The sequence below is a fragment of the Leopardus geoffroyi genome, chromosome C1, assembly GCF_018350155.1.
Source record: "Leopardus geoffroyi isolate Oge1 chromosome C1, O.geoffroyi_Oge1_pat1.0, whole genome shotgun sequence".
NCBI lineage: Eukaryota > Metazoa > Chordata > Mammalia > Carnivora > Felidae > Leopardus > Leopardus geoffroyi.
Window position 1 is genome coordinate 16670745 of NC_059328.1, and position 69612 is coordinate 16740356.

The 69612-nt window shown below is 55.2% G+C and overlaps 2 protein-coding genes across 3 annotated transcripts in view; both read left to right on the forward strand.

Annotated features, from left to right (window-relative positions):
* The first annotated feature begins 1091 nt into the window (after positions 1-1091).
* On the forward strand, positions 1092-37777 carry EPHA8 (EPH receptor A8). The gene is made up of 17 exons (XM_045476063.1): positions 1092-1333; positions 6876-6940; positions 13820-14483; positions 21632-21787; positions 23929-24264; positions 28502-28626; positions 28704-28866; positions 30093-30186; positions 31157-31221; positions 32048-32212; positions 32403-32588; positions 32896-32957; positions 33434-33643; positions 34535-34684; positions 34777-34967; positions 35419-35592; positions 35735-37777. The coding sequence occupies exons 1-17, from the start codon at positions 1240-1242 to the stop codon at positions 35847-35849; spliced, it is 3015 nt and encodes a 1004-aa protein (XP_045332019.1). The 5' UTR covers positions 1092-1239; the 3' UTR covers positions 35850-37777.
* A 31046-nt stretch (positions 37778-68823) lies between these two features.
* Positions 68824-69612, forward strand: part of C1QA (complement C1q A chain) — a 3315-nt gene continuing 2526 nt past the window's right edge. Inside the window, exon 1 of one of the 2 annotated variants that reach the window (XM_045476064.1) lies at positions 68824-68968. The gene's annotated coding sequence lies outside the window, so the exon portion shown is untranslated. Of the gene's footprint in view, positions 68969-69006; positions 69113-69612 lie in introns of those variants that run through there. The other variant, XM_045476065.1, reaches the window with a different exon arrangement.

A 69612-nucleotide genomic window follows, 5' to 3' on the forward strand; every position in this document is an offset into this window, starting at 1 on the left:
AGCTCAGGGGCTGGGAGTGCAGCTGGAGAGAGCTGGGCAATGGTCTGTGCCGGCTAAGTCAGAGGCAGAGTCCAGACTTGTCCCAGCAGGCACCCACACTTGAGGGCCAGCCCCCAGGAGCTACAGGTTTCTTATCTGCTTCCTGGACAGCTCGGCCCTCCAGGTGCCCAGGGGCTTTGAGGAGAGCAGGCAGGGCTGCAGGAGGGAGCCCCCACCGTCCCTGCCCTCTGCACGCAGCCTGTAGCCTTCCCAGGATGAGGTCCCTACTCCTGGGAATGGAACTGGAGATGGGGAACGTCACGGGAGGGAAGAGCAGGCAAGGATAATCCCCGTCGTCCAAGAACACCTGCCATTACTGGGCGCCTGGCTGTGTGCCTGGCAGTATGCTGGGCCTTTACCTGAGTCCTTGAATATGAGTCTCACAACGACCCTAGGACGGAGAGGCTGTTATCCCTGTTTTATAGTTATGGAAGCTGAATCTCAGAGAGGTTCAGAAACTTGCCCAAGGCCACACAGCCAGGATTGAAAGTCTTGTGTGTCTGGTGTCTGAGCCTGCGCCCACGACCGCCGCACTCCGCCGCTCCCTAAAACTCTGGGCGTCTTCTTCCTGCCCGGCCAATAGGGAGGGGAGGGGAGGGGAGGGGAGAGTTTTTGCCCCAAAGTGCTTCGGAGCCTCCGCCCGGACCTAGTGAGTGTGCATCCCAGTGTGTCACCGCGCGAGGCACTTTGGGCGCGCGTGTCTGAGAGTAAAGCGTGTTAGCGTGAGTGTGCGGGAAGACGCCTCGCCTCGGTGTGCGTGTCCGACACGGGGACTCCCCCGGTGGTCTGCACGTCCCGGTGTCGCGGGGGCGCCCTGACCGTGGCTCGGCGCGCGGTGGCTCGGGATCCACGTGCGGACGTGGGGCGCGGGCGGGTGAGTGCGAGCGTGCGCACGTGCGGCGGCGGGGTCCGCGGGCCGGTGTCCGCGGTGCGGCTCCGTGTCCCCCACCCCCACCCCCGCCTCGGTGCTGATTGGCTCGGCGCCGTGACGGGCCGGCCCCCGCCCGGGGCGGCGGCGGCGGCGGCGGCGGCGGCGGCGGCGGCGGGCGCGGGTGCCCGCGTGTGTGCTGTGTGCCGGCGTGTGCGCCGGGGTGTGCGCCCGGCCGCCGGGTGTGCGGGAGAGCGAGGGAGCGCGCCGACGCGCCGGCCGCTGCGGCCGAGCTGGAGGGTGCGCGGCGCCCCCGCCCGCCCGGCCCGGCCATGGCCCCCGCCCGGGGCCGCCTGCCCCCCGCGCTCTGGGTCGTCACGGCCGCGGCGGCGGCGGCCACCTGCGTGTCCGCGGCGCGCGGCGAAGGTGAGCGGCGGCGGCGGCGGCGGCGGCGGCGGCGGGGCGGGGGCGGCCGAGGGGCCGGGGCGCGGTGCCCGCTGCCCGAGGCTCAACTTCCTTCCCCTCGACCCGAGCGCGCGCGCATAAGGGGCTGGGATCCCTGGGTTTGGGGGCGGGAGGGGAGGGGTGACAGGGATGGCACCGCGGGAGAGAACCGAGGTCAAGGGACGGCGCGATGGAGACGGGGGCAGGACTGGGGAACAGGGACCCGTGGGCTGGAGGATGAGGGACAGAGGCCCCCGGGGGTCTGGGGAACCAACAGAGAACTGAGGGTTGGACATTGGGGATGATGGAACAGGAGGGGGGCGGGTGGAGGGGGGTGGGACAGAAGACAAGAGGTATAGAGGAGAGGGAACAGGACCAGGGGACAGGGCGGGGACAGAGGACAGAAGACAGGGATACGGGGATACAAGATGAGGTTCGGAAGGCTGAAGAAGAGGGCAGGGGTGGCCTTGAAAAGGGGGGACCAAGAACTGAGGAAGGAGGAGCAGAGAGCCGGACCAGGTTGCAGGAGGACAAGAGAGGGGCAGGGAGTGAGAGTCTTAGGTGGGAGGGCTGGAGGGCTGGGGAGGTCACAGCTGGAGGGGAGGGGCAGCTCTGAGGGGCAGGACGTGGCCCTGGGCGCAGGGCACAGTGAGGGGCAAGCCGAGGGGCTGCAGAGGGGCTGAGGCAGGCAAGGCCTTGGAGAGCAGGGTCTTGTCCAGGGGCAAGGCCTGGGCAGTCCAGTCACCCAGGGGACGAGGGGCCGGGGGGATGGGGGGTGGAGGGTGGGAGCAGGAGTGTGGGCTGAGCGGTCAGGACAAAAAAGGTCTGGGAGGTGACCTCCTGGCAGTGGGAGGGAACAAGGAAAGCTGGGAAGAGGCACTCACCAGGTTCCCCCAACACCCAAGGCCTCACACCTGCACACCTACGCACCTGCACGCACACACTCCTACACACACACAGTCGGTCCCACTGAACACTCCAGGTCCAGCCCAGGATGCCGCCCTGGATTCTGTTCTGTACCCCACCCCTTGTCCCCCAGGACCTCCTCTGCCCCTACAGCTCTGCACAGAGGATGCGTATCCTGGTGCTCTGTGCAGGGTCCAGGGGCTGATGTCCGGGGTCCAGGGCTGCGTTCTTACCCCGGCAGGATGAACTTCTTCCACCTGCGAGGGAGCTCCAGAGCCAGTGTGCCTCATCCACGCTCAGATATACCAGAGATCCACCCCCTTGCACACGAGCAACTCAGAGATACAGCTGTCCCCGAAAGCACACGGGCACACACGGACACGCATCAGGATTTGCACACATAGACCCAGGCCCGTAGAGACTCACTTGCATGGACAGCCCCCACCTCCAACGTCACCCACATCAGATACACAGAAGTGCAGCCAGTACACGTGTTCACACACATGTGGGGACAGATGCACGCACATGAAAATATGCACATTTATGGGCAGATACCACGTATGTAAGAGGACCCTCAAACCTGCAGTTATGCCCACAGAAATGCATATGCACATATAAATGCACCCACAGATAAACTTACAGTCTCCAGTGAAAAAGGGACCACGTAGGGAGCAGGGACCATAGCAAGGGAGCTAAGAGGCGAGGTGGCAGGCAGAGCAGGGCCAGCTGGGCGGCTAGTGATGAGGTGCAGGTTCCTGGGACACCAGAAGAGAACTGAGTGAGGGTCAGGCCTGTGAGCCAGGAGGAGGGCGGGATTGGGGCAGAAGGGCCTGGGGGCTCTCGGAGCTATGACCTGAGAAGACAGTTTTCCCAGGTTTGGGTTGGAGGGAGGGGAACAGTTTCTTATCAGTAGATGCCGAGGGGTCCACATCTGGGATCCGGGCTCTGGGCTTTGGGCAGTACACCCTCAACTCCTCTCTTCCATTATCTTCTCCAGGAAGGAGGCAGCACCTTCCAGAATTGCAGGCTGGCAAACCCCAGAGTCCCCCTGCAGAGGTGACTTTGAACAGGCTCACCTGCCGAAGGCAGGCCACTGGCCTGAGAGAGAGGACATGTCCAGGGGAGGGGCAGCAGTTGGGGAAGAGACAGGGTCCACAAAGAGAGGCAGGAGGGAAGTCTTTGTCTAGGACAGGGCTAGGCATTGTCCAGGGGCCAGTGCATGCCATCCGGTCAATGCAGCAGAGTACCCACAGTGGGGCGGAGGGCAGCCACGCAGGTTGGACAGCCTGAGGCGTAGGTTCCACGAAGGACAGTCCTTCCTCCGGAAGGACACGAGTCCCTCCGGGATCATCCCTGGGCTGGTACAGTGCCAGGACTGGCAAGGGAGACTGTTGGAGCTCCGGGAGGGGCGTCTATTCCCAGCCGGGCTCTTGCAAAGGTGGCAGTGCCCCAGCCTGGCCAAGTGCCCCTACGCCAGGTTCCTGCCAGGGGAGAGGAGGGCCCTGCACCTGCAGAGATGCCCCCCAAGCCCCACCAGGCTCATAGCCCCTTATCACTCTCTGGTGTGGATTATCCACCACTTTGGGGTGATCACCGAGGCGTTCACAGCCTGGCTGACATCCCCTGGCCACCCGAATTCTCCAGCCTCACCATCATGCACCGCGTCCTCAGGGAATGTAAATCAATTTAAGTATTAGTCTCAGCGAAATGGAATGGGGGAAGGTGACAGTGCTGGAGAAAAAAAGAAATCGCATAATGCCTTCCACAGTGGAACAGGAAAGGCTTAGGAATTATCTGTGCTTCTCAGAGCAGGAGAGGGACCCGTTTGATCTCCCAGAACAGCCCAGGCGGGTAGGCCCAAGAGGGATGCCCATAGACATCTTGCAGATGAGGAAACTGAGCACAGAGGGGTTAAGTGATTCAGTTCCCTGAAGGCCCTGAGAGATGGTGAGTTCAGTCCTCCCATTGGCAAATGCGGAGACCGGGCCCAGAGAGGAGAACTGACTTCACAGATGTCACACAGACCCATAGGCCAGCAGTGCAGGAGGCAGGAGGGAGCCCGGGCCTGGTGACCAGAAGGGTCTGAATTTCCAAGGGGACTCAGGCCTGGGCCAGGTGGGCCTCATGCTGGAATTCTCTCCAGTCGGAAGAAACCTCCGGTGGGCCTGGAGCTTTCCTGGACAGACATCCTGCATCCCCACCCCACCCCCAGACCCCCCTAGGAGGGTGTGTGAGGTAGGGAGGAGGGGCACAAAGGGAGAGGAGAGGAGGGCAGGGTCAGGGAAGCTTCTGGAAGGAGTCACAACAAGCAGCCCTGGAATCCTATAGCTCTTCCTGAATCCGATAGAATCGACTTTTGACTTATCTTTGGATTATCTGAGCCCCCTGGCTGGCTGATCAAGAATCCGCAGCAAATGTGGTGAGGCTTCCTGGGGTGGGAGGGGTCTGGAAAGCAGGGTCTGCAGACACCCACCCGCCCTGAGAGTCAGGACCCTCCAGCGGGGAGGAGTCTGAGTGGTGGACATTTGTTCTGATTGCCCCTGGGTCGGGGCAGGTCTGAGCTGCATTCAGGGGAAGCTGGAGAAAGGGCCCTCCGGCTCCAAGACCCCATCTGGAATGTGGGTTGGAATGGGGGAGCCCCCGGGTCCCCGGCCCCGTCATCTCCCCGGACTAGGCTCTGCTAGTCTGGGGGAAACTGCAGTGCGGCCCCCTCCCCCTCCCACCAGCCAGCAGGAGGAGAGAGCTTGCCTGACCCAGTTTTCTCTCCATTGCCTGAGAGGAAGGGAAGGAGGCGGGAGGGCTTCTCTCTGCCTGCGCCCCTGGCGTGGGGCCGGCTGGGGAGGGGAGATCCCTCTGCGGACGCTGGCTCCGTGGCCTGATCCCACCTGACCCCTGGGGACCCAGGGAGGCGGGCAGAGGCCCGACCCTCGTTCTCCGAGCTCTCTCTCCAGCCGGCCTTCCCTCTGGGGGCTCTGACAATGGGGTGGGAGGGTAAGAGGAGGGAGAAAATCAGCAAATAAGAGAGAGCATCCTCACTCCAGCATTTCCTGAAGACACTTGTCTCCATCTTTGAGGGGCAGTCGCAGAGCTATGCAAATCACAGGCAGAAGGACACCCAGCCTCCCTGCAGAAAAGTTCCAGGAGGGCCCCAGCTTTAACCCTCTGTAACCTGGCCCAGCCAGCCTAGTTGGAAGCCCATGATTGAAGGCTGGGAGAGGGGGTGCGCGGGAAGAGAGAGCGAAATGGAAAGCCGTGGGGAGGTGGAACCCAAAGCCCTCCGAACAGTCATCACCAGATAGATCAAAGGAAGCAGGGGCCCAGAGAGGGGAAGAGACTTACCCAGGACACACAGCATTTGAGATTCAAACCCTGATTTCTGAACAGGTTAGTGCCGCTTCCTCACCTCAAGGTGAATGGGTAGGTCTGAGGTCCAAGGAGAGAGGCAGGAGGGGCAGGACTTCGGGAAAGGGAATTCGCGTTAATAAGGCATTGACTCTGGGCTCCACAGTTTACCCTCCGTCGACCCTAGGTATTATTATCCCCATTTTACAGAGGAGGAAATTGAGGGTCAGAGAAGTGAAGGTCACCTGCTACTGTGTAGCTGCATTGACAGATGAGCCCAGCAGTGTCTGGTTCCAAAGGCAAGCTCTTCCCTGTTGTGTTGTGGAGGCTTCGCAGGGTCCCCTTGGAGGATCTGGCTTAGAATAGACTCGCCTTCCGGGCCAGCACTCCTTTCCCAACCGCGGTGACTGCTCACGGGTCCTGCCAGGGCTGGGGGCGCTGTCTGCGGTTGCCTCGGCAGGTGCTCTGAACACCAGCCCTGCCGGCTCCGCCCGTGGGGCTCCAAGCATGTTCCCGAACTTCCCCGAGGCTCCGTGTTCTCATTGGTAAAGAGAGAAGAATCAGCCCCTCTCCGCAGTTGTGCAGGTCACAGAGGAGGCGTCCAAAGCGCCCCTCGCAGAGCTCAGCACATAGTAGGTGCCGAGAGGCCGCTCTTACTCCTTCCGATCTCTTCGCATCAGACGTGCACGGAGGACTTATTAGGTGCCAGGCATCTCCAGCGAGACGGTGGTGATTGCAAAGCCGGGGCCAGTCCTCCTGTGGGACAAATGACCGCAGAGCGTGAACGTTGGTGGGTGCTTTTGGATGCTGTCGTGTCCCACGAGCGAGACGGGGATCAGGTTGTCCCTCACAACACCCTGTAAGACAGGATCTGCTGTCACACCCATTTTTCACAGGAGGAACCTGGGGCTCAGGGAGGGGCAGGGACTTGTTCAGGGACACACAGCTCCTAAAGTGGCAAGGCTGGGATTCTGGCCCGGGCCTCCTGGACTCCCGAGCCCGTCTCTTAACCATCCCGCTGCATCACCAACCCGGGAAACCCAGCGCTTGGGGCAGCTTGCGTTCTGGGGGTTTGGCCGAGGTGGTGGAAGGAGGCTTCGGGCCAGAGGCACAACTCGAATCGAGCCCTGAAGGAGAAGGGAAATGAGAAAGACCACAGACACAGAGCTGGTGTGGGCTGGCCTGAGTGAAGACCCGTATGGCCAGGTGGGGCTGCTCTGTGGGGCAGGGGAAGGGTGTCCCAGGGGCTGATGCTTTCTTGTCTCCTGTTTTACAGTGAACTTGCTGGACACATCAACCATCCATGGAGACTGGGGCTGGCTCACGTATCCGGCTCATGGGGTAGGTGATAGGCAGTGGGGCCAGCGTCATCCTCTGTGAGCAGAGAAAGGCTCTGACTCACAGTCTTATCATCAGATAGATCAAAAGGAAGCAGATGCCCAGAGAGGGGAAAGGACTTACCCAAGGCCACACAGCAGTTAGAAACAGAGCTGCTGATTCTTTCCTTCCTCCTCCCTCCCTCCCTCCCTTCCTTCCTCCCTCCCTCCCTTCCTCCCTCCCTCCCTTCCTTCCTTCTTTCCTCCCTTCCTTCCTCCCTCCCTTTCTTCCTCCCTCCCTCCCTCCCTCCCTTCCTCCCTCCCTCCTTTCCTCCCTTCCTCCCTCCCTCCCTTCCTCCCTCCCTCCCTCCCTTCCTCCTTTCCTCCCTCCCTTCCTTCCTCTCTTCCTCCCTCCCTTCCTCCCTCCCTTCCTTCCTCCCTCCCTCCCTCCCTTCCTTCCTTCTTTCCTCCCTTCCTTCCTTCTTTCCTCCCTTCCTCCCTTCCTCCCTTCCTCCCTCCCTCCCTTCCTCCCTCCCTCCCTCCCTTCCTCCCTCCCTCCCTCCCTCCCTTCCTTCTTTCCTCCCTTCCTTCCTTCCTTCCTCCCTTCCTCCCTCCCTCCCTTCCTTCCTTCCTCTCTTTCTTCCTCCCTCCCTCCCTCCCTCCCTTCCTTCCTTCTTTCCTCCCTTCCTCCCTTCCTCCCTCCCTCCTTTCCTTCCTCCCTCCCTCCCTCCCTCCCTTCCTCCCTCCCTCTCTCCCTTCCTCCCTCCCTCCCTCCCTCCCTCCCTTCCTTCCTTCCTCCCTTCCATCCATCCACCTATGCATTCATTCCTACCCTCCCACCTTCCCGCCTTCCTTCCTTCCTTTCCTGTGTGCAGACCCTTGGGATTACAGAACCATCTAGTGCTGGGCTGCCAGTCCTTAAGTGTAAGACCCCAAGTGTGGGATCCTCATATCTGGGTTCTGGGCCTACAGAGTCACATACCACAACTGGGCCCAGGGTCGCCGGGGACGTGCCAATGGCCAGGAACGGCCAGGAAAGGGCCCCAGCCAGGCCTTTCACCCCTCATGCCCCGTCCTCGCCAGGAGCTGTCCAGACCCCTGGACCCCCCCACCTGCCTTTCTCTTGTGTCAGAATCATCTGGGTGGCACTGCTAGAACCCACTGTGGCCAAACCCCCAGGCCCATATGGCCTCCACGGTGACCCTGGGCTGAGCCCATCAGGTCTCTGTGGGTTGTGTGCTCTCAGGCAGGGGGCCCCTCCCATCTTCTCGGGGAGCTGGCGCGGTAACCTCGGGGTGTCCAGGGACAGCGCTGCACCGTCCCCGTCCCTCCACGTCTCTTATCCAGATCCCAGGGTGAGCAGGGCAGTCAAGCCAAAGTGAACCCGTGCGCCTGGCGGAGGCCCGATTCTGCCATCGACAAACGGGTGGCCCTGGTGGTCACCACTTCACTCCCTGAGTCCCAGTTCCCCAGCTGTTGGAAGGGATGTGCCTGTGACAGTGTCATGGGGTTTGCTGCAAGGGTGAGGGGAGGTGACACCTGGTCTGGGCACCGTGCCTGGCACATGGTGTGCCCTCACTGTCATCGTTATTAGTGTGTGTCAGTTACATGTCACATACGTGTCCTCCTGCAAGGGTGCTCAGAAACGCACCCTCACATCCCCGCCATAGACACAGGCACATCGCGTACGCATGACTTGTTTCATGAACACTGGCTTCCGCGGCTCTGGAGACGAGGGGAATGATATTAATGATGATGAGGGTGATGTTGATGTCAAGAGTTAGTGTTCATGAAGGGAGTAGGGGTATGTCTTCACTTTGGGGTAGGGTTTTTGTTTATTTAAGTAGGTTTCAAGCGATAGGGTTTTAGTTTGTTTTAAGTAGGTTTCATGTCCAGTGTGGAGCCCAGCTCGGGGCTTGAACTCATGACCCTGAGATTGAGAGTTGGACACTTACCCCGTTGAGCCACACAGGCACCCCAGGGTGGTGTTTTCTTCCGGGTCATTTGTGGCCTGTGGCTGGGGTCAGGACAGAGCCCCCCTCTTCTCTCCCTGGAGGTTTCGTGTCCTGGCAGCAGTAAGCTGAGTCCATTGTCATCAGCCCCCATGCAGCAGGCTTCAGGGAGCTTCACAGGCAGGCCACATGGGCCTAAGAACCAGGAGGGAGCTCCTTTCTGCCAGAGCAGGTTAGCCCTGCCTGAGGGTAAAGGCTGGGTCTTTGGGGTATCTCTGTACCTCCCTGGGCCTCAGTCTCTCTTTGGGGAATGCTCCTCTGTGTGTGCCCCCAGATGGCTGTCTCCCAGGGGTGAGCATGGGTGAGAAAGGGCTTGATAAAGTGGGCCAGCTCTGCCAGTGGCGGGGGGCCGACCTTTGAATGGGTGACTGCATGGATGATGGCTGGGTCAGCATTTCCTCTGAGACTCAGCAGCCAGGAAGGAGTGGGCCTGGCCCCAGGTTGGCTCTGGGTGTCTCTGTCCCTCTGTCCTACTCAGAACTTAGGACTTGGTTTTTAGAGTAACAAGGAATCGTAAAGGTTTTAAGCAGGTGGGGAACATGACCAGACTTGTCGATGGTTTTCTGGAAATCTAAGGCTTGTTTGCTTGCAGAATGCTCTAAAGCATGGCTCAGAGTTACCTTACTTGTTTAGGAGTTAGGATAAATAACGTATATTCACATAGCTCTGAATAATTCACAGACATTATCTCGTAATCCCCACAACCCATCCTGTGAGTAGGTACAGCCACCCCATTTCACGGATGAGGAAACTGAGGCTCAGAGCAGCAAGAAATAATTTGTCCACCATCAGGCAGGGTCCAAATGGTGGACTCAAACTCCAGCCTCTCCGCCCGGAGCCTGTGCTGAGTCCCTTGTGTTCTCTTTGGTGTGTGTCCTCATTGTGAGGGGGTGGGAGGCAATCCAGCGTCGTCTGCTCAGCCAGGGGCCACCTTCCACCTTTATGGGACCTGGAGAATGGGCTTGTCCAGAGAGGAAAGAAGGCTGGGCGAGATCCCTGGGTCCCAAACTCTAGATGTCGAGCCTGTTCCAGGCTAGCAGGTGAGGCATACAGATCCCTGCATCCAGGGGGTCTGGGGAGGTGCCTGGGAATCTTTTGTTTCATAAACTTTCCAGGTGATTCTCCTGCCCAGCTGGCTAGGGAGCCTGTGGATGTGGTCCTTGTGTTCCAGGCACCCCTCTGATTCTGAAGTTTCCTAAACAGCCTGGGAACAAGGGTCATCCAGGGCTGTCTCCAGCATCAGCAAAATGACCGGATTGTCGGGCAAGGCTGCACGGCCTAGGAGCCAAGAGTCTGGGTCTTGGATGAGCCATTACGCTGCTGCCTTTAATCAGTGTGACTCAGGCAAGTCACTTACCTCGCCTCCTCCACCTCCCTGGTTATAACACGGGGATGATCGCAGTTGCCATCGATGAGGATGCATGAAAGGGGCATTTCCTGGTGAGAAATCGGAAGCCCTGAGAAGTTAAGCAACTCTGCTAAGGTTGGGGGGAATCTGGCCCCAGGACCGAGACTCTTAATCAGGATGTGCCCTTCCCTCCACACGTTGGGGCGCACTCCCCCTCTTCTGGTGAATTAACCGATGATGACGCTGCCCTGGGATGAAAGTCACGTTCTGTTGTCTCACCTGATCCCCTGGAGTAGGTGGGAGGGGCTGGTATCAGCCCCTCTCCCCCCAGTTTCACAGGAGCACAAGCTTCAGAGAGGGGAGGTGATGTGCCCAGGGCTGCACAGCTGGTCCAGGGCATTCTGTTCCAGACAGAGGACGGAGTTGCAGAGCAGTGGTGGGGGCCGGAGGCGGGGGGAGGGGATGGGGGTGGTGCCGGGGTGGAGAACAGGGCTCATTCCATCCTTGCACCGGCCTCCAGGAATTCATGCCTCTCTGGGTGTCCGCAGCAGCCCCTGGGGCCGGCAGGGCAAGGCCAGGCCATTGGCACCGGTAGGGCGGCTGGGGCGGACTCAGATGGAGCTGATTAATTTATCCAGGTTCCTGGCAGGAAACAGACAGGGAGCAGCTGGCTGACTCTTTGGTGCTCCGTTAATTGTGACAATGACTTTAACCCCAGATGTGACACCGCGCTGCCCAGAGGCCCTGGCTGCAGTGGGGGGCACAGGGGGGCCCTGTAGGGGTAGGGGGTGTAGGAGGCATCAACTCTCGGGTGAGGCTGGCACACCGCGGACCTCTTCCCCAGGGGGCCCAGAGGCAGGCGCCGGTGGGCTGGGAAGATGCTGCTGGGTCGGCGTTGTAGGAGTCCTGTTCCTCTGGTGCCTTGCTGGGCCAGGCCCAAGCCAAAGCGCTTGGCAGCCTACGTCTTTCGTCCTCTCGAGCCTCACTGAGGCGGGCCTGTCTGAGCCCCATTTTACAGGGGTGGGCACTGAGGGTAGAGACCACGTGGCTGGCCAAGACAAGGAGAGATGGAGGGGCTTTTGTCAGACTTCAGACCCCCGAGGCCCCACTCCAACCCTTGTGAATTACTCAGAGCCCCACAGATTCTCAGAACATCATGAGGAGCAGTTTTTACCTCCCACCCCCCTTAAGTAAGAGCATCTCTAGTTCAAGGGCAACTGCCCATAGTGGCCCGAGAAAGGACAGCAAGGCATTGCATCTCTGGCCGAGCCAAGGCAGGGACCCGGAGCCCGTCCCCTCCGTCTGCCCTCAGCCCCCAGCCCCTCCTTGGGGCCATCAGGAGTCCACTGAACTCAGCCCACAATAACTGCTTCTGGCCAACCAGCATTCTGCAGTTGAGGAAGCTGGGGCCCAGAGAGAAATGGGAGCTTGCCCAAGGTCACACAGCAGGTTAGAGACCAAGAGGTCTTGATCTCTTGGCTCCTGGCTCATTTGTCAACACTGGATCTTGGAGGTGAATCTTCTGTGTCCAAACTGGGCTATTTGGTGCTCGCGGGACATTACTCATACTCCCCCTGCAAGAGCTTCCTGCTTCAGCCTGCAGGAAGTTCCACCCCCCTCTGGATGCCCATCCTCTTTGGCATAGAGCGCCCAACCACCTTGTCTGATGCACTGTGAGACGGTCAAGGGGAGGGAGTATTTCTGGCATGTTGCTTTCCTTGTTTTTAAAAAAGTTGTGGTAGGGGCACCTGGGTGGGTCAACTGGTTGAGCGTCTGACTCTTGATTTCGGCTCTGGTCATGATCCCAGGGTTGTGAGATCGAGCCCCGCGTAGGCTCTAAGTGTGGAGCCTGCTTGGGATTTTTCTCTCTCTCTCTTTCTCCCTCTGCCCCGTCCCCCCGTTCACTCTCTCTCTAAAACATTAAAAAAAAAAAAAATTTAATGAAGCCGTTGAACTGGGTTTAAAAAAACAATTGTGGTGAAATACACATAACATAAAATTTCCGAACCACATTCGAACCGCTTTTTAAGTGTACAATTCAGTGGCATTAAGTACATTCACTGTGTCGTGTGACCATCACCACCATCTATCTCCAGAACTTTCATCTTCCCAAACTGAAACTCTGTCTGCATGAAACACCAGCCTCCCGTTCCCCAGCCCCCCGGCCCCTGACAACCACCATTCCATTTTCTGTTTCCGTGGATCTAAGTGCCTCATATAAGTGGAATCATAAAAGATATGTTCTTTCACTGGCTTATTTCACTTTGTAGAATATCCTCAAGGTTCACCCATGTCGTAGCATGCATCTGGATTTCCTTCCTTTTCAAGGCCGATTAATATCCCATTGTTTGGATATACCGCATTTTGTTTACCCATTCATCCAACGATGGACCCATTTGGGTCATTTCTACCTTTTGGCTGTTGTGAATAATGCTGCTGTGAACATGAGTGTGTAAGTATTTGTTTGAGACCCTGCCTTCGATTCTTTTGTGTATATGTTCCCAGAAGTAGAGTTGTTGGACCGTAGGGTAGTTCTATTTTTGACTTGCCGAGGAACCTCCATACTGTTTTCCACGGTGGCTGCACCATTTTGCTTCCCCACCAACAGTGCACAGGGGCTCCAGTTTCTCCACATCCTCACTAACATTTGTTATTTTCTGTTGTTTTGATAGTAGCCATCCTAGTGTGTGTGTGTGTGTGTGTGTGTGTGGAGTGGTATTGCATTGTGGTTTTGATTTGTATTTACCCTAATGATTAGGGATAGTGAGCATCTTTCCATGTCGTATTTGACCATCTGTATATATTTTTTGGAGAAACGCCTATTCAAGTCCTTTGCCCATTTTTTAAATTGGGCTGTTTGGTTCTTTGTTGTTGAGTTGTAGGAGTTCTTTATATATTCTGGATATTAATCCCTCATCAGACACGTGATTCGCAGGGATGTTGCCTTTCGCTCTGTTGACTGTGTCTGATTTATTTCTGAATCACTGATAACCTGGCTAGCGCCTGGCCCAGAAACCACCACATTCAGCGTCCCCACATCCTAGTACTCCCTTTCTCAAGGATCTGAGGCATAGTCAGGTTCACGAATTAGAAAGATCCCTCTGGCAACTGATACGGAAACTGGACCCGTGGGCTCCCTGAATCACCCAAACAGAATACCCCCAAACTGCCCCCCGCGGGAGTGTTTGGAGTTGCCATGTAGAAACAAGGTTGGATTTTGTAGCCTTGGCATCAATTCCAGTACTGGCTCCACCAGTCACCAGCTGGGCGACCTCAGACATGTGGCTCACACGTCTGAGCCTCTCTTTGCTCCAATGCAGCAAAACACGCTTTCCCAGAAGGATGTGGAGCTCTCTAGAGTGCCTGACGGCTGTGACAGTCCAGTAGGAGGTCAGCAACCCAAGGGCAGAGACCCAAGTTCCATCTTATTCCCCAGGATGCCCCCGGGGCCATGCATGTTGCACGTGGCACATGGCCAGGGCGATCGGCAGGAGAGGGCGAGGTGCTGCCTCTCGCGTCAGCGCTGTGCTCTCTCTGCCCGCAGTGGGACTCCATCAACGAGGTGGACGAGTCTTTCCAGCCCATCCACACGTACCAGGTGTGCAACGTCATGAGCCCCAACCAGAACAACTGGCTGCGTACGAGCTGGGTGCCCCGCGACGGTGCCCGGCGTGTCTACGCGGAGATCAAGTTCACCCTGCGTGACTGCAACAGCATGCCCGGCGTGCTGGGCACCTGCAAGGAGACCTTCAACCTCTACTACCTGGAGTCGGACCGTGACCTGGGCGCCAGCACGCAGGAGAGCAAGTTCCTCAAGATCGACACCATTGCGGCTGACGAGAGCTTCACGGGGGCCGACCTGGGGGTGCGGCGCCTGAAGCTCAACACGGAGGTGCGCGGCGTGGGCCCCCTCAGCAAGCGCGGCTTCTATCTGGCCTTCCAGGACATCGGCGCGTGCCTCGCCATCCTGTCTCTCCGCATCTACTACAAGAAGTGCCCCACCATGGTGCGCAACCTGGCTGCCTTCTCGGAGGCGGTGACGGGGGCCGACTCGTCCTCGCTGGTGGAGGTGCGGGGCCAGTGCGTGCGGCACTCCGAGGAGCGGGACACGCCCAAGATGTACTGCAGCGCCGAGGGCGAGTGGCTGGTGCCCATTGGCAAGTGCGTGTGCAGCGCTGGCTACGAGGAGCGGCGGGACGCCTGCGTGGGTGAGTGCGCCACGTGGGGGGCACGTGGGCTCAGTCCGGGCGGGGTGTGGGGGCCGTGGCGGTCGGCAGGGATCCGGGCGGCGAGCTCAGCACCTGGGAAGATGGGTGACCCTCCAGGGTTCGTGGGTCAGCGAATACACCAGGCCGCCTGTGTGCGTGGAAGCGTGTGTGTGTGTGTGTGTGTGTGTGTGTGTGGAGCAGGGGAGAGAGAATGGAGGCAGGCACGCCGCAGCCGGGTGGCGCCCTCTGTGGGCGCCGTGGAGGGGTACGTCTAAGCACGCCCGTGTGCTCGGGCACATACCTATGCGAGGGAACGATTCTAGGAGCTCATGTGCGTCGGGCATCGTTTTAGGCACTTTTCACATATTAACTCATTTAGTCTCCGCGCCTCCCCTGTGACATAGAAGCTACTCTTATCCTGGTTTCATAGACAAGGAGACGGAGGCACAGAGAGGCAGAGGAACTTGCCCGGGGGCACACAGCGCAGGAGTGGCAGAGCTGTGACTTGAACCCAGAAGTCTGGCACCGGAATCTGTGCTTAATACCGCCAAACTTGTACGGAGTGGAGGGAAGTGGAACCAGTCCGTGGGTGAATGAGTGCAGTCTGGGGCACCCAGGGGCTACTCTCTAGGTTGGGTGTGTCACTGGGGCACCTGGACCAGCCTGCCGGTTTTTGGGGGGGGATCTTACCCAGGGATCTGTGGGAGGGGACAGCCAAGGTCTTTGTGAAGGGGAAGGCAGAGGACGCAGCAGCGTGGCACCTGTCACCCCATGAGCATGCTGCTGGGGTTCCCACGCCAGAGACCAAGAGCAGGACCCACACCCCAGGCTGCGTGGACGTGCCTCACGCTTGCACTGTGCCCCTCTGGGGGCAGTGTCATGAGGCATCCCAAGCACCCGGGTCACCGGGAGAGTCGGCTGGACAGACAGCTGGTGACCCAGCTGTACTGGTCTCCGCCTGGTTGCCCTCTGCCCTTCCTCGGCCTCCCCGGGGGCTGGGCACACGGCAGCTCAGCCACTCAGAGCAGAGTGAAGCCTGCTCTTGGGACCACTCGTTCTCCTGGGGAAGGAGGAGGTTCCTGTGCAGGGAGCAGAGAGACTAGGGCCTGGCCCCAGATAGGAATTGGGACGGGGCCCATTCCTCGGCCCCAGCAGGCAGGCAGGGCCCCTCAGTGCTCACAGGACTGAGGAGGGCACAGGCTGACAATTTCAGGTGATGCTCAAGGTAGTTCTGTGGGATCAGGATCTCCCATGCAGCCACTAGGCCCTTTCCAGCCCCTCTCAGGGGGCTCTGGTTTCCTTAAGAAGTCCTTCTTCGCACTCCCAACCGCTGTGAGTCTTTGCTTCTCCAGAACCCTGACCCCCAAAGCACCTTCTGTGACATTTGCCTGTTTCTGGACTTGTTCTATCACCTGTGGCCTAGTTGGCTCTCAGGCTCCCAGGCTCCCAGGGTCCCAGGCTCCCAGCCTCTCCTGGCTCCTATCACAGCCATCCCTGTGCTACTCAACTTCCCACTGGGTAATTACAATAACAAACATCCCCGTGGCCTTTACAGCTCACAAAGGGATGCTCACGCATCAGTTCATTTGCTCACTGTAGCAAGGCGGGTATTACCATTCTGTTTTACGGATGGGAAAACTGAGGCTTAAGAGGTAGTGTCGCTGCATAGGCCTCCCGGCTGGTGACAGGTAGAGCTGGGGCCCGAGTCAGGTCTGTCTTGCTCGGAGCCATGTGTAGGCACGTCACCTATGCCTGGCCCAGCACCAGCGCTCTCCGTGCCTGAGCTGGCTTCCAACATCCCCTCATTCTGGTGCGGATAATAAAGTCCCTTAGCAACAACTTGTTGCGTGTTTGCCACGTGAATGAGTGCTTCTTACCCCTCACGGCAGTTACTCGTTCTGTTGAGCATCTAGTGTGGCCCAGGCACAGGGGTTTCGGCACAGGGAGTCCGTGCAGCCAGGCAGTTCACACACTTTCTCATGCTTACGAAAGTCCTCTGAGTGAGGTCGTGTCTCCCCACCTTACAGATGCAACAAACTGAGCCCTTTCCACCTAAGTCACAGAGTAGGGCTCTGATCCCAGGCTGGCTCCCTCCAGAACCCTCAGCTGCTCCCTCTGTCCCTAGAGCCTTCTGCCAGACCCCACCGCCCTCCTCTCTGGGGTAACATCAGAGCAGTTTGGAACTGGCATAGCACAGGTCATAATAATCAGGCCAGCTGCTCAGCGGATACCTGCTCAAGGTCAGCCGCTGGCCCCCACTCTGGTGCAAGTAAGCCCGTTGTCTGTCCAGCGTGCGTGGGACACACTTGCTCGTGGGAGGGAGACTGGTCTTCCTGACTGGGGGATCGGGGGTCTCCGGTCCTGCTCCAGCCCCCTTGTTTGACAGGGGTGGGGAGTGGAGCCCAGAGAGGGAGTGTGTTTTGCCCAAGGTCCCACAGCGAGTCAAGGGCAGGACTCCTGGTAGAAGCTCCCAAGTCCCGGGGCGCCTGGGTGGCTCAGTCGGTTGAGTGTCTGACTTCAGCTCAGGTCATGATCTCAGTTTGTGAGTTCGAGCCCCGCATCAGGCTCTGTGCTGACAGCTCGGAGCCTGGAGCCTGCTTTGGATTCTGTGTCCCCCTCTCTCTCTGTCCTTCCCCCATTCATAGCTCTGTTCTCTCAAAAAAAAAAAAAAAAAAAAAAGAAGAAGCTCCTAAGTCCCGAGCAGCAGGACCGTCCCAGGGCTGGGAGAGGCCGAGGCCAGTCTCGTTTCCTGGCAGCACTGGCACATTAATAAAAAATAACAAAGAAATGTCAAAGTGGGGTTAGGCAATGGCGGCACATTTCGAATTTTACATCTAAATCACAATACAACATAATTATGCCAGTTGCGAGATAATTACAGGTTTTATAAAAAATATTAATTCCTAACGCATGGCAGGCACTGAGGTTTGGGGACGGGATGCCAGTGGTAGGTGGCACGGGGAGAGACTTCGCTCACTCCTGTCGCGGGTTTCTGTGATGGTCTATGTAACCTCCTTTGAAGAAGCAACATGGGCCTGAAACTGAGCCCCCGCCCCGATGCGAGGCCCTGCCAGCAGTCCCCATCCTCACCCCTCCTTGGGTGGGTACCCTGAGAGTGGGGAGTCTGGGGGGCCAAGCAGGAGCTGGGAACAGACTGGGGGTGCCCTTCTGGGCTGCTTGAGTTGTCTTCCCAAAGCTGCGGCTCCCCTCCACCGCCGATCCACCTGCGTGGGACTCCCTGAGGACCGTGGGCCCCTGGCTTCTCCATCAGACAGTTGTCTCTGAGCAAACCGTTGAGGAGGAAGGCTGGGCCCTGGGGTCCCCGCCTGCCCAGGCTGAACCCTCCACCTTCCTTCTAGCAAAAGGAGGGGATCCAGAGCCTGAGGCCTGCAGCAGGGGCCGGCCCACGGCGATGGCCTCCCTCCCGGCCTCCCTTCCCCCTGGTTTCACCCTCACTGCTCTCCTCAGAAGTGGCCGGGAAGCACTCAGTTTGACAGAGAAGACAGTGAAAGCCCATGGGAAAGGGACCAAGCCAGTCGCCCGGCTCTTTGAGGCCTCACCGAGACCCCTCAGGCCTCAGAGACCCACAGAAGAACGTCAGAGCCAGGCGGAGCTCGTCCAGTCTGCCAGTGGGGAAATGGAGGCCCAGAGAGGTGATGTGACTGACCGAAGGGCACACAGCTAGGGGTGTGATTGCATCCCAGATCTCCCAACTCCTTGAGCAGAGCAGTCCCCTCACAACACGGTTCCAGACCCAGGCGCCCCCCCCCCCCCCACAGCTGGCTGCAGCCCCCTCCCCGCCGGGAAGGGGAGAGACCTCTCAGAACATCACCCAGCAGAGCAGCAGCCCCGAGTCTGAAGTCCTGGTTGCCGTCCTTCCCGTCACCTGGACGCAGAATACAAACCACCCTCCGAGGCCCTAATCATTTTTCTATAAATATCAGAGCGTCTCGTTTTGGAGGGGGAGCGTGAGCGACGAGCTCTTTTGCCTTCCTGACTGTGTTTAAAATCTGATTTAGAATTAATTTCCTTTGGTCATCCACCGGCAGACACCTTATTTGTCAAATCTCAGGCTCTTGGCGGGGGAGAGGGGAGAGGTGGTGGGGCCTCAGGCAGCTGCCGGCCTGACAGGCGGCCTGGGCAAGGTGCCCTCGGCAGGGGCAGCAGCCCCGCCTGGCGCCCGGCCGACACGCGGGCCACGCAGACTCCGGAAGCGCCCTGGGTCGACGGGCGGGGCCGGGCCCCTGCCCAGGGCCGCTCCATCTGTCTCGGCCATTAATTCCCAGCTCTGCCTCCAGGTCTCCGGGCTCCCCGAGGCCTGGTGATTAGTATTCTTATTAAAGATTATTTTATTTTCATTGCGCGGATTAATCTGGCTCTGACACGTTACAGCCATATGGGTATTAGCAGAGCGCGTGAGAACCGCCCATTGGTGAGCGGCAGAATGGCCAGGCCATCTCTAAGCCCCGGTCCATGTTGAGAGGCTGGTGGGGGAAAGGCCCGGGCTCCAGAGGCTCCCCCACCCTGGGTTTGCATTCTGGCCCAGCGAGGAGCCTAGAGCCAGGCACTCCGCCGGTCGGTTTCCTCTCTGCCAAACAAATGTATTAACGGCAGCCACGTAGCATTGTGATAAGTGCCGGGCGCTGTCCTGACGTGAATTCACATGCATTTGCTCCTGCCATCCTCACAACAGCCCAGGGAGGTGGGGGACTATTATTATCCCCATTTTACAGATGAAGAAACTGAGGCCCAGCAGGCTGCCTAGCGTCCCTTCGCCTAGAGCAGAAGAGGAGCCCAGGCAGCCTGCTTCCAAGTTTCCGCTCTTAACTGACAAGAAGCAGATGGACTCTGAACGGCCAGGGGCTCAAGACCCGCATGCCATGAATCACCCCAGGGTGTCACCATACGTGTGCTGTGTGCCTCTCACTGCTCTGACGGCACATTGAGAGCAGGACCGACTCCTCGTATCTCGGCTCCATGGTAGAATCTCAATAAATGTGGGTGAAGGAATAAATGAGGGGAGGAATGAGCGAATGGTCCCCGAACTGCTAGCCGATATGGATCTGCTATAACTATAGGGAGGGTCACTGTCATTCAGTTCAACAACAGGCTCAACAAATGTTTGCTGATGAAGCGCAAAACCTTCCTCTGCCCCATTCCTGGGCCTGGAGGAAGGCTCCTAGGCTGTGCCCCAGGGCTTTGTCTCCCGGAGGGCTTCTGGGAGGAGGAGGTGAGATCACAGTGTGTCAGCTAGGAGCCCCACAACCCGGAGCTCCCAGCGAGCCCTGAGCCCTCGTGGGTCTCTCCAGGGGGGAGGGAAGAAGTCTCAAAACTGAGGCACACGTTCGCCAACTCTCCAACCTGTGAGCCCCTTCTGACTCCACCCCCTCTGAGTCTGGGAAGCGATATCATTTTTCCCGATGCCGGGTTTTCTCTCAAGCCTGTAGCATTTTACAAATTAACTTGATTTTAGCTGTTATAATACACAGCGAACTTCCCGGCGGTCCCTGTTGCAAAGGAGGTCAGGTCCGTGGTGCAGCTGAGGACCACCCGGCTAGGTGGGCATTTGGTCCTCCTTGAACTCCCGGGATCTCTCCCTGCTGCAGAGCAGATCACGGCGGGATTAGCTCACTTTGAAAACTTGGCACTGACCGCTTCTGCTCCGAGCCAGACTCTAGGAAGTTTGAGATGAATAGGGCAGCCCTGCCCTTGTTCACCAGGAGCTGCCCACAAGCACCTTCCGGTTTAGGAGGAGGGCCAGACGTACCGATACACAAGTACAGCCATAGTGTTGTCGGTGGCGATACTGAGCAGGGACTGCAGAAGTGGGGCAGGGGGGAGTTGTTTCTACGCACCTGCATATGTGTGTGTGTGTGTACATGTGGAGGTGTGGAGAAAGGCTTCGTTCCAAAGGACAGGAAGATGAATCTTGAGAGTTTGACAGGTGGACAGAAAGGACAAGCCATCCCAGGAAGAAGGCATAGCACGTGCAAAGGCCCCGACGCAGGAAACAACCTGCTGGGTGTGGGGAGTGGCCGGTCCTTTAGTTTGGCCTGTGGATGGCGAGTGAGAGGTGACACTGGAGGAGGCTGCGGGAGGGCTGTGCCTGCCACGCTTTATTGTTAGGCCGTGAGGATGTGAACCGGCAGTGACCAAGTCAGGTGTCGTCTTAGGGAGTTCCATAACGTAGAATACCCCCACTCCCTGTGTGGCTGACAACTTCTTGCTGCTTAGACACGATCCAAATACCACTTCCTCCCCTGAGAAAGTAGCTCCTCGCACAATTTACCCTTTGCCACCTCACCCGCTTTATTTCCTTCCTGGCGATGATCACGGCCTCGTTTACCGCACTCCAAGGTGCTGGCTCTGTGAGGGCAGAATGAATGGCAGTCACACTGGCAGCTGGGACTGGGGACTGGGGAGGCAAGGCTGGAGGCTGGGTCATCCAGGTGAGAGATGAAGCAGGTGTGGCGGAGGCCGGGGAGAAGGTCACGTACAAGACTGGTCAGTCCCGGTCACGGTGACAGGCTCTGGGAGGGGCGGGAGCCTGCGAGTCCTGGAGAGTCAGCATTGCTTGGGGAGCTTGGAAAACAGATTCCCAGGCCCCACGCCTGGCTCTTCTAACTGGCTGGCCGTGGTGGGGCCTGGAATCTATATTTTTCCAGTCACATTCCCACCCGCCCCATTCCCTTCCAGCTTTTGTTCCTACCCAAGTCCCAACCCCAACCCTTGGATGCTGAGCCTCCTGACCCCCACACCCGAGGCAGTGTCTCACTCAGGGCCCGGTGTCCGGTGATGGGCAGATTCAGGCTGGAGACCGGCCTGGGTGGGAAGGGCCGCAGCAGGAGACGTGACTCTGGTTTGAAGAGGCTCTTTCCTGTGCCGACTACGGGGCCGGGACTCAGGTACTGGGGTCCCAGCCTCAGTTCTGCCCCCGACTAGCTGTGCAACCCTGTGTAAGTCACAGGCCCTCTCTCTGCGCTTTGGTCCCTCCATCTGCAGATGAGGGTAGGACCTGGTGATGCTGAAGGGCTACACCCGTGTCCCTCGGGAGATCCCACTGGAAGCCTTGGGTCAGAGGGAAAGCTGCCCCGAGGCCTGCCAGGGTGGCCCGGCTGGCTCACCTGAAGCCGCCTTGTCCTCCGCAGCCTGTGAGCTGGGCTTCTACAAGTCGGCCCCTGGGGACCAGCTCTGCGCCCGCTGCCCTCCCCACAGCCACTCTGCAGCCCCCGCTGCCCAGGCCTGCCACTGTGACCTCAGCTACTACCGTGCGGCCCTGGACCCACCGTCTGCAGCCTGCACCCGTGAGTACCACCCCGAGCCCCAGCATCCTGGAGATCAAGACCGGGCCAGGACCGCATGCTCCCAGGACTCCAGGGACCCAGTCAGTGCTCTGTGGGTGAGGCAGGGACAGGTGGCTCTCTTGGGCTGGGGGCCAGTCTGGGGTAAGGAAGGTGACTCCGACTGACTCCTCCGTGGTGGCCTTGACCTCTCTGAGGTCCCTACTTCTTGTCACATGTCACCTGCCATCTCTACAGGGAAATCCTTCCTTCCTTCCGTCAATCTTTCCTCTTTGCTTCGGGGAGCAGACGGGAGCTGGACTCATGCCCCGCCCGGTACCAGGCGTTTTGGGTCATCTTCTGATCCGGCAGTGATCCTGCTGTCCTGGGAGCTGGGGTGGGCGAGCCAGGGGGTTCCCGTGAAGCAAGGGCCCGTCAGAGGAGCCCCCTAACCGCTGCCGTCCTCGATGGACTGCCTGAGCTGCCTTAGTGGGTGTGGAGTGTGGGGTGAGTGTGTATAGGAACTACGTGTGGCCGCCTGCTTGGATGTGGCATGCGTGTGTCTGATTCTGGGTGTGCCCTGGGAGGCCGGCAGCGATCAGAACACTGTGTGTGTCTGTGTCGGCAGCTGCTCCCGTAAGAGGGGCCCGCATAGTGTTTGTGTGCCTGGGCTCGAGCGTGAGAGTCTCGTGCCCACATACGCAAAGGACTCTGAGGGGTGCGTGTGCACATGTGGGTCCCTGTAGGGGATTCCCAGGTCCCCGCAGAGCTTGGACGAATGTGCCTTGTGAGCCCAGCGTGTGCACACGTGGCCCAGCAGGGGAGGCGCGTGTGCCCGGAGAGGGCGTGGTTGCGTGTGCTCATGCCCTGTGCACTTGAGGGGACTCCGAGGGGCTCTGACACCCGCCTGCAGGGCTGTATGCCTGGGCGTTCTGTGTGCTGCGGGCGGGGCTCCTTCATCGCCTCCTTTCCTGGCTGGAAGGTGCCTCTCACGCTCCCATCCCGGCTGGGAGGCGTGGCAGCCAGCTCAGCCTACCCCGTTTGCCAGTGCTGGTCTCTTGAGGCGGAGTGAGGGGCACTTCTCACTGGTTTGGCCCCCCAGTCAGTCTCCAGTCTCCCCCTCCCCCCACCTCCATCACACCCAGCTCCCGGGCTCCCTGTACATGGCGTGCACACACACACACACACACACACACACACACACACTTTGTCCCTCCCTCCCTCCGACCACTGTCCTGCCCAGACCCATGCGTTTTCCCCACATGGGACCTGCCGCTACAGAAAGGATGGCTGCGCGATGTGGCGCCTACCATGGGCTTTGCAGGCAAGGTGAGCCCAGCTCTAGGTCACGGACACTTGTTCTCAGCTAGCCGGACTCCAGTTTTTCTCCAAATCCACAATTCAGTGCCCTCAGGTTCTAGAAATCTTACCACTGTAAAAGACTAAGCTTTTAGTATTCCGCACCCTTCAGATTCTACTATTCTCTATGATTTTGAGATTCTACTCTTCTATTTTCTTGAGATCTGAGAGTCTCCGCCTGAGATGCTGAGGCTTGAAATTCTGAGCCCCAGGGCCCACCCCCCTCAGCACCCCCAGTCCCTCCAGACTCGAATCCCCGCCCCCAGGAGCCTACCCCAGCCCCACCTTTCTCTCGAAAACCTCTGCGCTTCCCAGACTGGGGCTCTGGACACACACTGCTGCAGAGACCTCCACTGGGCTTCCCGGAGCCTCCATTTTACGCCCAAGCGATGCTCAGCGGTCTGTGCTTTAGGTCCAGCGCAGGGTGAAGGAGTGAAATGCGGCAGGCAAATGACAGAGGCATTTCGCACCCACCCACCCCCAGGGTGGCTGCTGTGGGCCCCCCCCCCCCCCCAGGGTTGTCAGTCTCTCCACCTGCTCTGCATGAAAACGCTGGGAAACGCAAACCCCGATCCCTGTAGGTCCTGCGGCGGGACAGGGCAGGGGGTTCTGCACGCGGACCTGACGCCGTGGTCTGGGCTGGCACTGCCTCTGCCATCAGGGAGCTTCCTGAGGCTGGAGAAGGGGTGACCTTACCCTCGGGGAGCCCCACGTATCACAGGGGGAGTCCCGGCCCTTCCCTGGTGTGTGATGAGTGGGAGGCCGTTGCTGCCCACCACGGCCGCCTGCCGTTCTCTCCTCCCCAGGGCCGCCCTCGGCACCGGTGAACCTGATCTCCAGCGTGAATGGGACATCCGTGACCCTGGAGTGGGCCCCCCCGCTGGACCCAGGCGGCCGCAACGACATCACCTACAATGCCGTGTGCCGCCGCTGCCCCTGGGCGTTGGGCCACTGCGAGACGTGTGGGAGTGGCACCCGCTTCGTGCCCCAGCAGACAAGCCTGGTGCGGGCCAGCCTGCTGGTGGCCAATCTGCTGGCCCACATGAACTACTCCTTCTGGATCGAGGCCGTCAACGGCGTGTCCGACCTGAGTCCCGAGCCCCGCCGGGCGGCTGTTGTCAACATCACCACGAACCAGGCAGGTAGGCGGAGATGCTCCGTACCCCGGCTTCCCTGGCCCCTGGCCCTCGCAGGATCGGAGCACCGCCCCGTACGCGGTGGTGTTTCGGGCAAGTGCCTGCCTCTCCTGGCCCTGTCTTCCTCCCCAGGACTGGGAGTTGCAGGCTCTCCACACCCTTAGAAAAGTAGATCCTGCCCCGTAGGTGGGAGGAATCCGGCAAGGTCAGAGATGGGCCTCCACGGCCATCGTAGGCCTGGGTTCCAGAGCTTTCTCTCTGCCTCTGTTTCTTCCTTGGTGCACTGGGAATAACAGTACGTGCCTCAGGTCCTATTTGGGGGCTTAAGTGAGAGAAATGAAAACTCCGAGCCCAGCACCTGGCCCAAGGTACCTGCTCAATAAATGTCATTAAAAAATAAAATCACTCTGATTATCATTTTCCAGAACACCTGCCACTGCTGCCCCTGGGAGGGATTTGGTTGCACTGGTTTGGACAACAGCCATTTATCTCTGTGTGTCTAGACAGTTGCTGGGCTGAATTTAGCCCCTGGAGCCCCTCCCTTTCCAAATTCTGGTGAGTCCTGCCTGTCAAGTGACAGCCCGGCCCAAGAGCCCACCACAGTAGCTTCTCCATTAACGGCCACCCCAGCACACATCTAAGCCCACCGTGGCCCCGACCCCGTCTCCCCCCAACACCACACAGGCCTGGTCCAGCAGTCACTATTCTCACCATGTCAGCGAGGAGGAGTCCGAGGCTCTGTGTCACCCCACAGGAAGTGGCAGAGGCAGGATTCAAACCCAGGTCTGCCTCGCACCCAAGTGAAACAGGAGATCCAACTGTGAGCCCAGGGCACCCCCTCCCTGATGCCAGGCTTTGTCCATTCAAGAGACCCTCTTCCCACCGGCATTTGTGGGGCACGCACCGAATGCCCAGCTCTGTGCTCGGGGCCGGCGACACAGTGGGGAATAGGCCTGTGTGCCTGGTGCGAGGGGCCCTGCCCTCGGCCACTGGTCTCCAGGGAGACTGGGGCAGGTGGCTGGCTGGCCGGGGTGCAGGTGGAGTAGCACCCAGGGGCATTCCCGACACCGTCAGTATGCTCCATCATTAAAAGAGAAACCCTCCCTTGAGGCCACGCTCCCTTCCAGCCCCCAGACCATTTCCGTTCCCAGGAAACCTTCCTGAAAAAGCTGTCTGTCCTGCTGTATCTGCGTCCTCTCTTGGTGAGCCTCTTTGGGCGGCTCCAATCAGGCATCTTTCCCCACCTGGCCCCTGAAGTCCACTGCCTCCACCGGGCCACACGCCGCAGGGACTTCTCTCCCTGTTCTTTTCTCATTGGTGGAACACTTGCATCGTGCCCCCAAGCCCTGCACATCCCCCATTTTCTGTTCACCTGTCTGGCCTGCCCTTGTCCATCCTGCCAGCCCCTCTTCCCCGAACAACCTCAAAAGTCTGGAAGGACCCTGGGCTTGTCCCAGACGCTCCTCCCTCCCCTGTTCAGCCAGGTCCATCTTTTCCGAGTGATCTTATCAGGGCCCGTGGCTTGGAATCCGCTGTCAGTGTGACATCCCCCAAATGTACCAGCACGGACCTTTCCCCTGAGGCCTAGCTGCCCACTCCCGCCCCCACTTGGATGTGTTTTAGCCACACAGCACCCCCGGACCTGCACCTCCCAGAGGCCCCCCATCTCAGGACACGGCACCACTGTTCAGGGGGATGCTGGAGCCCCACACCCCATTGTCAGCCTGATGCTCCCTCCCTCCCTCCCTCCTCCACCACCCGCCGGCCCCACCAGGCCTCACGTCAGGTGACCACCGCCCCCTCAGAGTCCTTCCTGTGCATCTGCCTTACTCAGCTCAGGCCGTCGTAACAAAATACCGTAGGTTGGGGGCTTAAACCCTGGAGGTTTTTGCTCACGGTTCTTGAGGCTAGAAGTCCAAGATCAAGATGCTGGCCAATTTGGTTTCTAGTGAGAACCCTCTTCCCGGCTCGTGGACAGCTGCCTTCTTGCTGTGTCCTCACAAGGCAGAGAAAGAGAGAAGTGTCTGGTGGCTTTTCTTATAAAGGCACTGATCCCATCATGAGAGTCTCACCTGCATGACCCCCTCTGTACCTAATTATCTCCCTAAGACCCTACGTACAAAGACTACCAGGTTGGGGGTTAGGACTGCAATATATGAATTTGGGAGGGGGACACAATTCAGTCCACAGCACTGTCCACACCCCCAGCGTGTGCTGTGTGGGCAACCACAGGGGCCCCCATCCCCTCGCCCCGTGACGCCTTCTCACACTGCGTCCTGAATGAGCTTTCCAAATGTAAGCGAGGCCCGGTCATACACGAGCCCTTTACCAGCTTCAGCCTGAGCTCAGATCCCATTCAGATCCTCCCAGGGCCGAGGGACACCCATGCCACCCACCCTACCCACCTTCTCCAGCCTCGCCTGCCCACTTTTACCCAGCTCCCTCTCTTGCAGCCACCCTGGCTTCCCCCTGCCCTGCCCTGCCTTGGGCCTTGGCTTTACCTCTCTTTCTGAGCGATAGGCCCCTCCCTGTGATGTCCAGTGGCTGGCTCCTTCAGTCCTCAGTTCCACTGTCACCCCTGCCTTGGGGAGGCCCACTCTGACCACCCCCAGCTGAAATGGCCTGACTCCACCTGGCCCCTGCACACAACGTTCCCTCCATCACACGCAGTGCCTTCTTCTGTCCCTCATGGCACTTCACCAACCTGTTGACTGCACATCGGTTTACCTTCTTGCTTTCTGCCTCTGTCATAGATCATAAGCTCCTCGAGGGCTGCCGTGGTCACTACAGGAACCCCAGGTCCTAGGTGACCACAAGGCATGTGGGGAAGGCATTCAGGAAACCCTGAGGGGGCCAGGGCAGACAACAGCCCTGAGCAAATGGGTGAGGTCTAGCCTCACAGAATGCTGGCTCCTCCCCCCTCTGTCCTCCCTCTCCCCTCTTCCTCCGCCCTCTCTCCTCTCCCCTTCCCCCCTCTCCCTCCCACTCTGTCTTCTCTGCAGCCACCTCCTCCTGGAGCCCTCAGGTGACCCCACCCTGTTTTCCTTCCACCTCTGCGCTCTGTCCCCCTGTGTCTGCTCCACTCACACGGGACCTCTGGCCTTGGAAGTTCTTTGCTTTTTAAGAGGCGCCCACATACTGCTGGCACCACGATGGTCTTATCTGATCCTCACCTCCTCCTGGCTGGTGGTGCTTCTAGCTTCTCTTTCTGGTTGGGGAAAGTGCCTCCCCCCCCCCCCCAGGTGGTATCGGTCCCAGCCAGCAAGAGAAGGCCGGGTTGTGAACCCAGGCCTGATTCCCAGGCTGGTGGGGGGCCCCCTGTGCCACACTCTCCCACTTCACTCCGGACTTCTTAATTTGTCACGTCAAAGCCACCCAGCAGTATTTGTTGGGCACCTGCTGTGCGTAGTCCCTGCCTTCAGGGAGCTCCGGGGAGACAGGATGCCCTGATAGGGAGCAAGAACTGGGCGTGGGGGGCACCCGGGGGCAGCTGGGGGACCCTGGAGGTGTGGGGCCGAGAGTCAGCTTGGCTGCCGTGGGGCCTGTATCTGGTACTTCCCAGCAGACTCACATCAGGGGTAACTGCACCGAACGCAGGAGGGAGGGAGGGACTGAAAGGCCCAGTCAGTGAGTAACGGGGGTGCGCTGGGGACCTAGCGTGACACGGGAATGCTTGAGCTCAGATGGGCTCAGCTCAGGTCCTTCCCCTGAGTGTCATAGCTGCTGCAGTCACACTCTCCAAGCGCAGGCGGTGAGGACGCTGCTTCCTTCCGTCCTGCCCCTCCCTTCCTTCTCCTTTTCTTCTTCCTCCTCAGGCACCCCTGAGATCCTGCTCCACTCCAGGCCTTGGGCTCGGGGTGGGAGGCATCGGGTGGTGGGGCCCCACGTGGACGAGGGTGTCTGTTGGATGAGGCTGGCGGGGCTCCAGCACGCTGCCAGTGGATGGGCCTGGCCAGCGGGGAGGTGGAGGCAGTGAAAGCTGGACTAGTCAGGCCTCCTCCGGGTCAAGCCAACCCCAGCGTCCTAGACCCCTGGACCGCAGCCAGGCTGTGCCGACCCCGGGTGACCGACCAGAGCGGCAGCCGATGATTTGCTAGGAGGATTGGAGGGTGCCGGCTGGCCTAGGGCCGGGGCGGGACTGTTGGCAAGGTGAACACGGCCCAAGCCAGGGTCCCTGGGACAGAGGCCGGGCTCCATTATCACCCACCCTCCCATCTGACCGAGGCTGGCCTCCCGCCCCCAGCCCCGTCCCAGGTGGTGGTGATCCGCCAGGAGCGGGCGGGCCAGACCAGCGTCTCCCTGCTGTGGCAGGAGCCAGAGCAACCCAATGGCATCATCCTGGAGTATGAGATCAAGTACTACGAGAAGGTACCAGCAGGGAAGGGAGGAGGGGGGAGGGGAAGCAGGCGGGAGGACCCTTGGCCGACCACCCCTCTCGTGGGCAGGACAAGGAGATGCAGAGCTACTCCACCCTCAAGGCCGTCACCACCAGGGCCACCGTGTCGGGCCTCAAGCCGGGCACCCGCTACATGTTCCAGGTCCGAGCCCGCACCTCTGCAGGCTGCGGCCGCTTCAGCCAGGCCATGGAGGTGGAGACCGGGAAACCCCGTGAGTGCAGGGGAGGACGAGGGAGCCGGGCCAGGCCAGGGGCCGTGGGGGGTGAGAGGAAGGGGATGTGCTGAGCGGGTGCCTGTGCTGGGTTGGCATTTTCACAGGTGAAAGCCTGAGGCTCAGAGAAGGGAGGTTACTTGCCTGAAGGGACAGAGCTGATAACGACCCATCTGCCACTGGCTTTTCCTGAGTATCGGTGTGATGTGCAGGGGGCATGGCGCCCTTTGCCAGCACGGTCACCTTATAACCGTCCCAGAGGCCCTCTAGTGCGTTGCCGTTATCCACATCCCCGTTTCACAGATGACGAAAATGAGGATCAAAGCAGTAAAATGAATTGTCCGAGGTCACCCAGCAAGGCAGGATTTAAGCCTGGTCAGTCTGGGGACGAGTTCTGTGCCCCTTCCGCAGTATCCTCCTGCCCCCAGCCTCCAGAACAGTGGTTCCCACAGCGTAGTCTGGGATCAGCAGCAGCATCACCCGGAAGGTACTAGAAATGCTGGTTCTCAGGCGCCACACCAGACCTTCTGAATCAGAAACCCTGGGGTGAGGGCCCAGCAGTGCAGCGTTTAGTAAGCCCTCGGGGTGATTCTGAGGCACCTTCAGGCTTGGAAACGCCCTGCCCCTGTCTCCAGCTGCTTGGGGTCCTTTCTCAGCTCTACACTCGGGTACCCTCCACGGGGTGGTACTGGGATAGAAAGGTTCAAGGCTGAGTTCATGACCCCCTTCCACTGGCACTGCCTTGGCACTCCTGTGCCAGATAGGAATCCTGTCTGGCTCGGTCCCATTTACTGTGTGACCCTGAGTAAGTTCCCTGAGTTCTCTGAGCCACACCTTTCTTGTCTAAACACAAGATGACCCTGGGATTGCCCTGTAATTGGGAGTGAAACCCGCACCTCTCAGCACATTCGGCTTTGTTACTGTTTGACTATCAGGCAGGACAGGCCCGTTACAGCTGAGGAAACTGAGGCTCAGACAAGTCTAGTGATTCTCTGCGGCTCACAGAGCCCCAGGAAGTGATGGCACCGGGGCAGGAAGCCAGGAAGCATGGGCGAGCAGGGTCTTGAAAGGGAAGCTTAGTGGAGGGTGGGGGCAGAGGGGGAGGTGGCCTGTGACCGGACTCTGGGCTGACTCACAGCTGAGGACGCTGCCCACCGAGCCCGGAAGAGCCACCAGACCCCCGGGCCTGAGAGGTTGGTGCCCCACCCCGCTTTCCTCCTCTGCAGGGCCCCGCTATGACACCAGGACCATTGTCTGGATCTGCCTGACGCTCATCACGGGTCTGGTGGTGCTTCTGCTCCTGCTTATCTGCAAAAAGAGGTGTGTGGTCCCTGCCCCCAGCCACCCCAAGCCCCTCCTCTGGAGCCCTGTGTCCCCAGCCCGTGCCGAGCCCCACCAAGCCAGCGTTCCCCTTGTGCCTGCGGGCAGGTTCCTCATATAAACCTGCTCTTGTTTCCTCCTTCGCTTTGTCTTGCCCGCTACCCGCCCCCCTCCCCCGCATGCCCCGCACATCCCCCATTTTCTGTCCGCCTCTCTGGCCTGCCCTTCTTCCTCTCTGCTAGCCCCTCGTCTCTGAACAACCTCGAAAGGCTAGAGGACCCTGGGCTTGTCCCGGACCCTCCTCTTTTCCCTGTTCACCCAGGTCCGTCTTTCCCGAGGGACCTTATCAGGGCCCCTGGCTTGGAATTGCGCTCCCGTGCAGTCCATGGGGTGGACATCATTTTGGGTGACCACCTTGTTTAAGCCTGTGATGTGGAGATCCTGGTCTTGTGTTGCAGGGGAGCTAGTTGGGGACCAGGGACGTTAGGCCTCTTCCACCAAGTAGATGTCAGAGCTGGGACGGGACCCCAGATCCGCCAAAACTGAAGCCGTTGTTCTCTCTCTGACTCCATCGCAGAGGGAGGTAGCGATGAGGACGCTTGTGTACTTCCTGTCACAGGCAGTGAGGATTGGAAGCATTGTCCTATTTCCTGGAGACACAGGCCCAGGGGAGGGAGGGGGCTTGCCAAGGTCACACAGTGTGGTAGACACCCGAGGCCTCGCCTTCCGGCCACCCCACCAAGGGTGGTTTCGTGTAAAACGGGGCTGATAATGCATAGACTGCTGTGCGGGCCGAGTGCGCTTGACTTCGCAAATTGTAACTGTCAAAGATGTCACGGTCCAGCCGGGTCGAGAGCCGGAGGGCAGGGACTCCCCTCTGCAGGGGCTGACCCCGAAGGGGAAGGAGCTGGAAGGGAGGAGTTCTGGCCCTGCACGGGGTCAGGGCTGAGGCTAGGGCCATCCTCCACAGGCACTGTGGCTACAGCAAGGCCTTCCAGGACTCTGATGAGAAGATGCAGTATCAGAACGGGCAGGGTGAGTGCGGGGGACCCAGGGACGTGGGGTCACAGTGGGAGCCAGCACCGGCCCGGGGAGGGCACGGGTGGGAGGAGCAAGGGCCCACGGGAAGAGCAGAGCCCCAGGGAAAGACAGCGAGGTCATCGAGACCTGAGGCCTCAGGTGCTGCTTCCCTTTATTGGGTTTGCAGACCCCGCTGAGAAGGCCAGAAACCCTCCGCCCAGGGAAATGCACAAGTTTGTGCGCTCACGCACAATTCTGCACACTGGTGGGGGGCAGGGAGGCATCATATGCTCTTGGATAAGAACCTGTGCTACCGAGAGCTTTCTCAGGACCCTGCAGAGGCCCCAGAAAGCAAGGATAATTAGGAGAAAGCCTACCTCTGTACCGCACTTCTGTGCCCATGGTAGACATTAGTATTATGGTACTGATTCTCACTGAGCTGAACGCAACGTCACAATCCTCCTTAACACAGTCTTCTAGAGAACTACTGTGAATCAAAATTGACCTTTGTGATGAAAACATTTTTGCTACGTTTCTACCCCAGAACGATTTAGAAAGACCTTAAAGACTAGCAGTGACCCCAGAAAACCTAACAGCAGATATACTCAGAACTCACTGGAAACCCCAGTGTCCTCTAGAGACCCCATAGCTTCTCCACAGAGACCCTGTTATCGCTCGGTAAGCACGTATTAGGCACCTACTGTTTGCCGCCACATCCTGAGATACCCAGGGATGCTCCTTACCCTCCAGCCCCCACCCTAGACCTCTCCCAGGCCCATAGAACGCTGCGAAAGAAAGTCTCCTGCACCCTCCTGATGGCCCTTCTTTCCTGGTCCCTCAGCACCCCCACCTGTCTTCCTGCCCCTGCACCACCCCCCAGGGAAGATCCCAGAGCCCCAGTTCTATGCAGAACCCCATAACTATGAGGAGCCAGGCCGGGCGGGCCGCGGTTTCACCAGAGAGATTGAAGCCTCCAGGATCCACATCGAGAAAATTATCGGCTCTGGTGAGCCTCGGGGGTTGTGAAGGTGGGGACAGCACAGAGGGGTGCCCGGGGGAGGGGCACCCAGGGCAGAGGGAGAGGGGAACCAAGGAGCCCATATGGCAGACATGTGGGGCAGGGGGCGTGCCAGGGACCAGGTGTGGAGAGGAGGGTCCCATAGCCCTCCCCTGCCTGCCCTGCTCGGGATCCACAGGAGAGTCGGGAGAAGTCTGCTACGGGCGGCTGCGGGTGCCAGGGCAGCAGGACGTGCCTGTGGCCATCAAGGCCCTCAAAGCCGGCTACACAGAGAGACAGCGGCGGGACTTTCTGAGCGAAGCATCCATCATGGGTCAGTTTGACCACCCCAATATCATCCGCCTTGAAGGTGTCGTCACCCGTGGTAGGTGCCAAGCGAGGCCAGCCTCACCCTGAAGGGCCCCTCCTGCCCAGGACCAGGAGTCTGGGTCCATCCCTGGACTGCCGTGCTCTGCCCCTGCCCTGCCCTGTCCCCCTGGTTCAGGTCCTTGGATGACTTGGTTGGGAGGGGGCCCAGAGTCCGGGACCCCAGGGGGAACCCTAGACTTTCTGAAGCTGTCAAGTGCTGACCCACCTCCTGGCAGCTCTCCGAGGGGGCATGTTCCTGGGGTCTCCGATCAGCAGGTCTGATCCCCCGACCAAGAGCCACCCCTGCCTCTGTCCCTCCCCAGGCCGCCTGGCAATGATCGTGACTGAGTACATGGAGAACGGCTCCCTGGATGCCTTCCTGAGGGTGCGTGCCCCACCCGTCCTTCCACATGGGCTGGGGGGAGGGAAGTTCAGTCTGGGTGTTGGGAGATCACGTGAGGCCTCCAAACACCCTCAGGAACTTGAACCCAGTGGACCTGGAGAAGGGGAATGAGGCATGGGGAGGGGTCTTAAGGGGCAGCTAATCAAATTACCTTTCAGGGCCCCATCACATGAAGGTCCCTCTGCTGCACGGGTCCTCTGCCCTGCACACAGGCTCAGAGGGGTGCCTCTGCGGGGACCCAGGGCTCCAGCAGCTGGAAGGCATGGTGGGTGCGGTGGAAATCACTAGACTCCCAGCCCCCACCCTACCATTTATTTGCTGAGCGTTCAGGCGCAGGGCTTAACCTCTCTGGGCCTCTATTTCTCCTTCTGCAAAATGGGTGGGAAGTCATCAGAGCCCCACCTATACTTCGCAAACTGCCCAGAGCCTTCCTGAAGCCCAGCCGTGTCCCCCTACAGACTCACGATGGGCAGTTCACCATCATGCAGCTGGTGGGCATGCTCAGAGGTGTGGGTGCCGGCATGCGCTACCTCTCAGACCTGGGCTACATCCACCGAGACCTGGCCGCCCGCAACGTGCTGGTTGACAGCAACCTGGTCTGCAAGGTGTCCGACTTCGGGCTCTCCCGGGTGCTGGAGGACGACCCCGACGCGGCCTACACCACCACGGTGCGCAGTCCACACCCCTTCCCAGGAGGCCCGGGGAGGGGCAAGGTGGCAGGGGGTGGGGGTGGGGGCTCCTCACACGTAGTCAAGTGAAGTTGGAAGTGTCAGGGTCGCCTTCAATCTGGGGCACGTCCTACCTCTTCTCTGCAGCTGTTTTCCCCTCCGGGAAATGCAAGCCGCCATTCCCACCTTTTCTGTACCCCTGGGTGGCCTGGGCAGACACCAGGGCTGGTCTCCCCCTCGTCACTCACTCTCTGGGAGATGTGGGGAGGGGTGGCGTCTCCCTGAATCACAAATCCACTCCAGAGCTGTCTGCAAGGATTGGCTAGAAACTAGCATTTTCAGAACATGTTCCATAGAGCTGTGGGTTTCTCTAGAGGTGCCCTGGGGGCCGCCTTCAAGGCAGGAGGCTGAGTGGGCAGGGACCCAGACCCCCCACCCTGCCTCAGCAAGAACCTTCCCTTAGGTCTCACCCACTGAGCGTCCTAATGAAGTTTCACTTAGAGAAAGGATTTTGTGACAAAAACAAACAAAACAAAAAAACAAAAACAAAAAACACACCAAAACCAAAAAACCCAACCCAAGAAGGAAAGAAAGGAAGAGAAGTTAGGGTGATGAGCAAGCCACATTCCGTGGGCTTGGTCTCTTGCTTAGGCATCAGCCTGTTGACTGATACTTACTGAGCACCTACTATGTTCCAGGCCCGCCACACACTTCCTTCGCTCAGTCTTCACGACAGCTGTGTGTGCAGGTCTCCCGGACCAGAACAGGTGCTCTAGGAAGGTGGAGGCCGTGTCTCCCCTCCTGGACTGCCAGTTTCCCAGCCTGGACCCAGTGCTTAGCTCCCCACTGCGGGTTGGGGAGAGGCCCTCAGCACTCCTGTGTGCCTTGCAGGGAGGCAAGATCCCGATCCGCTGGACGGCACCCGAAGCCATCGCTTTCCGGACCTTCTCCTCGGCCAGCGATGTGTGGAGTTTCGGTGTGGTCATGTGGGAGGTGCTGGCCTATGGGGAGAGGCCCTACTGGAACATGACAAACCGTGACGTGAGTGCGGGACGCTGGCTGGGCAGGGGCCGTTGGGGGCCTTGGAGGGAGGGACGGCCTCCAGCCCAGCACTGTGCTTGCCCCCACCCCAGGTCATCAGCTCCGTGGAGGAGGGGTACCGCCTGCCTGCGCCCATGGGCTGCCCGCGTGCCCTGCACCAGCTCATGCTCGATTGCTGGCACAAGGACAGGGCCCAGCGGCCTCGCTTTTCCCAGATTGTCAGTGTCCTCGATGCCCTCATCCGAAGCCCTGAGAGTCTCAGGGCCACGGCCACTGTCAACAGGTGCCTGGTGCCCACCCCAGCTCTGCCCAAGCCCAGCTGCCCTCCCAGTATTTCTTGAGATAAGGCTCAGACTTAGTGTAAGCCCTGACATCTGGACCTCACCCAACCTGGGCCTCAAACCCCTGTGCTGCTTAGGCTCCTGACCCCTGTCAAGTCTGGACCCCTGATCCCTGCCTTACCTGACGGCTATTCTGCCTGGGCCCTTGACCCCTGTCCTGCCTGGGCCCCTGACTGCTGTTCTGCCTGAACCCTTGACCTCTGAGCTTCCTGGGCCTCTGACCCCTGCCCTGTCTGGGCCTTCCTCAGCCCTCTCTTTGCAGCCTGGGGGCGAGCTTCTCAGACCCTTTGCCTACTGCTGAGCCTGGATGGAGGCCGAGGGCGGCTAGTGCGAGGGTCCCTGAGGGAGGCAGAGGCCCTGGCAGGCCACTTACCAAGGACCCCTGTGCCTCAGGTGCCCGCCCCCTGCCTTTGCCCAGAGCTGCTTTGACCTCCGTGGGGGCGGGGGCGGCGGCGGGGGCCTCACCGTCGGAGACTGGCTGGATTCCATCCGCATGGGCCGCTACCGGGACCACTTTGCTGCCGGCGGTTACTCCTCCCTGGGCATGGTGCTGCGTATGAACGCTCAGTGAGTGGAGGGGCCGGGTGGTGGTGCCCGTGGGGGCGGGGACAGGGGGAGAGGGCAGGAGACCAGAAGCAGGCTGGCAGCTCCAGGGAAGGGGGACCTGGCCTCCCAGGCCAACCCGGTCAGCACCGCCCTTCCTTCACAGGGACGTGCGTGCCCTGGGCATCACCCTCATGGGCCACCAGAAGAAGATCCTGGGCAGCATCCAGACCATGAGGGCCCAGCTGACCAGCACCCAGGGGCCCCGTCGGCACCTCTGACCCGAGGCTGGCGGGGCCCGGGCAGCAACTAAAAGTGGCCCCAAGTCATGTCGGCCACCAGAGGACTTGTGCCGGGTCATGTCGGCCATCAGAGGACTTGCAGGGTTGGCCGGAGGTCGGGCAGCTCCCAGCCTCTGGTCCCTCCTCTCAGGTGCCAGGGAGGCCAAGAGCTCCGCCACAGGACCTGGTGTTAGCCGGAGTCAGGCTGCCTGGGAAGCGGCATTTGGTGCCCAGCGTGGCTGGGACATCTGTCCCCAGCTGAGGCCTCAGTGACACTGAGCCTAACAGAGACATCACTCGCTTGCCTCTGAGAGAGAGAGAGAGAGTGTGTGTGTGTGTGTGTGTGTGTGTGTGTGATCACATGCTGTAGGGGTTGTTTTCATGAGGTCCTGGGAACCCTTGTGAACATCTGTGATCATGTGTGTGTGTCCACCCATCGGATCCAAGCACGGACGTGTGCCTGTGGTGTGCGTGCTTATCCAATTTGGTGGGGGGCATATGTGCATGACCATGGATGGCACGTCATGAATGAGGACATGTGTCACGGGCCTGTGACCCGTGCGACACTGCCCACTGAGCATGGACCCAGGCCCCAGCACCCACAGGGATGAGGGAGAGGCCCATGCCCACCTCCCCCTACACCTGGAGGCAGGGAGTAGGGACCGCTTTGGAACTGCACCAGCACGAGGCCCACCCTTGTCTCCGCCCGGGTGAGCCCCCTCCCGGCTGTATCTCAGGTCTGCGCCCTCCCTCTAGCTGGTGAGGGGCCGCCTGCAGCCTCCACCTGGCTCCCACCGCTGCTTCGACAGGAAAACAGGGTTCCCGGCCAGCCCCTCTGGCCACCTACCGTGTAGGCATCACTGCAGAGTATGCCAGGTGCCCTCAGCTGGGCTTGGCTGCCTGGTCAGGGGCCAGGGGCCATGAACTTCCCTCTGGGCTCTGATGCCCCTCCCTGGCCCAGGGCTCCTCACTTGGAAGACCCTCTGCCAACCTCTCACTGCCCGGCCCTGGCCTGTGTCCCCATCCTAGGATCAGGGGCCATAAGATCCCAGCTTTTCAGCCCCCTGTCCACCCCTCTCGTACCACCTGGGGAGACCAAGGCCTAGAGGGGGGTTGTGCCTTGTCCAAGGTCACACAGCAACCAAGTTTCAGAGCTGAGGCCACCTGCCTCCCAGCCCAGCGCTCTACCCCCCCACCCACCCCCATCCCACACTGACAGCCGTGGGTAAGAGGGGGCTTCAGGAGCTCCCCCATCCCCAGACTGACCCTCCCCTTTACGGCCCACCAGGGTATGTAAATATCTTTTTTCTACCATGTCAGAATATTTTTTCCTCACTCCTGACAATGCAAAAATGGTCTTCAAAGCACATAAAAAGCACCCAGGGTGAGAAAGCACCATCCCAGGGGAAGCTTGGTGGGCAGGGCCCAAGGAACCCCACCAGGCAGGATGCCTTGGGCCCCCTGCTGGCCCCAGAGGGAGGGGCAAACCCAGCTCCCCACCCCCAGCCCACCCCTCCCCCTAGCCAGCACAGCTGTTCCGCAGAGACACCAGCACTGAGTCCCCCCTCCCTCCTGCAATAATTTGGGGAGTCTCAGCCCCGCCTAGGTGCCGCGGCCAGCTCTCTGCACCTCTATATATTATATTACTATATAGCCGAGCTGTTCTTTCTTCCTATGGAAGTCGGAAACATGGTCAGAACACGATCCGGGGAGGACCCAGTCTTCCTCCCACCCCCAGCCCACTCTCACCCAGTTCCTGGGCTCTGATCCTCACCGTCGAGGGGGACACAGTGAGCCTGGCACTTGCAAAAGTGTGGCCCCTGCCCCGAGCGTGAGGTAGCCTTGGGGTCCCAGGATCTGCTTCTCTGTGGTCTTCATCCTGAGTCTTGAACGTACCCACAATGAGAATAAATTCTGCCTCATCTTTGCCTGTGTCCCCCATTTTTTTCCGTCCTTTCAACCTTGACGTCACCTGGTGAAGAGCAGCCTACGCTATGCACCTAGTGTATGCAGTCCATACATTTTTTTCTGTTCTGGTCTTACCTATTTTGGGAAGTAGGATTCGTGCACCCATTTTAGATATAGGGAGACTGAGCCTTACAGAAGTCAACTCGCCTATAAAGTCAAGTTTGTGGGGAGCTGAGTCGGAACCCTGGCTTGTCCAACTCCAAAACCCATGCTCTGCTAGGAAGCACCCCTACAGGCCCCAAATTCTCCCTCCCAAGATGTGCGGATGGTGCTTAACACTGGAGCACAATCCCTTGCAGGTAGGCATTGCCCTTGCCTCAAGCTCTTTTGTGCAAGAAAGACATTCTCTGGAGGAGGAACACATAAGGCAGGAACATTTCATGGGAACGACTTCTTTGGGACCAAGGGGTCCCTTGAGAGACCTGGGTGCCACAGGGCAGGGAAGGGACAATAGGATGAAAACATCTGCTTTAGTTACATCAGGGGCTGAGGACCCACCTCTGATCCGGGAAAGAAGGGACAGCAGCAGAGCCAGGACAGTGGCGTCCGAGGCAGAGCAGAGCCCAACTATGTCCATTTGGGGAAGATGCCCCTGGGGGTCCTATTGATGAGCAAGCCCTCAAGCTGAAGGAAGACCTTCATTCCTGCACCTCCCTCGAATTGGAAACGTAAGACTGGGGAGAAAACACGTTTGCTGTGTTTCCTATGTTATCTCACTAATAATCACAGCAGCCCTATGAGATTGGTAGTTTTGTCTCCATCTTACAGTTGGGCACAGCATGCTCAGAGAGTCCAGTGTCCCAACTGGCAGAACAACCGTGTAAAACTAGACCCGTCTGATTTCTAGCCAGGTGTGTTTTTCCTGAAACTCTACAAATAAACTCTGTTCCGGGCCTCCCCGACCCCGCCACTCCGGGACCAGCCATTTCCTATGAGGAAGAACCTGTTACCACACACTTCCTTCCCTAAGGGCTAATCTTCAGAGCCTATGGAGCACCTACTATGTGCTGGGTGCCACTGGGGGATACAAAGGTGAAGGCAGACCCTATGCTAAGTGTCCAGGAAAGGGGGCATGCAGAAGGGTTGGAGGAGGTCAGAGGAGAGAAAGCCTGGAGGGCCAAGATTGTCACCAAGGGCTTCCTGGAGGAGGAGGCATTCAGCTGGGCATTGAAGGATGAGAAGGGTTTGGAGGTTCATTTCCCCTGTGTGAGTATGGATGCAGAGAAGAGGAAGAAAGAATAACAGCCACAGAAAAAACAAACGGGGTTCATGCATAGGAAGTCTCGCTGTCATGGAGTCAGCTAGTCCCTTCCAGTTTAATCTATATATTTTGTTTCCCATAAACTTCACAAGGGGTTTTCTCTGCAACTTGACAAGGTCATCCCCAAATGTATATGGAATAATAACCTAGAAGAGCCAAGACAATTTTGAAGAAGAGGAGGAAGAGAATGGGAGCCTCACCCTACCAGATATCAATAATTACTATAAAGCTCCAATAATTAAGATAGTTTTATTTGGTTCTGGGAATACAGAAACAGAGAAAAAGAACAGAGAATAAGAATGCCTATGGACAGATCCAAATGTATTTGAGAGTTTGAAACATGACAGGGGTAAAGGATAGTCTAGTTAATGGGTGACATTAGGACAATTAAATACCCACATAGAAAAAGATAAAATTAGATCCCTGCTGGTACTACTCACAAAATAAATTCCAGGCTGATTAAAGTTTAAATGTAAAAAGCAGACTATAAAACTTTTAAAAGAAAAAAAATAAGACTTTAAAAAAAACCAGGAAGATAACTTTATGACCTTAGCGCAGAAAATAAAAGCACAAATGATAAAGGAAGACACTAAGAAACCTTATTTCAATAAAACTGAGAACTTTTCCATGACATACACACAAAAATAGACTTGTTAGAGCCATGGCTGGGAGAATATTTGCAAGCTGTATAATCAACCAAGAGAGAATTAGCTTCCAAAATAAATTTTTTAACTTCAAAAAATCAATTTACCAAAACATTTAGAAACATAAGAAAGTGGGGAAAAGATATGAACAGACAAATAACAGAGAAAGAAATGTGGATGGCCAATAAAGATGTAAATAAGATTCTCAACATCACTGGTAAACATGGAAATGCAAGTTAACAATAACAGATAGGTATTGCACCAATTTGACTGGCAAACTTAGTCTCTAATGCTGGTATTGATGAAGGTGTTGGGGGAATAGGAATGTTTGTAAACCACTAGTGGGAATGTAAATTGGTGCAACTACCTTGGAGAGCAATTTGGAAACAGTAAATTTTAAGATGAGCAAATCTAAGACCAAACAGCTCCACCTTAGTGTGTGCTCAGATTAGGTTCCCGAAGCAGTGCCTGAGATTCTTGTGCAGGTGATTTATCGAGGGAGAACTCCCAGGTGAAAGAGACAGGGGAAGGCAGAGAGGGTGGGAGGAAATGCTAGGCAACGATATGTTCTCACTGGAGATTATCTTCAATCTGATGCCACAGGGAACTCTGGAGCATTAATAATACCACAGAGTGGATCTGCCTTAAAGCAAGGAGGTCAGACTTGTACCCCGTGTCAGTCATTGATTGCCTATAGGCTGCCCCGTTGCGGGAAAGTGGGTGGTGGTGTATATCTTGTTGGGTGAGGACGTTCCCAAGAAGGGAGCAGCTATGAGCTCTTGGCAGCTAACTCTTACAGCACTTGCAGGTCAAAGGAATCAGGGCAGGGCACCCACAGTGTTTTCTACACATCCTAGAGAAACTCATACCCACATGCAAAAGGATACATGTCCAAGGATATTCATTGCACCTTGGTATATAATAGAAAAATGAGGAGCAGCCTAACTGCTCTCAGCAGGGAAACAGGAAAATAAGCTGTTTTATAAGTACAATGAAATCATCTACCATAGTTAAAACGAACAAAGTAGATCAACATGTACCAATAGGGATAAGGATAACACAGTATGGAGTGAAAAAATAAATGGCAACCGCATATATACAGTATTATACCATTTTTGTAAACGTTAACATTTTTTTATTACGTTTCTTTATTTTTGAGAGGCAGAGAGAAACAGCATGAGTGGCGGAGGGGCAGAGAGGAAGACACAGAATCCGAAGCAGGCTCCAGGCTCTGAGCTGTCAGCCCAGAGCCCAACGCGGGGCTCGAACCCACGAACCGTGAGATCATGACCTGAGCCGAAGGCAGACACTCAACCGACTGAGCCACCCACGCGCCCCATGTAAACTTTAAAAACATGTGTAACAATAGAATTACAGGTTTCTAATCCGTAACTAGATAATGACAATACAACAGGTAAACATAAACACCAACTTCAACTTAGTTACCTCTGGGGAAGAATGGCAAGGAAGGAAGAGGTACTGAGCTGTATTGACAGTGTTTTACTTATTTTCCTTTTTAAAATAGATTTCTAGCTGGTGTGTTTCTCCTGAAAGTGTAAAAATAGACTCTGCAAATTTGGTAAAATGTTAACACCCATTTAATCTTGGTGGGCACATCCGTGTCTGTTACATTACTTTATGAGTTTTCTGTATATTGAAATGTTTTATGATCAAAAATAAAGATTAAAAACCTCAAGAGTAGAGGTCTGAGAGTCGCCCTCAGGACGCTCAGTGTCTCCCGAGAAACAGGAACGGACTTTGGGTGAACGCGCAGGTGTGCGCTGTCCGTGGTGCTGAACCTCAATGGCAGCAGCTGGTGTGCTGCAAAAAAAAAAAAAAAAAAAAAAAAAAAAAAAAAATCAGCAGGTCTTGTCAGCTCTCTCTCCAAACTGTGTTCCAGATGTAACCATTTATCCCCACCTACCACTGGTCTGAGACACCACCACCACCTCTCCCCTGGACATCTTAAGGGGATGGTCTCCCTGCTTCCTCTCTCACCCCCATAATGAAGGAATCTTTTAAAAACCAGACCATGCCACTTCCCTAATTACAACCTTCCAAAAGTTTCCTATCAAGTTTGTAATAACATCGAAAATCGTGGGGTGTCTGGGTGACTCAGTTAATTGATCAGTCGACTATTGACTTCAGCTCAGGTCATGATCTCACAGATCTCACGGCACGGAGACTGCTTCAAATCCTCTGTCTCCCTCTCTCTGCCCCTCCCTGACTTGTTTCTCTCTCTCTCTCTCTCAAAAACAAGTAAATGTTAAAAAATTTTAAAATAACAAAATAAGATCCTCACCTGGCCTACAATATCCTACATGATCTGCTCCTTCTGGCCTCCCTGATCTGCCTCCAACCTTCCTCTCCCTCCCTCTAACCATCCTCTCCCTCCCTCCTTTTATGTCTTGAACATACCAGGCCTTGGCATTAGCCTTGCCCTTTGCCTGGGATGTTCTTCCATGTCTACAAAAGGTTCAGCCTGAGTGTGGCCACCTTCCACCTGAGTCACATTCTACTATGTTACCTAATATTATTATATTTATAGCGTTTACAGCCAGTTGAAGGTATTTATCATTTATTTACTTGCTTATTTTCTGCTCCCATAATTCAGTAGGGTCTGAAGAAGCAGGTACTGCATCTAATTTACTCAGTGCTTTACCAATAGTACACAGCACAGTGATGGCTCTCATTCGTGTGCAACAGATATTTATTGAAAGAATGAATGTATATCTTCCGAGCACCTGTTCTGTGACAGACCCTGTATTTGGCAGAGGATATGAAGTCTAGACTAAATAAGATCACTCTTGCCCTCAAGATGCTCATAGACTGAAGAAAACATAGAAGCCAAATCACAGCATCATGGAATGTTGGAATAAGTCCCTTTGCTCTTATTATAGATTAGAGGACTTTAGGGGAATCAGCTTGGTAATTCTCCACATGCTTCTTCTTTCTTAAGTAAAGAAATCCGGCCATGCCCAGGGAGGGGAATGGACTCACCCAAATTCACATGGCATCAGAAGCATAATCTGGCTCTGAGACTCTTCACCTAACTTCCTATAGTTTGTGTGTAAAGAAAGGTCCCCCAAAGCAGTTTCAGACACTCTTCTACCTTCTGGCTCTTGATTGCCCTTCTAGGCACCACCTGCAGAAGAGAAACAAATTCCCATAAGAGTGATTTGAGGAGTAACAGGAAGTCCTCAGGCAGATGGACACCTTACCTTTTGATCAAACATAACGCCTAGATTTTCACCATTAGGATCTCATCTCTTTGAAGAAGACTTGCTGCCTTTGGATTTCCCTGAGAAAACGCAAAATCCCCCTAGAAGAACAACTCTCTGAGCCCCAAGTGTGGACAAGTCCAGCCAAACCTTCTTACCCCTATGAGGGGACTCACTGGGAGAAGAGAATAGATAATATGGTTGGGGGTTAGAAGAAGTGTGGAAAGAGGTGGTCCAAGATGCCAAGCAAAACTGGTGCCACCCATGTCTCTTGTCTCATCCCTGTTCTTACTCCCCCACAAACCCACAGAGGACCTTCCAGCCATGAGGAAATACCTGCAGACTCATAAATACTCTTGGCCCTCTTCCATGACTGTGCCATGTGCCTCTTCCACTAGAGGAATGTTCCTCCTCTCTTCTCACCCTGCGTAATTCCTATTCATGCTGCAGCTCTCAACCTCTGGGGCCTCTCCCTAATTTAGGTTTGGATTTCTCTCTTTTTGAGATCCCACAGACCCCAGGATTCCACATTAAAGCACTTATGTTGCACTGTAATAGATCTTCCACCTTCACTGTTGACTGATTAAGGTCAGAACTGTCCCTATTTAGCCAGAGAACCCCAGTGCCCAGCCGAGGGCTGGATCATGGTAAGGATTCAGTGACTGATAAAGGCACAGGCAAATAACCCTTCCTGGAGTCCTGGGTATCTGCCCTATTGTCAGGCCAGTTTCTTTCTCCTTCCCTACCATGTGACTTTGAGCATGTCACTTGCCTCCTTGAGCTTCATTTAATCACTCCTCACCTGTAAAATGAGGTCAGTGCTTAAACACACTGCACAGGCTTGTCTTGAGGATTAGAGGATAATATGAAGGTAAGACAGAGGGATAGTGCCTAGTGTTGGTCACTACAGCAGGAGGAGGGTGGCTGGGTGTCTCTGGGATGGTGTAAGGGCAAGGCTGTTGGTGAGTGTGGGTGAAGTCTTGGAAGCAGGAAGGGGTGAAGTGCCCCAGTAGTTTAGAGTCCTGCCTTCCAGGACAGCCCTCACTGTGTGGTTCCTCTATTTCTCACATCACCCAGGGGGTGATGACCTAGACCCATGGTCACCTCTCATACTCCACCCCCAATGCCCAGGCACTTCATTAGGGACACCTCCATCTCCCCCACCTCAGGCTGCTGGAGAAGGGTCAGCTGCTGGTGTGAAATTCACAGTCCTTGGAGAGTTTGTATTTCCATGTCTCCTGTGTTGGGGCTGGTGGAAGGTGATGAATAAAAGATGGGAATGGGGGGAGGTCCTGTGGCTTTAAGAGAAATGTGACGAGCATTTAGAGTGGAGAGATTAGCACAAGAGCTCCTCTCTGAATACCAAAAATAAGGGGTCCAGTATCAAATGCAAAATAAACCAAAATAAACCAGAAAGCCACCATTCTGCTTTGATATGTCAGGGCCCCAACAGAAGAAGGGGACCTGGGGACCTTGGGTAAATGTAGAGAGTCAGGTGAAGGAAGCTGGGAACCATCAGGAAAGAAGTTCAAGAGGACCATGCCAAGGTGACCTAAGGGCTGAGAACGGACAGTGAGGGGAGGAGATTCCGGGTGCAGCCCCCTCCCTCCCAATGCTGACATTCTTTTGGGATGCTGAATGTAACAATCACCCCCAACACACACACACACACACACACACACACACACACACACACTCCTGTGAAAAGGACTGTGAAGAAAAGGTTGTCTGTATGGCATTTAATGGGAGCCTAAGTGGGTGGCTTATTGTTATTAATAATAATGAATCACTATTTACTGCACTCTTGTCATGTACCAGACAGTGACAAGTGCTTTCCGTGCATTACACCTTCCAGTCCTCACAGCAGCCTTATGAAAGTGTTATTATTACTATCCCCTTTTCATTAATAAGGAAACCGAGGCACTGGGAGGTTATGTAACATTCTCCATGTTACAGAGCTAATGAATGGTGTCTAGGGATTTAAATGCAGGTCAGCCTGACTCCCTGGGGAGTGGTAATGGTGGGTTGTGCTGAAGGGAATGGTTAAGAATGTGGGCTTTTTCCTAAACTCAGGAATCACCAGCAGTTCACTCCTGTATCTGTCTTCTGGACAGTTGCTCCTGGGGGAAAGCATCTAAGACTCCAAGACCTCATTGGCCATAGAGGATGAGTGATGGGATAAAGGGATGAAATCTGTTGCTGTATGTTTTTGCTTTGATGTAAGTGGATGACCATGAGAGGTTGTGTGGACATTTTTGTTCACTTGGTGGCATATGGCTGTAGAAAAGGGCACATGTGGCTTTGTCTTCAAGTGTGTGTGTGACTGTTGGTATATGACTGCATGTGCATGTGTCTGTGTGAGTGTGACTGTGATGGGTAATCATATGCTATGAAACTGAGGATGGCTGAGGTTTACAGATATGTTTTTGTATGTAGAATTCAGTGATTAACATACGTAAAATGCACAAATATATGTGATTGGTATAGATATATTATTGTATATACGCTGTGTGTGTGTGAAGTGTATAAGCATTTCCATGACTGTAACATGAGCCAGTGTGTGACATATGAGTGGTGTGCCTGTGTGTAGAGGGAGGTAGGATCATGTGTGTATGTGTGTGTGTGCCAAGACCAGATGGTCACCTCTGATAACCCTCCCTCCCCCAGTCTCTTCCCCAGTGACAGAATTGAATGTCTGTCAAAATGCTCAAAATAGGAGTCATTTTGCCTCAGTATAAGGATTCTCAGGGGGGCATTCTGGACATGGAATTTTTGACTGCAGATGCACAGCAGAGTCGCAAAGCCCTGGTTAACCCATGCATTTGGCTCTTCCCTTGAGGTCCTCCCAGTGTCCCTCCCAGGCAAGGCAGACACTCCTGGCTCTATTCTCAAGAAAGACCAAGCCTTGGGGCACCTGGGTGGCTTAGTCAGTTAAATCCTACTGGCTCAGGTCACGATCTCACAGTTCATGAGTTCAAGCCTTGTGTTGGGCTCTGGGCTGACAGCTCAGAGCTCAGAGGCTGCAGCCTGCTGCAGACTCTGTGTCTCCCTCTCTCTCTCTGCCCCTGCCCCACTTGTGCTCTCTCTCTCTCTCTCTCTCTCAAAAATAAACATTAAAACACACTTAAAAGAAACGGCAAGCCTCAGAAGGATTGTGTGTGTGTGTGTGTGTGTGTGTGTGTGTGTGTGTGTGTATTCTTCTTCCTATCCTTTCATAGCTGGAGAAACTGAGGCTCAGACAAATTAAGACTCTTGCCTGCAACTTTAGGTCTAAGTTGCTTTCCCCAAAATTAGCTTCCCTAATTTTCTGAGCTTTATGCTCCATAATTTCGCCTAACTCTTGTCCTGGTGAAATGAAGACAACCACTTATTCATTCAACAGTTATTCAACACTTCCACCATGTGACCAGACGTCAGGGTCTGTCAAACTATAACCAACTCTTTGAGGATTAGGCAGTCATCTTCCCCAGACTCCCTTGAGCCTCAAATCCAAGGGGGTACTCTCGCAGCCCCCCAATGGTATGGCGCTGTCCTTGGTACTGAAGCTTCACATCGGGCATCTTCCAAGGCCTGAGCTGGGATCACCTCTGGATTTGGGGAGGATCTGAAGCTGGACTATTGGAAGCATAGAGTCATGATCAGGACAGGTGATTTTCCTGCCATGCACCATTCTGGCCTGGCACATCTAGAGCCTCATCTCTCTTCTTGTCTGAACATTTCTCATGGAGCTTCTTAAAGGCTGGGTAAGGCTGATGCAACCCACGTCTTGGTTCAATAGTATTTGCTGGACTGTGCTAAAGGAAAAACAAAACAAAATAAAACAAAACAAAAACCAGGCCCTTGAGTGGGCCCATGGGAGGATACCATGGTGGAGGTGGTCTGGGAGCCATATCAAGGGGAGACCCTAGTGAGGATGTTGGAGCATCACCAATCAATTGTCTTTAGATCCTGGAGAGACTGGCCTGGGAAAGAGACTCAGACTAGCTCTCCCAAGAACCAGACAGTGGTGACTTCAGGAAGAGATGAGCTTCCCAAAGGTGAGAAAGACAAAACATTCATTTTTTCTGGGGTAATCATAACAGCAGACCAGCCCTTAGGCACAACGATTACCATTTATTGAACACCTATCATATGCCTGCCACGACCTAGAGAAATATATACCATTAGCCCCGTGTTACAGATAAGGAAACTGAGGTCCAGAGAGGGGAGGTAACTTGTTCATGATCATGTGGCTGAGTAATTGGGCTGAAATGACACCCAGGCACGTGATCCCAACCCTGTGCTGCTAACCTCTGTGCTACAAAGGCTCCCTGAACCTATCCAGAAGGTGTGGAATTCCTACCTTCTCCCTCATGTCTCCCCACAGCCTTCTTTCAGCTCCTTCCCTTCCTTCTCCCCTTGGGTTGAGTTTTAAAGATGAAATAAATTCAAAAGGGATGAGGCACCCACCCCAGAGTGTGGGGCCTGATCCGATTAACACTGATGTTTCTTTCATGAGGGAGGGGACAGTGTTTCTCACCTCCAGCCCAGGGCAGTAGAAGAAGCTGCCTGCAAATCATCAAGGCCTCCTGGCTCTGCAGGCCCTCCGAGCCACCCTGCCCCACCACCTGCCATCACCTTCCCCTCCTCCTTTGTTCCCCATGGCCCAGCCACAGCTCTCAGAAGCTCCACCAAGCTCCAGCTGCAACTCCCAGACATCCTGGGGCAGCAAACCAAGCCCATACTTGGGATCAGACCAGAGTCTAGGAGATCCTGGCTCTGCCTGTTCCTAGGAGACCTCAGAGAAGCCACGTAAGCTTTGGCTTCTCCTCCAGTAAAATGGGGACGATGCCTGCCTCACAGAGCCTTGGCAAGATGAGTTAATATATCTAGGGCTTCGAACATAGCTTATCTTCTCTTGGTTAATGATCAACAAATGGTCATTACTGCTACTACTATCATTGGATGGATGAATGGAAGCATTTCTTACCCTGAGTGCTGATGACCAAAACAGGACATGGATGAAAATTAAGGTGGTTGGAGGTGAGGCCCATCCATAGAGGAGACGTGTACTCCTAAGGGAAGCCCCAATTTCTCTCCACCAGTCATGTTCGCCAGGGGCAGCAGGGGGTGAGCAGCAGAGATTCTGATGGACCAGGCCCCAGTTACTGGGGATTTTCCCAGTTATTGGCCTGACCTTGTACCTGATATAAGTGGGAATCCCTCAGATGGAGACCAAAGGCATCTTGATCACTGGAAAAGCTGATGCCGGACAATGAGGCTTACATCTTAGGACTAGTAGGTTTCCTATGGTGAACCCCAGGGTCCCACAGACTCAAGGGCACTGACCCTAGCAGCCCAACCAACCACAGAGGAGCAGGGCACACATGGGCTTCCTGTGGTCAGCCTGGCTCCCAGAAGAAAAGATCCCACCACCCTCCTGCTGAGAGCCCTTGGCTTGAGCACTTCCCCTCTCTGAGTCCCTGTTGGCTACTCTGTGAAATGGGGACAATAACAGAACCTACCACAGGGTGGTAGCCAAGGTGACAGGGTGCAAATGAGGCAGGGGAGTAGCAAGACAGACGGCTCCCTCCAAGTCTTCCCGACCCCCACCTTCCCAGGGGTAGGGCCTTTCACTGGGTCTGAACCTCCCACAGACACCTGGGCACAGGTGACCCACAGAGGGGTCCAGGAGTTGCCCCCACTCCCCGACCATGGAGCAGCTCTCAGCAGTGGCTCTGAACCTCCCTGCATCACGTGCCAGAGAATGCATGGGGCTGTGAGGAGGAGGAGGAGGGGAAGAAGCCGGGAAGCCCGAGGCCCAGGGGAGCACCCCGCACGCCAGTCTCCCTCACGTAAGGGGCTTGACATGCAATATGAAGGCATCTATCAGGCCTCTTCCTCCCTCTTCCCCCTCCCCCTAAGCACACCTAGGGAAGCTCCCCAGCCTCTGCTCCAACCCCAGCCTCTCTTCCCTGATGGTCCATCTGTCCATCTGTCCTCTCAGTGGGTAGACTGGTTGCCTGCTCCTCCTTTGCTCTGCTTCCTAGACTGTCACTACACCTGTCGGTCTGCCTGTTGGTTGTCAGGCTTCTTGTGGGTCAGACTGGCTGTCAGTCTGTCTTTCTGTTCATCTTCCTCTCTGTTTTCCCATTAAGTTTGTCCTGTCAACGGCTGGACTGGCCTCCCATTTCTCGGTCTACCTGTCGTCTGTCATCACAACTGTCAGTCTGTCTGCTTGTTAGCTATTCTTTTATTGGCTAGCCTGGTTGCCCATCTGTCTGTCAGTCTGTGTTTTCCTCTGTCTAGGCAGTTGCTGTGTCCTGTCTTCCTGTCTGTCTGCCTGTATCCACCTTGGGATCTCCACCCCCATTTCTCTCCCATGTGTGGAGCTGGGTTCACTCATCACCAAAAGCCACCTCGCTTGGCCACAAACCAGGGTTGGCTGTCCCCAGCAAAGCAGAACAGGCAGGCTGGCACACCAGGAGCCCCCTCCAGCCCTCCAGCCCTCCAGCCCTGGCTTGCCCCTCCCCCAGCCTCCATGGCACAGCCTCTCCCTTCAGCCCCACCCTCCTCTCTCCAGCCCTGGGGTGTTAACAGATTTATTGAAAGGTATTTGGGGAAGACTCGGTTCAAATTAATGGTGAAAATAAGGTTTTATGATCCCATTTCAGCTTTATTCCTCTACTGATTTTCTCCATTATCATTGAGCATCAATGGAGAATGGCTGTTCTCTGCAGTATTTATGGTAATACAGGTTAATGTCTGAGTTCGAGGAGCTCAATTAGCAAATTCATGGACAAGGGGGCCCGTTTGCGTTTCTCTTATGAGCCCGATGATTCATTAGCCACAGGGAGATGCTGGGTTTCATGTCCGCATACAAAACGCCAGCCTCTATTCTCTCCCAGGCATGTGGTGCCTGGCTCAGAGCTGGTGTTCAGGGAACAAGCGGGTCTTTGTTCCCTGTACCCGTCATAGGACTTGGCACAGAGTAGGCCTTCAATATTTGTTTGGCACTCAGCCCAGAGCACATGGCAGACATCTCTAAACATTAAATAAACCAATTAATCACTTTCTCCCCCGTGCCAGGCCTAGAGCCTAGAACAAAAGCGGTGCTTACTATTTGCTAAAGAAATTGATACACCCCGATCTCCTGTGCCTAACATAGGGTTGCCACATGGTAAATGCTGGATGAATGTTTGTTGACTGACCAACTGATTGACAATGAATGAATGAATGAATGAATGTCACTGGTCTTTTCCAGCAGCATGGCTGCCTAGATTCCCAGAATCGTATCCTGAGAGTAACTAGAAGAAACAGAACTTCAAGGAGGGGGTCCTAGTACGGAAGATCTAGGGTTGGAGGAGACATGTGGACATGGATCTAGGACATGGAGGGGACATGTTCCTGTTCCTTCCCTAGGGCCAGACTTCAGGAGGTGGAGCAGCGACTGCCAGGTTCATAGCTTCCGGGTTTGCTGGGCTGGGGCGTCCAGGCTGAGCAGAAGTGTCGCAGGTGGCACCCGCCCATCCTCAGCTAGTTGCCCAGGCCTGATCCTCAGGGCGGAGAAGCTGCACAGAGAGAGAAGCCTGGTTCCCGTAGTGCCTTCCCAAGACTGCTCTTGCTGGAGACTCATCTCTTGGTGATGTGGGGCTGGGTGATTGGTCTCATTTTTGCAAATGTGGACACGAAAGCCCAGAGAGGGCAAGTGCTGGTTCCAAAGTCACTCAGCAAGTTAGTGGCTGAGTCAGAATTTGAGCACAGGTGTTGTGTGTTCTTTCCTCTGCTTCCTGCTGCTCCCAGGCCCCACCCCTTGTCCTCTCTGCCTCCCTGATTTTCCACACCCTCCCCTACTAGAATGTCAAGTCAATGAGGGCAGGGATCCTTTCTGTGTTCACTGATGTCTCCCCCATGCCTGGCACTGGGCGAGCGAATTATAGTAAGTGTGCAATAAAGCCTTACTGAATAAAGAGTGAATGGTGAGCCCCATGCCAACCCGCGAGGGCAAGAGCGTAACAACATTCATAGCGCCTCCCACTTACGATGTTCCTCCTGTATGTGTTAGACACAGGCATTACTCCAGCCTTCTCTGTGGGGAGAGTGTGAATCCTGTCCTCGTTCTCAAAGAATCTGAGTTTAGAGCGGTGACTCAGCTTGCACCAAATCGCACAGCTAGTGAGTGGTAGAGTCAGGGACAGGATTCCGACACAGTGCATTCTGGACCTGAGCCCTGAGCCCGTACCCCCCAACCACCCGCCCTCTGCACCCCTTGCTTGAAGCTGAGCCCACCCAGCTGGCCACTCACCAGCTCCAGTTGAGGCCGGCCCCTGGAATGACGGCTCCCTGGCCCCAGGCAACCTTCGGGGTGGCCTCCTGGGGCTGAAGCCAGAGCTGTGACAGGGAGACCAAGAAAGAGCAGGCCCAGGGGGGGGCGAGGCGAGGCCCTGGGCCGCTCCCTGCCCACACCGCCTGCCTGGGGTCTCATCAGTGTCAGCAGAGGCCTCTCCATGAGATGAGGTTGACACTTCCTGCCATGGGCTGCCTGTCTCTCTCAGGAAGGGGGCTCTAGTGGGAGGGGGTGTGGCGTGAAAGGCAGGCATGACAGCCAGGCCCCGGAGACCGGCCCAGCGTGCCCTCCTTCTCCAAGTGCTTACCGAAGGAAACAGATGCAGTTCCCGCCCCACGCTAAAGGCTCACAAGAGTAGCTGCCAGCATTTAGGGCTTGTGCGTGCCAGGCAGCGTGCTGAGCACTTCACGCACACCCTATCCTTTGCCCTCACAGCTATGCATAAAGAAGGCCTGAGGAATAGCCCCATTTTACAGTTAGGGAAACTGAGACTCAGAGACGTGAAATCCATCGCCTAAGGTCACACAAACAGAGCAGTGGATGCAAGCCCAAGTTCTGTTTGACTCCAAGCTCTCGCCCTTAAACTCCACTCTCAAGAGCGTCAGTTGAAAAATGTAAGTCACATAAACACGGCCTCTGGTCTCTGGAAACCTTCTCCTGCAGCTTAATGAGATTGGGGAGTTAGAAGACACAGATTCAATCCTGTTTCTACCACAGACTCCCTTGCTGTGTGACCTTGGGCAAGCCACTTAACCCCTCTGATCCCCAGCTGTGACATCCTTAAAATGGAGATCTGTGCACCTACGTCTGAGGGATCATCCTGTTGGCCTGATCCCCGGAGGCCCCGCCACCCGTCTCTCTGACTTCCCCGGGCTGAGGAGGACTTTTATATTGAGAAGGAGGAGGTGGCCCGTGGCAGTGAGTCTCAGAGAAAACAAACAGCACAGCCTGTGAGAAGGTCCCAAATTGTGGAGTGGGACAGAACCAGGCCCTCATTAGGGATCTGAGGACCAGAGAGAAGTGACTTGCCCAAGGTCACACCGCACATTAGCATCCAGGAAAGGATTCCCAGGCCAGCACCTTCCCCCACACGGCTGCCACAGCAGTAAAAATGTTCAAAGAAATTTAAAAGCTTTACCTTTGGCCCTTAGTTTTTTTCTTTTTAAAAATCTTTACTCCTTTATCTTTGAAGAGAATAAAACATTGGGGTTCTTGAAAACTCTTTTTTTTTTTTCCATCCTTTTAAACAAAAAATAAGCAAACTCACTCTAGAAGACCCTGAAGACAGAAATGGCATGTGGGCTTCCTCTTGCCCACCCCCTTTCCCCCTGAGACCGGGCGGCTGTCTCTCGGAGTCCCTGGCGGCTGGCACCGTCATGGAAAGGCCCGGCGGGGGGACTTTCTGGACCAGCTGCTGCATAAGCAGCTAGCGACTTCAGACAGACTGGAAAATCAGGCGCCACTTCAAAGGCTCAATGACAGGCGGCAGCGGAGGTAGGAGCACGGAGGTGGCCTCCCCTGACGACCAGCCATGGAGGGAAGGCACGGAGAAACAGCCAACAGAAGGACAGGCACCACCTCTCCCCACCAGCGAGGGAGCTCTTACAATATTTGTCCACCCCCGAGTTCCAGCGGGTGGATGCGCCCGCTTGGGGGCCGCGGGAGAATAGAGTTCAGGCCTGGCGTCCGGGACAAGGGGGGCCTGACCCCTCCCAGAGCCAAGCTGCGCCTGCGGAGCTGTGGGTCTCTGGCCGAGAGTGGGCGGCTGGGAGCCCTGCGTGCCCCCGCCAGGCGGAGCCAGAGGGTGGGAAAGACCCGGGTCCAAGTGCCACGCCCCCCGCCACGCGTGCCAGTCCCGGCCACAGCCAAGCTTGAGGCCCCACGGTTCCTCTCTCACTTTGCAGAGGAAGGGAAGCTGGATTCACCGACACCATTGAGGCAAGAGGAAGCCCTACTAGAAGGGGGCGGGGGGCACAGGTGCGTGTGTGCGCGTGCATGTATGTGAGTGTGCGTGCGTGTGCGCGCATGCTCTCACACGCAGGTCTTTAGCGCCACGTCCTTCATACCGCACCTTACTAGTACTGCCTCATAGCTCGTCGTACCCCTGGGCCCCTTTCCCCCTCACTTTCCTCTATCCCCCTCCCAGCCATCCTAGGCCATGCGACCTCAGACAAGGGACCCCATCTCTCCAAGCCTCAGCTTCCTGTCTGTGAAATGGAACACGTCCCTCTGCCTTCAGGGGGCCGTGGAGATTAACCAAGCGCGGGAGCTCATGCTGGCACACACAAGCCCCCTGGTGTCCACAGGCCCTTCCCCTCCACCCTCCACCCTCTCCTCTCCTCCTCTCTCCTTGGTTCCCTCCCAAGGCCTCTCTGTGCCTCTGTTTCCCCATCTGTAAAACAGGGATAACGCTACCTAGCTCCAAGGCTTGTGGGGAAGATTAGGAAAGATGCAGCATTAGGGGCTGTATTCCTAATCATCCCAATGTCTTAATACTGGCATATAAATGTGAGTAGTTGTTACTGAGTGGGAGAGGGGCATTTGTGTGTGTGTGTGTGTGTCTGTGTGTGTAAGGGTTTGCACCGATCTTAGTGTACTGCAAAATGACTTATTACATACACCTATGAAAACATCACTCAAAATAAAATGTAGAGCATTCCCAGAATCCCAGAATGTTCTGTCTCCCGGTTAATACCTCCCCCTACCACCAGAGGCAAACACTATTCTGTTTGGATACAGCCCGAGTTTTAGTCTAGAAAATCTGCGGGGTCAGACTGCACACAGGAGAATGGATTGGACAGGCACAGGTGAGGCAGGGGTGGGGGGGAGGAGGGGTGGGTGGAGAAGGGACCAGGGAGCAGGTATCTGGGCAGGGATATAGCAGAGATTGCATTCGAGGTGGGGTGGGAGGAAAATGCTGGCTGCCAGAGAAGGCCCCTAAGCCTGGGGTCTCAGGGGACCCCTTCTCCAGGAGCCTCCCGCTGCCTGAGGGAGAGAGGAAGCGTGCACAGTGGCTGGCAGTCACGTGCCTCTGGGGATTCTGGGCGGGGCTGGCCCAGCAGAGCCAGAAACGTGGGCAGCTGCTGCCCCTGGGCCTTTGATGTGACAGAGATGGAGACACACACACGCCCGACAATTAATTAATTGTGACTTTCACCGTGCAGCGGCCGCTTCCTATTGATCTCCGCCCGTCTGGAGTGAGAGAGACAATTAGGAGGGAGCACAGCGGCGGCAGCTAATTACCCACAGAATGAAAACCGTGCCTTTCAATTTATTAAACTTTTATCACAAAAATAACCGAGCCGCCCCCTCCTGCCGAGAAGCAGAGCGGGGGTGCTGTGGAGTGGCACCCCCAGTTAGCCTTTCACGGATATTAAAGAGCTGGGGAGTTGTGACCACCTCATTGCCACAGAAGACGCCACGCACACGTGGGCTCTGGGAAGCAGCCGGGAGAGAGGGGCTGTCATGTCCCCAAAACCAGCCCAAGGCCTGCGGCCTGGGTTCTGAGCAAAATCAGACAGCAGGGCCACATGAAACCGGGCAGAGGCCTTCGAGGAACCCCGAGGCTTAGATGAGGCTTGGGAATGTCCCGATCAAGCTGCAAAGGCTCTTGGAGTCCAACCGGTCCCACCTCTCCGGTGACAGAGGCAGCCTGGTGTGCAAGTGCCAAGGAGGCATGCAGCCCCTGGTTCAAACCTCAGCCAGGCCTCCTGGGACTTTTAATGCCTACCACTATTTAGCGTCTGCCCGGGAGAGACTACCAGTCCCATTTTACAGATCCAGAAACCGAAGCTCCGAGAGGCAGAGTGCTTGCTCAAGGCCATACACCTGTATGGGCTAAAGCGTAGCTGGAAGCTCTACTCGCTTAGTCTTCCAGCCCGTGGCCTGGGGCAAGTGACACCGTCTCCCAGAGCCCCCATTTTCTTGTCTGTAAACTGGGAGTGATTATATCTACCGTGCAGAAAAGTTGTGAACATTTAGATGTTAGAAAAACAACCCAACAGGGCACCTGGGTGGCTCAGCCAGTTAAGCGTCCAACTCTTAATTTCAGCTCATGGTTCATGAGTGTGAACCCCGAGTCAGGCTCTGTGATGACAGTGTGGAGCCTGCTCAGGAATCTCTCTCTCTCTGCCCCTCTCTCTCTCTCTCTGCCCCTCCCCAGCACGCTCCTTCTCTCTCAAAACAAATAAACTTTTTTAAAAAAGAATAAATAAAAAACAAACAAAAAGCTTGCCCTCCTTGCAGCATGGCCAGCTGCCATTGCCATCAACAACAGGGAAACTGAGGCTGAGATGGTCACTGACCCCAGGCCAGCAGACGGGCTGTAGAGGGAGCAGAGGATTGCAGCCACAAACACCTCTAAGTTCAGACCTGCCTCTGCCTTTGGCTGACGTCTGTGGGGGACCCTGAGCAAGTTACACACTGGCCAGACTCTGATGCCCTTGGATCTGTCTGGCTTTGGGACGCTCTTTGATAAGCGTCCTCCCACAGAGCCCCACGAGGCAGGTGGGATAGTGCATGTTACAGATGAGGATGCCAACACCATGAGAAGGCGAGGAGGAGGCTGGACATAAACAGAGCCAGGCGGAGCACCTGCCCTCCAAGCTCCCAAGCCAGGGCCCTTTCTGGCCACAGCTGCTACCCTGGCCTGGCTCTAATAGCAGACCCCATGCCCAGGCTGACCCCAGAGGCCAACCCACGAGCTTTGCTTCCTCTCCTCCCCACCAGGTCAGGCCAGCCTCTGGAGAGGCTGCAGACTCATTCCTACAGGAGGCGTGGGAAAAAAGTGAGGAGTACTTACCTCCCTGCCCCAGTACGTGCCCACTCCCCACCCAGGGCATCCCAGCAACCATGGCCTATCTGCCTGGAGCCATGCAGCTGGAGAAATCAAGCAGGGGCCTCAGAAAGGGCTCCTCAGGAGCCCCTTTTGCAGGGGAGCCAAGGGCTGAGCCAGGGGCTGCTTGTCTCATCTCCCCATCCCCGTGCCTGCACCTCAAGCCCCCCACTAATGCCCATGACAACCTCGCAGTGTAGGCAACAGGAATCGTGTTCTTCATATTGCGGAGGAGACAGGGAGACTCCCAGGGACGAAGCAGCTCTCTCAAGGCAACCCGGGTACCTGCTGACTTTGAACGCAAGCTCCTTCTGCAGGCTCAGCCTTCCCATTAATTTGGCCACGCTTCCCTGAGCAAGCACTATATATTTCTTGAATAAATAAAATCTGGTATTTTGTAAGCACTTGCTATGTGCTTGGCACTATTCTAAAGACATTACCATATTGACTGCGTTCCTCCTCACCGTAATCATGTGAAGCGGCTTCTGTTACTATCCCCATTTTACAGATGGAGTTACTGAGGTGCAGGAGAGTGAGGAATAAAGTAACTTACCTGGTATCACACAACTAGGGAGGGGCGGGGGTAGGATTTGAACCCGGGTGTCTAGGCTGCTTCCGCGGCGAGTGAGTGGGGGTGAGGAAGTGAGAGGAAAGAAATGGTGGGGGAGGTGCCCTTTATATACCACGAATTGCTTGGGGGAGGAGGAGCGGAGGGTGTGGCAGGGAGGTGATCTGACCGGCCCTACCCTCCAGGATTCACAGTCTGCTGAGGTTTCTATTGGATCAAGGAATTCAATGTCCATTATGACCCTTCCTGAACTGTCATGAGGTCTAGTCACAAGGATCCTCCTTTCCAGGCATCTCAAACAAAATAAGAGTCTCTTACCTGGGGATCATGGGCTAGGCCAGAGAAAAAGGGGAGTCTGTGTCCCCTGTCCCCCTACCGCTGCTCTCCCCCATTTTTTCTCTTGGGGAGGACATAGCTGACAGGCTCTCTTGATGGGAACTTGGTTATGCCTGGGCCCCATTTTCAATCACGCCTTATGGACCAGCCTCTGGGGTGGAGCCAGGGCTCAGATCCCCATCAACGAAGCAAGATGAGGCCACCCGAGCTCTCGCCCACCATTTCCTCCCTGCTCACCTCCCTTCACTCTGGCCTTCCGTGCTGGGCCAGCTCCCAGGGGGCTCCCACCTTTCCCTCCCCAGGGCTTGTTCAGTTCTAAGCCCCATTCAGAAGAGGAGTACTTAACTCTTGGCTCTGCTGCCTTTTCTAGCTTGAAAATCAGAGTGTGGCAAGACCCAGGAAACCACATTACTTCTAATTTGTCACAGTGGTGCAATAAACCAAAGATTCTTTGGTCACCTACGCTGGACACATTTTGGTGGGGGGAACTCTCATTTTTGCTTTGCTTCCAGGGGAAATCATCTCAACAATATTTAAAGGAAATTCCCAATTCTGGAAGGGAGGCTGTAGGTGAGATCAGGCACAGATAACAACAATCTAAGGTTTAAAGTATTCAGGGACTCGAGCAAGGGATAGATGGAGGGTTGCATACTATAGGGACGGGAGAGGGCAACGGAGGGCGGAGAATGCTTCCCGGAAGGGTGGTTAATTTGAGATGAGCCTTGGGGAATGGGTGGGTTTGGACCATGGAGATGGTGTAGAAGGGCAGGTCAGGCAGAGAGGAGCCATGACCGCAAAGGCATGGAGCTGACAGGACAGCGAGTGTGTGGTGGGCTGGGTGGGGGTCTGGTTCCTGGGTCCCTGGCAACCGTGGATCCTGGCAAAGCCCTGAGGTGGTAGCTATAGTGGGGTCTCACATGAGGGGACACTCTAGTAGATACACCCACATTCGTGGCAACATTATTCAATAGCCAAAAGGCGGAAGGAACCCAAGGGCCCATCAGTGAATGAATGGATAGATAAAATATGAAATATACACACAAAGGAATATTATTCACCTTTAAAAAGGAAGGAATTTCCGGCACCTGCTACAACATGGAGGAAACTTGAGGACGTTAAGGGAGATAAGCCTGATGAAAAAGGACAAATGTTGTATGATTTTCCTTATATGAGGTCCCTAGAGTAGTCAGATTCATAGAGACAGGAAGTAGAATAGTAGTTGCCAGGGGCTGGGGGAGGGGAAGAGTGGAGTTAGTGTTTAATGAGGACGGAGTCTCAGTTTGGGAGGGAGGGAGTAGTGAGGCTCCAGGTCTGAGGATACAAATTCCAACCCCAGACGGGCTCTGGTTAAAGGCAGCCCCAGCATCCAGTCCGTGCTCAGGCACTTCTTAGCTGTGGGTTTTAGACAACTCATTTGCCCTCTTTGAGCCTCTTTTTCCCATTTGCAAAGCAGATAATCCTAGTTATTTCTATTCTTTTGCAGGGTTGTTGCAAGGGCCCAATGAGGTTGTAATAACAGCTGTTTATTGAACAATTGCTATATGCCAGGCACTGAGTAAAGCACTCTATGTATATTAACTTGTTCAATTCTCATGACAACCCTATGAGATGTACTTCTATTGTCCCCATTTTACAGATGAGAAAACCAAGGCTTTAGGAGGGAAAATGTCTGCTTGGCATCATATGATGGGAAGTGGAAGAACTAGGACTCAGACCTGAGTCTTGATGAGATCCTATGAATACCCAGGAAGGGAGTCACTGCTGCCACCTTCTTCCTCCAACCCTTCCTCCTCCTCCAAGGAGTTTCCCAAGATCCTGCACTAGGGTGACTCTTGTCTTACCCATTGGGAGCTCCCACCTCTGGTTTCTAGGTGTCTCTGGCACCCCATGACCTGCTCACTTTGGGAGGTATTCATGTATGCCTCCCCCAACAGAATGTAAGCTCTCCAAAGGTGGGTCTGGGTATTTTTCACTGTAGAATCCCGGGTGCCCAGCCCGGATGGCGTAGAACTGATGAAAAGTCCGGGCAGTGGTGGGGGCTCAGGCCATGGACAGGACCCTGGACAGCTCAGCAGAGATCAGCCACCTGAAGCATTCTATAACCGTGTTGTTATGACAATGACAGTCCTAAACACGAAAAGGAAGAGGGCAATGACTAAGACTATGAGCTCAGCAACAATATCAATGTCATGCCATTCTATGTTGGGTCCATCGGTCAGGATAAGTAAGTTACGCTGTAGTGACAACCCACACCTCAGTGGCTTGACACCAGCAACGTTTGCTCATCACTCCTGCAAAGCCTGTTGTGGTCGAGATGACTCTCCAGGATAGTTGTCCTCCATGAAGACACTCAGCAAGCCAGGACACATGGGTCCTGTGGCTCCACCCTTGCAACACGAGGGCTCTACAACAGCGGCAGGGCAAGAGCATGTTGGAGGATTTGTATCACGGATGTCTCTCTGCTCGATGTCATTGCACAGAAATAGCCCAGACCCTACCTGGCCGCTAGGATGGGCTGGGGAAGTGCAATTCACCTGTGTCTCCAGATGTGCAAGAGCTCTTAATATCTCTCCACAAGTGACAGGCATTTCAGACATCACACCTATGACAATTCCAGAACACATACAGTCCTAGGACAGTAAGTAGAGTCGACACCAAGGCCTTGGACCCTGGAGTCAGATCTGGGTTCAAATCCCAATCCCACTGCCAAACAAGTGATGCCCTGGCTCCGTTAGGTGGTGAGCTCCCCATCACAAGAGGTATACAACAGAAGCTGGATGACCACTTTGGTCATCAGCATCATCATTGTACATTAATGTGTGGTATCTCCCAGAAGATACCTATGTTTTATTTACTTCTAAATTATGTTTTATTGAGGTAAAATTTACATACATTGAAATGCGTATAACTTAAATGTACCATTTGATGAATTTTGGCAAAGGTATACATTCATGCAACTGACACTTTGGTTAGGATATAAAATATTTCTATGACCCAGAAAATGTCCTCATGCCCCCTATGCCTGCAATGTTAAAGGGCAATGCTTAATGCTGAGAGATGATGGAGATTCAGCAGGACCTAGACAAGCGGGAAGTGAGCGAGATGCCTGGAGCATAACATTTTAAGCAGGTGCTCACTCTTGGGGTCGATTCTGCACTTGCACGATCCTGAGAGAGAATGCCTCCGGAAATTTTGGTTTCAGGGAGCTTCACTCTCTTACCGTAGGCCCAGTGCAGAATTTCAGCCAAGACAGGAGACCTACGTGCCTGGGAGAAAGAGGGCCATTCCTGAAGGCTTTCAAGTCATATATCACAAGGCCGACCATGCCCCCAAAACGAGCCCCCAGGGGGACTGGGCCCTGACTAGGCAGCACGTGGCCACAGGGATGCTATGGGCATATATATCTTGATGCTTTCCTATTTACTATTTCCTATTTCCTATTTCCTATTTACTAAACACCTACTAAGTACCAATCATGTTAGGCACTTTATGTATTGTCCAGTTATCAGTACAAGCCTAAAAGGTATGTGTTTTTATCCCCATCTTTCAACAAGGAAACCGAGGCTCAGGAATGTGGAAGTGACTTGGCCAAGTCACATAGGTGAGGACCAGCGGGACCCAGATTGAAAGCCAGTCCTCTCTGAGCTCTGAGCCCGTTTCCCCTCCAGCCCCCCGCCGCCCCCCCCCCAGTGCTCCAGACACAGGGGTGCTGGGGAACCACGAAGGTGAACCCCTACTCCTACTTTGACCCCTTCAGCCCCCCTAAACCTGAAGGATGCGGTCCCCAGCCGCTCGGGCCACGGGCCACCGTTCCCAGAGCCTCTCCTCTGCAGCCAGGGGTTGAGGCTCTGGCGGCCTTTCCCAGGAGCCCAGAGAGGTTGGTTTGCATACTACGCGTGTCATTTGCATACTACTTAGGAAAAGCCTTCGCTTTTCCCACCTGCAGCAAACTCCAGACTGATTAGTTCTCCCCACATTGGAGAGTTAATTACTCTCCCGCGTAGACCGGGTGTTTATTTGTAATCAGCAGAGGGCTGGAAGAGGGGGAGGAAACAGGGCAGAAGCAGCTGTCGTTAGCCTAAATTCTGGAGCAGCTCTGCAGGTGGAAAAATGAGTGTGAGCTGGAGCATCCCAGACCTGCACCCGATCCCGGCTCTGCGTGGGGGCTCGCCATGTGACCCTGGGCATGCCCCGGGTCAGGGAAAGGAGATAGGGTGATTGGTGGTTGGACCTGAGCTCAGGGGGGTGTGGGACACAGTGAGCTGCCGGAGGGACAAGAGTCGGGCCTCAGAACATCACAGTGAAGAAAGCAGTGCCCAGAACCCAGGAGCCTGGGGAGGGTAGGGACTGAAACAGGACACTGTCTATTCCAGAGACCTTCCATCTGGAAGGAGGGGCTCGTGGGTGGAGTCCTGGTCCCAGAGACTAGAACAGTAGACCAGCTCTGCTGTGTGACACAGGGAACCCACTGCCCTCCCTGAGCCTTGGTCTTCCCATCAGTGGGGCTAACAACCTGGCGGGGAATCATATGAGCCAGGCAGGGGCTGCGAAAAACATAAATCTCTACTCAAATGTAAGAAATATTTCTGGATTCCCAGGCCGGAAATACCTCATCCCCAGGGGAGATTTAGTGACCTTCCCTCCCTCATGCCCCGACCCAGTATATCTGGACTTGCCCCCATCTCCTGCTTCATCGAGGCCCTTCTAGACCCTTCAGCCCTCGATCTCTGCTTGTCAGATGCAGAAAGGTCATGTCCAAAGGTGGACCCAGCCAATGTGTCAAGGTTGGAAAGATCCTCAGTTGCAGTCAGAGCTCCAGAAAGGTGCTGACCTGCCTGCCTGGGTCACCTGGGGTACCCATGATAAACGCGGAAGCCAGAGGTTCTGAAGCAGTAGGGAGGGGTGCAGCTCAGGCAACGGTATCCATAACCGGCTCCTTGACTCTGACCGGAGAGAACCACTGCTTTGGTTCAACTCCACCTTCCCTTTTTTTTTTTTTTTTTTAATTTTTTAATGTTTATCTATTTTTGAGGGAGGGGGGAGAGGGGCAGAGAGGGAGAAGGAGACAGAACCCAAAGCAGGTTCCAGGCTCTGAGCTATCAGCACAGACCCGGAGGCAGGGCTCAAACCCATGAACCGCGGGGCTCAAACCCCCAAAGGGCAAGATCATGACCTGAGCCTAAATCAGAAACTCAACCTACTGAGCCACCCAGGCACCCCTCCTCCCTCTTTTTTACAGATGGAAAGACAGGCCCAGAAGGGTGGTTTGTCCGATGGCACCCAGCAGAGCTGGAAATAGAACCCAAGCCCCCTGCCTCCAGCCCACTGTGGCCCCTCCTGATGAAAGTCTGGGGCAGGAAGAGAGACCCCAGAGGACAGCCTGCTATAGCAATGATGTAGGGGTCACGGTGGAGAAACCTGGCTGGGGTCCTTGGCTGGCCCACAACGGCAGTAACGGGGACCCTAGGCAGGGACAAAGGCTCATGTTCACCTGGGAGGCAGAGAGGAGCCATTCCTTCAGTCCACACTTCTTTCCCAAGATTGGCTTCCTAGTGATTCTGGGAGATGCAGGACAATGGCCACCAGGCTGTGGACCTCTGTAGCTGCCAGAGAAAATATAGGACAAATAGTTTTTAGTACAAGTATATCCTATGCATCCTGATATTTATGTGAATTCAAATTTAATTGAACATCCAGTATTTTTATTTGTTAAAATCTGGCAACCCTGGACTCACGAGCAAGTCACTTCACCAGTTTCTTCACCTTTGAAAAAGAATCGAAATGCTACCCTGTTAGGATACTGTGCAAATTAAGTGGGATGATATACGTAAAATGTCCAACCCAGGGGAGGTAAATTTGTGACAAGGCAAATCTTGCCTTCAGAGTGCCCCTACCCAATCCTTTTCTCCTCCATGCTCCTCTTCCTTTCAGAGTCTCTGCTGTAAAGCCCCGATCCCTAGGGTGCCAGTGGAACATTTTCAAAAAGGTTTCTGATGTGGTAGAAATAACTCTCCACCTACTGGCTGTGTGACCTTATAAGAATCACTTACCCTCTCTGAGCCGTGGTTGCCTCATCTATAAAAGGCGCTTGTCCTAGTACTAGCTGCCTGGAGTTGTCTCTGCAAGCCTAGTGGTTGGGCTTACTAAGGAGTGACAGTTAACACCTTGCAAATACACCAAGATACAGCTCCAATTTCAAAACACCCCAAGACTGATAATTGCAGAATCGGTAACGTTGGATGGGGGAGATCACTTCTGCATGGTTGGGGGGGGGGGGCACTTTCCTTGGCCAGTCTCCTGCAACCCTTGCATCTATGTGAGCTCCTTGGGAGTGGGCATCCCTCTGGCCTTCTAGGTGCCACGTCCCCCTGCGGTGGGTCCCCATGGCCCTCAGGACCCAGGGCCAGACCACCAGAAGACAGAGGCTCTATGTCCTTGCGGTTTCCCACAGCCTGCTCTGTTTGTGTCCCACACTCTCTTAATCCCCTTAATCTTTTCACCTCTCACCTACCTGCATGCTTGGTGGCTTCCATTAACACCTTTCCTGCCTGTCCCTGTTAGATCTTCCTGTCGTGGGGAGCTTCTCCCAGGGTTCCCCCGGGCCCCTCCGGGCGTCCAGGATGCTGGGCTCCAGCTGGCACCAGCGTTGGAGGGGGCTTGTTTTCTCCCTGTTTTTCTTCACCCTTCCCCAACAAAATTGCTTCTGCCTTGTTTTGTCTCCCTTTCACATTTTCTTTCCCAAACTTCTCAACTGGCCACTGTGCCCCAGCCCCCTGACTGGCAGGTAGGGGAAGAAGGAGACAGGACTTTTGCTAAGTGCCTGCCCCACACCAGGGACAAGCTACACCTGTCCCAGTTCTGAGGGGCCAATTGCCACCCCAGACACAGGAGTTCTCTCATGCAAAAGCACATGCCAAAAAGAGCGCAGATGCTGAATTTGAACCCATGCTGCCTCTCATCCCCCCAACAAATTATTTGTTGTTTACAATCCCCTCCGATTTTCAGAAGACAATCCCCCAAAGCGCTTTTATCTGCCGAGAGAGGCAAAGAATAAAGAGTGGGCACTGGAGAGGAGCGTCAGCCTCTGACAGCTCTCCCTCCCCAATTCCCAACCCTTCCCCCAACCTTGCCAAGGAGAAGCCTGATCTTATTGGGTGGGGAAGAAGGAGAATACGAGGAGAGACCCGGGAGGGCCCAGGAGGAGGGGAAGGAGTTAGCCCCCCACAAAGAGGTGATTAAGGCAATCTCCATAATAAAGAGCAAGGTGGAGTAGAGGGGGAGAAGGAGAAAAAGAAATTCAGGCAAAGAGGGTCCAGGAGGTTTGCGTTTTTTTGAGGGAGGGGGTATTGAAGAGAGAGGTGTGAGGCAGGGGAAGGGGAAGATATGGGTGTAAACGCAATGCCTCCTTCGTGGGGCTCGAACAGCACAGCAGAGTGGATGGCTTGTAGGCTCAGGGGCTGGACAGGCGGGGGGAGACTTGTACCAGCAGGTTCTCCTGCAGCTTTATTCATCACGACCAAAAATACCCACCAATGGAGAAGGGCCAGATAAGGTGTGATAAATGCACACAATGGAAGAATACTATTCAGCAATAAGAAACGAACAGACCCGCCACCACACGGATGAGTCTCACAAGCATATGACATGAGAGGAGCCAGCACGAAAGAACACACACTGAATGATTTCTCTTTACAGAAGTTCAAGAACAGGGAGAAATGACCAGTGGCGACAGAAGTCAGAATGCCATTCGCTTTGGCGGTAGGGGGCGCCCTAGGCAACCTGCCGGGGTGAAGGATGTGTTCGTATCTTGATCTGGGCGGTGGTAAAGGGTGTGCATTCCTGTGCACGGAAAGCCGCTGAGCAGTGCGCTTAAGATTTCTGCATTTTGCTGTACGTAAATGATACCTCAAATTTTTTTAATGAAAAAAAAAAAAAGAAATACAAGAAGTTCAGAGCCACGTTTTATAACAGTTGACTGCATTTTGCTTAATAAGATGCAGAGAGAGAGTTACAAATACCAATTTAAATAAGGTGGGGGGGGGTACCGCCCTCACTTTACGCCCTCAAGGAGCCTATTTCTGGAATGAGCATGGACAGGGAGACCCGAATGGACCCGCCGTCCCCAAGTGTGTCCCAGATCCCATAAGCACCCCCCTCACCCTCCCCACCATGGTCGAAACACCTCAGCACTGTATGATTCCAGTCTTCAAAGATTCAATTCCTGCTCTGGGGTGGGGGGTGAGGGGGATATACATTAGCCGGCTGGTACCCAACTGAAGAAAGAGAACTCTGTTCTAAGGTCAAGGCCAAAACTGACAGCATAGGGCTATAGAGAAGTGATCATATGGTCTCCCACATGCTGCATTCCCAAGATCGTTTTCTCCAGTGGTAATACTGACCATTTACAATTTTTGCCTTATATGCTGATTTTTGGAACCCAAGCAACCCTCGGGTGAGAAGTGACTCTACCATAAAGAAATGGAGATTTGGGTTCTTACTCGAACTCCTAACTAGACCTGGGCTTCATGGATTGTGACTCCACAGGCATTACAGGGCGGGGGCTCTCATCCCTCCCTCTCCTGCCTCCCCTCCAGGAGTCCGAGCTCCGGGAAAAGAGGAGGAATACCATCCATCCCCTCTGGTTGAAGGTGTCCCTGTTGTGACATTCACAGGGCTATCGCTGACCCGTTTACTTTCACACTAATGACATGTTCATTACTATCGATGACTTTTATTTCTTTGGCAGTGTTTATACTCTTGCAGCAGCCTGATAAGTAAAATCATCCAACACTTGGAAATAAGGCAAATAGATAACCAGCGTCCTTTCAAAGTCAAATTAAAACATTGTCTAACAAGTCCTCCTAAGGGTCATCTGACACTCTAGGGGAATGTCACTTCACTTGACTTATTATTTACTATTGATCAGGGTCCAGGCTCTGTAAAGATCGCTGTTGGCTGGTAGAAGACTGATAAGTTACAAACCATTTTTGGCCAGTGAAGAAATCATGCAAATGATTTCTTTCCAATAGAGAAGACAACCCCCCAACGTTACGATTTTATTGCTCTATAAACATTAACCAGTTTTGCATCTAACTTAGCAAGCTTATGAATATTCCAGAATTCTAGTTTTGGGGTTATTGTTGGTTTTGTTTTTACTGAATCTCTCTGTTCTCTCTCTCCATATATAGGTACATATAAATATTTTCTTCTCACATCCTTCATTGAACTAGTTTTGTTGTCCTGCCGTTTCCTTCATTAATAAGCTGGGGAAAAAAATCCATTCACGTGTGCTCTCTATGTATTTCTCTAAGGATGGTGTATTTAAACTTTTGAAAACTATGCTGTGAGAAGCCTTTCGCAGTGTTTGGTTTTTCCTCATGTCAACTCTGCTACTTTCTTTGTGACCTTGGGCAAGTGTTTCTGTCTCTGGTCTTTATGTGACGTGTGATATTTCTTTTTTTCGAATTGCTTTTTATTTAAAAAAATTTTTTTAAGTTTATTTTTGAGAGAGAGAGAGAACAGAGCACTAGCGAGGGGGGCAGAGAGAAAGGAGAGAGAGATACAGAATCTGAAGCAGGCTCCAGGCTCCGAGCTGTCAGCACAGAGCCCCACTTGGGGCTCGAACTCATGAGCCATGAATGGATCACGACCTGAGCTGAAGTCGGACGTTCAACCGACTAAGCCACACAGGTGCCCCTCTTTTGAATTTTTTTAATGTTTATTTATTTTTTGAGAGAGAGCGAGAGAACACGCGGGGGAGGGACAGAAAGAAAGGGGCCAGAGGGTCTGAAGCAGGCTCTGTGCTGATAGAAGAGAGACCGATGTGGGGCTCGAATTCACGAGCCGTGAGACCATGACCTGAGCCGAAGTCGGACACTTATCTGAGCCACCCAGGCGCCCTGACATGTGATATTTCTAACTCCTCTTGCAGGAAAGCAAGGCTGACACACTATAATCAAAGAAGATGGTGCTGAATCAGGTGTCACAGACCACCTGGCACAATCTTCCTGCCTCCCACCACTCCCTCACCTTGCTAGATGGAGAAGGTGAGGCTCAGACTGGTTAGGTAACTTGCCCAAGGTCACACAGGTATTGTTCATGATGATGACTTATTTTAATGTGGTGTTTGATAGCATCAACTTCCCCAGAGGATCCTCAGCCACCTAATGAGGAGCCTGTATCATCCCCGTTTTACAGATAGAGACACTGAGGTCTAGAGAAATGATGTGGTTTGCCTAAGGTCACACGGTGATTATATGTGGGCATGGCCCATGAGATTCCATCTCTCCTAACTTCCTGAATCCCCGGGGGAAAGAGAGGGGCTGGCAGGAGTTGCTGTGGGCCCCCACACTCTTATCCAGAGAACCCCCATTTGTATCTATCGAATACATACTGGGGGTGCCACTCAAGATTGCAAATGAAAAAGGAGTCCCAGAAGCTTGAAATTGCCGGCCCTAGCCCATCTCCATCTGCCCAGGTCAATAGCCTTCCATTTTCTCCTCTTCCTCTTCCTCCCCTCTCCCCTTTGGTAAAATACTCAGGAAAGAACACACACACACACACACACACACACACACACGCACACACACACACCCAAAAACCAAACATGATCATGGGAAGAAGCAGAAAGACATGGTCAGCCAAGGACTGAACACATTGGTCTCCAGTCTGGGAGAGACAGAGTAGCTCAATCCAAAGAAGAGTGTTCCCAGGTCCAAGCTGGTGAAGTGAGATGGGCTGACAGGTGGTGAGCACTCTGTCAGCATAAGTAAGTAAGGCTAGATGATCCGGCCAAAAGGTAACAGTAATTCTCTAGATGGTAGAATTCTTGGGCTTTGTTGCTTTTTTTAAAAAAATGTTTAAATGTTTATTTACTTTTGAGAGAGAGAGCTAGAGTGTGAGTGGGGGAGGTGCAGAGAGAGAGGGAGACACAGAATCCGAAGCAGGCTCCAGGCTCTGAGCGGTCAGCACAGAGCCCAATGTGGGGCTTGAACTCACAGACCGTGAGATCATGACCTGAGCCGAAGTCGGAGGCTCAACCAACTGAGCCACCCAGACACCCCTGTTGCTGTTTTTAAAATGTCGATAAAAGCTAATTATTAAATGTTCACCATGTGCCAAGTTTTGTATGTACTTTATGTCATTAAAATGTTATAATAATCTGATGAGGTAGAATCCGTCGTTCCCAGTTTATGATTAAGAAAACTAAGGCCCCGTTGGGGCGCCTGGGCGGCTCAGTCGGTTAAGCCTCCGACTTCAGCTCAGGTCATGATCTCACGGTTTGTGGGTCTGAGCCCCGCGTCGGGCTCTGTGCTGACAGCTCGGAGCCTGGAGCCTGCTTGGGATTCTGTGTCTCCTTCTCTCTCTGCCCCTCCCCCGCTCATGCTCGGTCTCTCAAAAATAAATAAATGTTAAAAAAAAAAGTTTAAAAGAGAAAAGAAAACTGAGGCCCCGGGAGGTTAAGTAACTTCCCAAGGGCAGCTAGGAAGTGGCAGGTCTAGGAAGCTGATTACTGAGCTTCCCATCACTACCACACTGCCCTTTGTATTTTTCTGTATTTTCCAAGCTTTTGACGATCAGTCCAAGTTCCTGACTTTTTTAAAAATTCCTTCAGCCCTGATGTTCTCTGCCTCTCTGGTTCTCACATCCCTCCAGTACCCATCCCCCCCACCACCTCTATCCTTGCAGACTCCTGCCTTGCTGTCCCTGCCCCCACGCCAGCTGCGGCTGGGGTAGGACATTCAGTGTCCCAGTCTTGCTGAGGTCTGCTCAAAATGTCCCTGGTAGGCTTCTGACCCCTGGGGCAATGCTGGGGGCAGGTCCAGGGAAGGAGAAGGGGAAGTCAGAAGGGATGTGAAACTTGGCCACAGCCGGACAGGCACCACCCCTGCTGCGTGTCCCACAGGGGTCCCTGGGTGGAGGACAGGAGCATCCAGTTGAACTGACTGCCAGCTGAGGCAGGTGAGGCCCGAGCCTGAAGGGGTGGGGGCCCGGGGAGCTGACCTAGGAGGCTGGACAACCGAGGCGGGAGGGAGGGAGAACACTGCCAGCCGGTTCTGTGCCAGGACAGGGTTGCAAGGGGCACTGATCCAAGATCTGGAATAAGTGAGTGGGGGACCTTTATTCCTTGGGTTTGGGAGACGGTGGGAGGTGGAAATATAGACACATCCGCTCTAGCCAGAGTTCCTAGGTTTCGGCCCCCCCAAAACACAGGAAGCTGGGGAGAGGCTAGGGGTGTCGGAGCCAGCAGAGGGGTCCCCGTAGAGGGTACAGCGGGTGCTGAAAGGGGCCGAATGTGTAGGGGAGTGAGCACATGTGTTGTGTCAGGGGGTTGTGAATCCCCATGCGTATGCATAGCTCTGCCATCTGGGTGAGAGAGTGTGAATTAAATAAGGCGTAGGCGCTCAATAAATATTTGTTCAATGGGATTGATCATCGGTACGAGTATATGAATGTGTGTGTGTCTGGGGGAGTGAGAGGTGGAGTTTATTTGGGTGTCGATTTGTGCTTCCAGGAGCGTGCAGTGGATTTTGAGTTTGCTCGCCGTGGTGTGCAAGTGTGGGATGAGAGGCTGTGTTTGTGTGTTTGAGTATGTAACTGTGTGG

What these genes read in the sequence shown, in the direction of transcription:
- EPHA8 (XM_045476063.1), top strand. Translation starts at nt 1,240, where the DNA reads ATGGCCCCCGCCCGGGGCCGCCTGCCCCCCGCGCTCTGGGTCGTCACG. An exon ending in GGTGGAGACCGGGAAACCCC is followed by an intron (nt 28,867 to 30,092) that starts GTGAGTGCAGGG and finishes CCTCCTCTGCAG; the next exon opens with GGCCCCGCTATGACACCAGG. An exon ending in CCCTGGATGCCTTCCTGAGG is followed by an intron (nt 32,958 to 33,433) that starts GTGCGTGCCCCA and finishes GTCCCCCTACAG; the next exon opens with ACTCACGATGGGCAGTTCAC.